This window comes from Convolutriloba macropyga, chromosome 8 (genome assembly GCF_964194025.1).
Source record: "Convolutriloba macropyga chromosome 8, txConMacr16.3, whole genome shotgun sequence".
In the NCBI taxonomy this organism is placed as follows: Eukaryota; Metazoa; Xenacoelomorpha; order Acoela; family Convolutidae; genus Convolutriloba; species Convolutriloba macropyga.
This window is the reverse complement of record NC_134475.1, coordinates 42548614-42620702: the sequence shown is the minus strand read 5'-3', so window position 1 is coordinate 42620702 and position 72089 is coordinate 42548614. Positions and strand designations below refer to the sequence as shown.

Genomic DNA, 72089 nt, shown 5'->3' with positions numbered 1-72089 from the left:
AGAGGTTGTGTGAGGATCAGCATACCCTCAAACAAAGGGGAATTCCAATGCGAACTCAAAAATGTTCTGTGTGTGCGGGACTATTCTTCAAATTTGTTTTACTTACCCTGCAGCGTTCTAGAATTCAAGATGAGTTCCAACAGCGTGAAACTTGACAGTGCAAGGAAGTGGCACCGACGATTGGGTCATTTGAATCAAGCGGATGTGGTCAGGAATGCACCAGAGACAGTGGGGGAACTCGATGATGTATGCAATGTGTGTACATTGGCCAAGATCACAAAGACTCCAGTACCAAGAGTGGCAGAGACCCAAGCAGAAGAGAAGCTGGAGAGGGTGTTCACAGACGTGATGGGACCTTTCAGAGTAGAGTCACTGTCAGGGTTCCGGTTCTGCATAGTGTTTGCAGACCAGTACACGAAGTTTGTGTTTGTGGACTTGCTTAAGGTAAAGAGTGAAGCACTGTCCAGCCTGAAGAAATTTGTTCTCAGTGTGGGGACGCCCAAGAAGCTGAGGCAAGACAATGCGAAGGAGTTTCTCTCAGAACAGTTCAAGACGCACTGCTTAGACGCAGGCATTCTACAGGAAAAAACCATACCAGAGACGCCACAACAGAATGGGTTAGCTGAGAGCTGCAACAGGACACTGCTGGAGATGGCAAGATGTTTGCTCATTGACTCAGGACTTCCCAAGATGATGTGGGGAGCAGCAATTCTTCACGCAGCAAGGATCAGAAACTTGGTTGTGAGACGAAGAGAAGAAAAATGCCCAGCAGAGTTGATGAGAGGTATAAAACCTAAGCTTTCAATTAGTAAATAATCTATTTTTGGTTGCACAGTCTTCATGAGGAAGAGGGACAGAGAAGTCAGCAAACTTGAACCCAAGGCACTGGAAGGAAAGTTTGTGGGTTACACTGAAGGAGAAAATGGATACCTGGTGTACATACCCAACACACGCAAGGTGATGGCAGTTCGAGAGTTGATCATCAAGGAGTCTGAAGTGGGCTCAATCCCTGACAACAAAAAAAAACGGCTGACCTACTAGATGATGGGTCAGAACTGGGAATCTGGCACCCAGATGATGGTCATCAAGACGATGACAACAGAGAACGAAAGGACACATCTACTGCAATAAAGGAGGAGTGGCATGACGCAGGGAGCGTGAATACTCAAGAAACAACACTGAGAAAAGAGGCCTCAGATGTTGGAGAAACAGCACTAGATGAAGGATCTACTGCAACAAGAGGGAGTTACAGAGACTCAGAGTCACTGGAAGACAGTGACACAGAAGACTTCTCACAGTTAGAGACAGTTGGTTTCAATGAAGATGCACTGGAACACGCGCACAGAGCAGAGCCCAGACGAGGGACACGAGCAAGGAATGTTCCGCAATTTTTCGGAGAAGTCAGGACCCATCTTGCTGTGACTGAGGGCGACTATGTGGAACCCAAAACAGTCTACGAAGTCAAGCAAGGTGACGATTGGGACCAGTGGCACCGGGCAATGAAGGACGAGGTCAAGGCACTCCAAGACAACGAGACTTGGAACCTAGTGAGACCACCCACAGACAGGGACGTCATACCGGGCAAATGGGTCTACAAAGTGAAATTGGGACCCAGTGGTCAAGTGGAGTGGACAAATACAAAGGGCGCTATGTGGCGAAAGGCTTCAAACTAGTGGAAGGACTGGACTACTTTGAGACTTTTGCGCCTACCTGTAAGCCAGAGACATTCAGGATTCTACTTCAGCTATCAGCGAAGCAGGGCCATGTGATGCACCAATTTGATGTCAAGACTGCTGTCCTGCACTCACCAATCGAGGAAGAAGTGTATCTGGAACAACCACAGTAGTTTGTAAAACGCGGATCAGATGGGGAGAAGTTAGTATGTCGACTAAATAAATCAATTTATGGTTTGAAACAGGCTGCTAACAACTGGTACAAAGAGCTGGCAAACTTCCTACTGACACAGGGGTTTACCAGAAGCAGGAACGATCACTGCTTGTTCGCAAGATCAGAGGCAGAGGATCACACCTTCATCTTGGTCTGGGTTGACGACATCATAGTAGCATCAAGAAGCATGACAGTGGTCTCTGATGTCAAGAAGGCACTAGAAGCAACCTTTCACATGGAAGACAGAAGGAGACTACACTGGTTTCTGGGTCTAAGAATCAGACGAGAAGAGGGCAAAGTCACAGTTGACCAAGAACGCTACATATAAACAATGCTTGAGCGGTTTCAAATGGATCAATGCAAACCCTCAAGAACTCCAGCTGATTTGAATTTGAAACTTCAGACAGCACAGAACGGAGACGAAGAAGTGGACCAGAGGATCTACAGAAGCTTGGTTGGATCACTTCTGTATCTGGCCAAACAGACGAGGCCAGACATCATGTTCACAGTCAACATTCTGTCCAGACACATGAATGCACCTACCAATCAACACTGGATGTGCGGAAAATGACTTCTGCGATATCTTCAAGGTCCAAAAGTTTTAAAACTTACTTACATAAAAGAGGCTAGTTATGATTTAGTGGGGGAAAGTGATGCAGACTAGTCTGGAGACGTGAACGACAGAAAATCAACAACGGGCTATTACTTCAAGCTCAACGGACGTGGCGCAGCACTCAGCTGGGGTGTCAAGAAGCAGGCCACAGTTGCTCTTTCTTCATCAGAAGCAGAATATCAGGGCATGGCTGCAGCAGTTCAGGAAGCACTCTACCTGAAACAACTTCTAGAGGATTTTGGCATCCAACAGAAACGTCGAATAGCAATTGGAGAGGACAACCAAAGTTGTATCAGACTTTGCCAAAACCCAGTCATGCACAAGAGGAGCAAGCACATCGAGACAAAGTTCCACTTCATTCGTGACGAGACTGAGGATGGGACTATTTCAATTCTTTACGTCCCTACAGACAAAATGGCAGCGGACATCTTCACAAAGTCCTTACCCGTTTCGAAAGTGGAAACATTCAGAGCAGTTTTGATGGGAGCAGACTCTACGCAATCAGCTCAAGTCTGAGTGGATTGTTAGAATATCGATCAAACTATAGTCTTAAACTTAGTGAGAATTAGAAAGAAAGTTTGACTTACCAGATTAGAAAGACAAGCAACATGACTTCGATAAAAGAAATTATATAAATGAATCGTCAAGAAATGGTGCTGAGAATCAATATTCGGTTCAAATTGGTGAATCTAGATAACTATTATTAGAGTTAGATTAAGTGATGTAAAATCTTCCCAGCATGTATTAAATGATGATGATATCTTCGGAAGTGTGAATGAATTCTTAGAAAGGTGCAAATGCATTCCATTTATGGTTCCCATTGCGACTGATTTGCAGAAGCAAACCATATTGGGTAACCCTTGCGACCCCCACTATAAATCACGGTGCTACGATTAGTTTTGTATCTTGACTTTTTCACACTGATAATGTGTATAAATACAGCTGATTTTTGAGTCCTTTTTCATCCCCAAATTCAAATCACCATCTTGATCTAATAATCAGATCTCTCCTGTAAATCTCTAAATTCTTCTGTAAAATATCATTTCGTTATTCTCTCGTTTTTTGAGAAATTAATTCTTTTACTTAGTTAAAAACGCTTTTTATTCCGCTTGCGAAAGTCCATAACCCAACAGGTTATGGGCCCAGACACTAGTCTCTGAGCTTAACCGCAAATAAGAGACAATATAGTTAGAAACTGTGAAAGAGAGGATGCGCAATTTAAGGGGGAGTGTTAGAAGGTTGAAAGAGAACAACCTAAAGTAAATTGTGCGTAAGATAAGCTTGACATAGCTTGACAAGAAACTCTACTTGTTCAACGTATACTTGGCTAGAGAAATGAAGCCTTGAGGAACAAGAAAGAACGTGAGAACGGGTTATAAGAGATGCCCAAGTTCGAGAGCTTAAGACCAGTTGGTGTAATTGGGTTGCACTAGGCACTAGATGCGCACTAGGGTTGCAAGTAAGAGATGCTGGTTTGAATCCAGTACTGGTCCATTTTCACAGTAGTTGCACCTGAATAGACCCCCTAACACTGAGCACTCAATTTTAATGCAGTGGCATTAAAATAAATATTTTTTATCCTCAGAATTTGAAAAAATATGTCTCAAAATAGTTTTTACTTAGTTAAATCGACAGGCGAGTTTTTTAGTATTTGAATTCCCTGCTCCAGATAGCTCAACAAAGCCTTGCAATTTTCTATTCATTATTACAAATTTTTGTCAAATTTATTTTTTAAAATTGTTCTTTTTTATTCTTAACGTTTTTTTGAATTAAAACTTTATTCCAGCCATTAATTACCAAAAATTTGGGCATTTGGCCATCAAAATGCTTGAAGTTTCAATATTTTTACATAGAGCAATTAAAATTGGAGGTAAACTAAAAACTGTATTTGACTTCCTATATGGGAAGTGAATTTCAAAACTTTCGGCAAAATGTCGAAAAGGTTTATTGAATAAATATTTTAAAGAAAATGTTTTTTTTTGAAATATTTGAGGTGTCTTTTTGGTATTTTTCGATCCACCATTACCTGAAAATGCAAATTCAATTCGGGTGCGGTGAAAATGAATACTATGGACCTGCGAATGCTACAGGACTGGTTAGGGAAATACAATTTGTATGAATTTATTTTATGTGGTTTTCCTCTTAAAGATCAGCAATCAATTTTTTCTGAACCATTTTCTGATGCCTGCAAATGCTTCAAGTATTAGCTGTTTTAGTGGGTAGCCTTGAGGACAAAACCATCTTTTCTGGTAAAACAACTAAGAACAAATTAGACTTTTAATAAATAATCTAAGTGGTTTTAAATTAACATCACTGATTGGTCATCATTTTTTTCTTTTTTTTTTTACAAAAACCGCTTCACAATAAGATACAGCTGAATGCATAATTGAATGAAGAAAAAACAAAAAATTTATTGGCAAAATTTATCACTATTAATATCATACCGATTAACCATTTTACATTATTAAACTAATTAACAAGTTTGCAGGTAGATTTATAATAAATAATTTTTTTTAGTAGTCATACTTGGTCATCATCTATTAATTGCAGTAATCCCAATGTATGATATATGTGATTTTTTCAAAAGTGACACAAGGATCATAAAAAAATTGAAATGCAAATAGCAAACTAATTTATATTTTGATTCAGAGTAGGTAATAGGGCTACGGGAAACATTGAAAGTTTTTTTCTAGTGATCTTATTTAATAATGTAATATTTATTTGAACCCTTAAACGCCACAAAATGAGAGAGAGAGAGTGAGAGAGAGATGGAGAGAGAACTTTTCAGTTTTTAAATCTAATTTAATATAAGTTTAGCTAAAAATTGACTTCAAAGAAATTAGTGCACAATAAACAAACCGTTATTCTTCATATTCGTTTTTATTGTATTTGCAACCACTTTTGCAAACATTGGTGAAAGATACTCCCAAAAGTCAGTTTATGAAATGAGTAATCTAATTCTTTTCGGCTAGTTTTCTTTTTAAAGTTTCCTTTGAATTGTTTATGGTTATCGTGAGAGCAAAAACAGATCACAAGTTGCCCGCCGCCCAATAATGATATTCAAGATTTTTTGGCTCACTCAGAGAGGACTCCATATCAGTCGTGCACCTGTATTCGATGTGCAATACCTGCATCTTGAGATGACTAATTTTTACTTCACAGAATAAAAAATTCATCTAAAACTCTTAAACGGTTAAAAGAAGTCACTCGTTAAAAACTGTCAATGGTTGCGCACATTTTTTCCGAATATGAGTTTCTTTGTTTTTTATTAGATTAATGTTAAGATTTCATAGCTCATGTTAATAATTTCACAATTTTTTGAGAGCTATGCAAATATCAGATATGGTTAATTGATATCCTACAGGGATCATTTTTGTATTTAGTGCGATTACTAAGAAAACATATCTGGCTCTTATTTGTAAAAAAAGAATCATATATGACATCATATTATTTCTATGACAATCTCAAAAAGCTATATACTTGCTGATGACAATAAGCCAGACTGATTCGTGAAATTTCAATGAATTTCTCCTAGAAACGATAAAAAAGATCAATTATAAATTCGTTTGCTAGTGGACCGGTCGTAGAATTACAAATTGTATGATTTTAGTTGATGAGTTATTAACCTCAGAGCTTAACAAATCATATTTTTCAAAATTTTTTATGTGTCTTGAGACCACTTCATGTATTAGCTTTTTTAGTGGGTAGCGTTGAGGACACATCCATCATTTCCATAGAACGACTAAGAATAAAGTAGGTTAAATTTTGTACATTATCTAGAGAGAAAGAGAGAAAGGGATAATAATTCTTAGTTTTCAAACCTGACTCTGCTTATTCACAGCTAAATATTTACTTCAAAGAAATTACTGTTTTTTAAACAATTTTTCCAAAAGTAATCGCTAAATTTCCTATTAATCTTCATTTTTTTAAACAATTCTACAAACACTGGGAAAACCCCAAAAATCAGTTGATGAAACGAATAATCTATTTGTAAAGTGGATAATTCTTGCTTGGATAACTTTCTGTAAAGTTCCCTTGGTTTATTTATGATTATCGTGAGAGTAAAAACAGTTCACATGTTGCCCCGCATCCCATTAGAGCTCTCCAGGATTATTTGGCGCAATCGCAGAATACTGTAAACCATTGGTGCTCCTGTATTTGATGTGCACCGTGTGTTGAGTAATTTTTACCTCATATTAAAAAAACTGCAACAAAATGTATTGAATGCCGGGTAATAAATTCACTCGTAAAAAAATTGTCAATGGTTGCTCATATTTTTTCCGCATATGTGTTTCTTTGTTTTTTTGAGATTAAGGCTCCGATTTCCTGGATCATTTCCACAATTTATTGAGAGCAACGCAAATATCAAAAATGATTATTTGATAGTTTTTTAGTGAATATTTATGTTATTTTTAAGATTACTATGATATTATAAAAGATTCTTATTAGCGTTACAAGAATTCTATGATACATCATATTAGTCCAATGATGCTCTCAAAAAGGTATAGACTTGCTGATGGCAATGTGCCTGACTAAAACATGCTTTTCCAATGCGTTTCGCCTAGAAACAATAAAACAGATCAATTAAGGTTTCCGTGGCTAAAGGAGCGGTTGTGGTATTATAAATTAAATGTCGTTAGTTGATGAGTTTTTACCCTCAGAGCTCAGCCATCAAATTTTCCAAAACTTTTTTTAGATGTCTTGAAATCGCGTCAAAAATTATCTTTTTTACTGGGTAGCGTTGAGGACACAGACATCATTTCGAAAAAATAACTAGAAATAAAATAGACTACTTTTCATAAAGAAGATTTATATATATAGAGAGAAAGAGATAATATTCTTTAATTTTCAAATCTGATTTTAAATAATCTCAGCTAAAGTTGATTCGAAGAAGTCACTGTACTTCTATCAAATTGGCAAAAAGAGATCGTTATTTTTCCTGTTAAATTTTACTTTAATACACACTTCTGCAAAAATTGCAAAGAGATACCCCTAAAAGTCAATTTGTGAAATCAACTATCTAAAAAACTCCCTTGGCTAATTTTTTATAAAGTTTTCTTTGGTTTATTTATGGTTCTCGTCAGAGCAAAATCAGATCACATGTTGCCCAGCATAGCATTAGTAATCATCAAAATTTTTTGGCCTACTCACAGAAGACTCCATACCAATCGTGCTCCTGTATTTGTGGTGCACGATGTTGAGATGACAAACTTTTACTTCACAGATTAAATAACTTCATCAAAGAATCTTAAATGTCACTCGTAAAAAGTCGTCAACGGTTGCTCACATTTTTTGGCACATTTGTTTTGTTGTTTATTTTCAGATTGAAGTTCCGATTTTAAGGCTCATGTTATCAATTTTACAATTTTTTTAGAGCTATGCAAACATCAAATATGATTAATTGATATCCTACATGGATCATTTATGTATTTAGTAAGAATACTACGAAAATATATCCGATTCATATTTGCAATAAAATAATCATATCTGACATTATTTTAGCCGTATAACGCTCTCAAAAAAGTATGTAGTTGCTGACACTAAAACATCTTTTTCTAAAGCGTTCCTCCTAGAAATAATAAAAAACAATAAAAAAATTACAGATACAATTCTAAGAAAAAATTATTTCAGAAACTCCTAAAAACAATTATGAATTCCTTAAACTAATAAAGGAATCAAGTATATTTAAGCCCAAGTCACGCAAAACCATACAAAGAAACACACTATGATTTGTATTACAACCTGTGTTGTCACTGTTTGAGACAAAGAAAGGACGACCTGAGAGGAGCCAAATGTACTCCTGAAAATTTGCACCAAATGCATCGTTAGCCATAAATAGCTACTAAATGCCCCCTTGTGATTTTTACGTGTACACAAAAGAGAGACGTTTAAATATTTTAGCGATTATAACATCTAGTACGCATAAAACCAAGATAAAGTTGAAAAACTACAATTTGAAAAAAATGAAGCTGGTTTCCAGACCACAGCTCTTCTCCGTTATCATTTCTCAGTTTTAATTTTTTTTAAAAAAATCACTCCGAGGAAGATACAAAAAGTGTAAACAACTTGCAACTTGCAACTTCAAAAAAATGAACTTATTTAGATCCTGTTTTAATTCATTAGTGCATTTAAAGATAAAAATTGCCAATAAATCGGCCACAAAGACAAAAATCAGCCACAATGTAATGTCAATCGAAAACCAACTGTGATGAAGCTGACGGTTACCAAATTTGGCTATCTGTGCTTTGGTTTTTAATAAAAGTGGAAAGAAACCGCGCTATCGGACAGAACTCAATTATGAACTACAATAAAATATGAAGAAATCATAACGAGTATGTAGCCCATTAATGTCTGCTGATCTGTAAAAAATGCAAATTACTTTTCAGCTGTTGTTTTAGCAGGTTTTTTTGTCTAGCCATTGATCGTTTCAAAGCCTGTATAACCATTTCAAGGGAAATTGTGCAAAATACAAAATCAATAAAATATAAATTTGGTTTTTTGATACAAAAAAGGAAAATGTTTTGTGATATCATGTTATTTGCATTTTCGAGCTCTCTATGTAAATTAGATTTGATGTATTGCGCTTTAGAAGTACTAGAGTCTGATTGATTAACATATTCTTATTGCCTGCTAGGTATTTACTTTGCAGCAATCATCAGCTCAAAAGAAGATGTTGAGAAAAAAATACATATTTTGCAAGCGAGCGAACCGGCATGCTGATTGACAATTGCAAAACGGATGAACTTTCAACGCTGTTGGATCGGTAATGCCAGCAAATTATTCGACCACCAGGGTAGTAACCTGCAGAACTGCCATCTTCCTCTACTAAACCATATCATTGCGCCTGAGGTGTTATTCAACAAAATATGCAATTTCGAACATCGGTTTTAGCGCCAAGCTGCATTCTTTGATTCAACGCGACCGATTATCGTAGTCGTTAGACTGCAAACAAATGTATTATTTACGATGCTTAAGCTCATTATTAACAAAAATTGACGTGACACCGCTAGATTATTTCATTATAACCAATAATTTCGAGTGAGAGCGGGTTTGGGTTAAGTGCATGCTCAGCCAGACAAGATGTTGTATTCTCGTTGGCCTCCAAATGTACCAGTTCAAAAAGTGAAGTAAGGATAACTGGGATTAGGTAAATTACTCGCCAGAAACTACGTACCACCATCTCCCAGAGGCCACCTTGATTTAAGAATCCAACTACTGCCATTGTTAGCAAAATCGAAGAGTTTTACTGTATGCTAGTTTTAAATTTTTTTCCATTTTTCTTCAGTAAAGTTTGCATTGTTTTCTGACCAGAACATTAAAAGTGGCACTTGAAGTGAATCAAACCGCTCTTTCTCCATTCACGTAAGAACTGAGGTGCAAATAGAGAACATGGACAGCACAGAATGTTAAAAAACAAAAATGAGAACACACTCAATTCTCAGCAGTTTTTTGCTCGAACACGGTAGAAAAGGTCAAATTAAAGGACACTGGTTTACGTTATTGGAGACGACTGTCATGCCATTCATTCCAATGGGAAATGAGCCCTCACGGAATGAATGTTAGGAACGCGGAACATTCCGCACAAAAAGCACTAAGCATTTATTGAACGCAAAAATGATCGTAGTTCAGGGATGGCGTCGCGATTCTGAACAATTGACTCGAGATTGTAGATACCGCAATGGCGATGTTTAATGTGGAATTGACAAAGAAACACTTTAACCTTTACCTGGCCTTTGTCCCCAACGATATAATGGTTTGCATAATTATCAACGTTAATTAAACGATACGTGTGGCTAGCAGATTGGATTAGACAAGTTGTTCCTGCAAAGGAAGAAAACGAAGAGTTAGAGCCAGCGATTTATTTTCTCAGATTTCATTTTGCGTAGAATTTTGTTTGGCTTTAGAAGAATCTTTTTGGTCAAGATACTGCATACGACGCTAAGCCTTGTCCTGTTGAGTTGGATAAAAGGTTAGTACCATCGGAGTTGCTGTACTAATTATGATGAGATGGTACCAGTCGGAGTGAAAGTGCAGTGACGTGTAATAATTTTTGATAAGAGCTGAACTTATCAAAAGGAGGTGGTTGAGAGAGACAGTTTGTTTTGCAGAATTCGTGACAAATATTGCCAGTTATGTGCTAGTTTTGTTTAATTAGTTTCTCAAAATTCATAGTTTGATAATATTTACCACATTAATCTGCAAAAAACTGCAAAAAACCACTGCTCATGTCATAAGAATCTCTTACTTTTTTCTAGCAACCTGATTGTTAAACTTTACCGGAAATATCACAACTACCATCGTCTGAGGGCTTATCAATAGAACTAACGTGGCTCCATTTGTCAAGAAAAACTCTTTATGATCTCAAATGAGCGGTTTGTAATGATGAATGGTTGCTTGCTTGTGAACTTGAGCCACTACTAGACAGTAGTGCTCTCAACCCACATGAAACAACTTGTTCCAGAGCAGACAGAAGAGCAGCTTTAAGTTCAAGCTTTGTAACTGTCACAACATTCATAGGTGATGCATGAGCAATAACCTGGACGAAAACAAATCAAGTTCGCGGCCACTCGAAGTATTGACCATAACTCCGAGAAGAGCAAAAGCGCTTTAAATTTATTTTGAAAAATAGCAAAAAAAAATATGTAGATCGGGGTTTTCAAAACATCTCCAAATACTAGCTCCACTTTTTGTGATAATTGAACACTTGGGTAAATCAACACTGCATTCGAGGAACTTTACGACAGTGTCATTTGTCATTTTATCGTTTTAGTGCTCTCCGCTGACTCTGCAGATGTTCTTCAGTAGTGGTTGTGCACCAACGTTCAATGCGGTCTCCAGACCAATACCTCAGATACTGATATCAGTTCCTAGAGTTATCTTTATGACTTTGTGGTGTCGATTGAGGTATCCCCGACATACAACTAATTTGTTTTTATTGCGACACCATTTCAAAGCACGTGTCAAGGTCTGTCCTTGGATGACAAGATTACTTTGGGCTTGGTAGTTTGATAAGCAAAACGTTCTACACTGATTACCTTTTTAGTAAACCCAAACTTACCTAAATGGAAGGGATGCAGTATTTCTTTCCATCTACTGTGAGCCCTCTCTGGGGACTCCTCTAATTCGTAGTAATCCTTCATGTTAAGTTTTTCTATGACTGATTGGGTGGCTTCCGGGTACTAATTGACGATACCACGGGTTATGGGTTGTGACTCGTAATTAGCACATGTAGCCGAGACCTTAGCCCCAAATCTATGCGCCTGTTTTGATTCACTACAATAATGAAAGTGAAAACTTTGTTTTTGACAGAACTCAAATATAATTAAAAGGTATTCTTAAGTGTTAATATCTGTTGATCGAATCATTATGTGGGCTTGAAAAAGACAAAAATGTTCAGGCATTCCTTTAACAACTTCTTGGTTGGATCTTTAATCCGATCAAAGCATGTCACCATTTAATGCAAGACCGTGGAAAACAGCAAAAGTTCATTATGTTTATCTGCTGAATTTGGTAGGTTTATGGATAAGGTTTTCTGAAATTTTTTTATTTGCACCTTTTCCTATCTTTCTACCTAAATTATACAAAGCTTTATGCGTATTTAAGCGTTTTGATATACTCGTTTCTGATTGCTTTGCTTTTTCTTGCTTGTATGAATTTGCTTTGTGACAATTTGGATAAAATTAATAGTTTTAGGTTCCAATATAGACGATTTTTTTCAATTCAGATTGAGACGATTTATCTCAGACAGACATGTCTTTTTCAGATGTTTGTTTTCATCAGAATTGCAGGTATAGGTTAAGAGGTACTTTATGTCGGTATTTTATCTCGATTGTTTAATGATATACTTGATGAAAACAGAGGTTCTCATACTCAAATCTGCAACGCATCCGACCAGATACATTATACTCAGTACCAGACTCTTATCTGGCAGACTTTTTTGTAAAATAATACTTAGCTTAGGGAGAATAAAGCAGAGTTAAATTTGGAATGCCAAATCTTTCATTCACGTTGTTTTCTTTTGTGACAAAGAACTTAATTGTATCATGCATGCACATATAATATCTGTATCATACGAAGTAATGCTTAATGGAAAACTGTGAAAATATGAGGCTGCATAGTATATTAAAGCAATTTGTCCCCCAAAACATTCTAGGTAAACAGTCGTGTCATGATTCTCGGCAGGATATACTACACCACGGTACGAGACTTATCTAGTCATATAGTTTGTTCTGCAATGCAATAGGTTTTACAAATTCTTGTCAGATATTACCAAAGAATTGTTTATTTTGTTGAAACATCAATCTAGCATGATCCAGGTTAACTAACTAACAATAAATCAGATAGTACAAGTTAGTACAAGCCTATCAGCTGAAATGAAGTATTCTTCTTTATCTAAATGTTTTGTTTACTCGAAGAGAGAAAATCAGAGTCAATATTTAAAGATAGATTTGCAAAGATGTGATACGCAAGTTGCCTCTGATTTATGAAACGCTTCAAATTATAAAAACCCTACAGAAATTTTACCCGGTGTATTAATAATGAAGCTTAAATTGCTTTCTTACTCCATTAAAGGTAGTTTTAAACTGTAATAAACAGGCCAATATTACATAAAAATTACAAAAACCCTTATCAATTCCAAAATACATATCAGTTTTATCGCACGGGCCTAGTGGGACAGATTTTGGTCACGCGGGAAATGAAAGCAGATCTGAAGTCTATTTATTAAAGTTTATTCTTCAAAATTCTATTGATTATTGTTCAGTTAAACTGACTTCTACATTTGCATATCAGTTTATTTATCAAAATGAATCTAAGCAAATGTTGTTATGCTTTACCCCTATATTTCACATTGCTATTGCTAATTCTTTCTTTTACCGGCAAAGAAAGCAATTACGTCATGTCTTTTATTCATAATCTGCTCTATAACTACCAAGAGCAAAAAGTATTTGGTTTTAGAACAACTTTGACATCTAAGGGTTCATTTTTATCTTTTTTTTGAAGGTGTTCAGAATTGAATAAAAGATAGCACTAACACTCAGATATTCGCAATAAAACAAAGGATTAAGAAGTTTTTCAAAATGAAAGTTATTATAAAAATTTCTGTTTATTTTCCCTGGTGGGTTTCACAAATGAGCTCGTAAATGAAAGTGTCTCAAATAAATTTCTTTTAAATTTGAGTGGATTGTAATTTGTGATAAAATTTTAGAGGTAAAATTGGTTGCAGAGGGAAAAACAAATATACAGGGATTTTTTCAAAAAATGAAATATAAAACCTTTTTCTTAGATAAGCTACTCGTTTTGTGGCGGGAGTCTAAAAGGTTGCAGTGAACTGAAGGAAACATGAATTCAGTGTTTCGATTTAGCAACGCTCAGACTTGATCATTTCGACGAGAGGGATATGAATACTGCTCTTCGTGTGAACTTTTGTATAGAACCATGAGTTAAATATGAATCAGCCGCAAATCCAATATGTTAAATTTTAATAGGCCTGTGTTAATATAATCTGACTTATGTCGCCATAATCCGCTCTCAGAGGCTAATTGCCCATAACCCTAGACGAACTCCGACGCTTATCTTGCAAGATGGTGCGTAATCTTGCAAGACTTTTGCAATATTCTTACGAGATCTTGCAAGATAGCCGCCGGTAATAGACCAGGGAATAGAGCAACATGCCGAAACACGCTTTGATCTATCGGAATTAAGCGACTGAAAATACGAATTGGGGCGTGAAAGCTTTTTTGTCAATTTTCATAGCGTATTTTAATCCTTTTGTGGAGTTGAGGGGCCTATTCTCTACAAAATTGTACGACTGTAACTCAGTAAAATAACTGTAGTTCGGGAGTTCAATTCAGATCATATAGCAACAACGTGTAAGCATCATCGGTGTACAGCAACGTATAAGCATTATCAACGATCAAGATAACAAGTGAAACTTAGACGGCAAGGTTTTTTCGATGCTCTTTTACTGGTTTTTTTGTCTGATGTCATTGACGTCAAAATCAGTTCGTATTCAATCGACAATTGTCTAGAAAACCTAAACATATTAAGCCGAAAACCAGCTTAATCGATACATATAGTGGTTATATTTACTTAAAATTAGGTTAAATGAACTTTTTCGGAACTTTCTACGTATATTACAACGTATTTTATTAATTTAGAACGATTTCTGTACGCATTTGAATACTCGATTCTGATTGGCTAATATTTACTACGTAACATCCTCCGGCCCGGAAGAAGATGTTTGGAAAACTGGTACAAGTTTTACAAGCGGACGGACGAGTGAACCGGTCGACGTACGTAAAACGGCGGAGCGCGCGACGCTATCGGAGCCGTAACGGAGTTCCACAATCCGAGCGGTTGGGTGGTAACCCCTAGGGTTGGTCTCCTCAACTATCCAAACCAAGTCACCAGTCTTAAGGTGTTGCTCGGCAGGCGTCTGCCACTTCGAGCGTCGGTTCAGCGTCGGTACGTACTCTCTGATCCAACGGGACCAGATCGCATTAGCGTACGACTGAGCACGGGCGTAGCGTTTACGATGGTCAAATTCATTATTGCCTACAGTAGACGGAATACCGGTAGAGTATTCTCCTAAAAGAAAGTGGTTGGGCGTTAAAGCGTTCAAATCGCACGGATCGGCGCTTACGGGTGTTAAAGGACGCGAATTGAGAGCATTCTCCACGAGACAAAAGGTGGTATGCAGTACCTCATCCGTGAGGCGACGCGTGCCAAGAATAGTATACAACACGCGCTTGAAGCTGCGTACCAACCTCTCCCAGATACCACCTTGATGTGGTGCGCTGGGTGGATTGAATCTCCACTTTATACCTTTGTGAGCGAGCTCAGCTGCAATGTTGACAACGTTCCACTTTTCAATACTTTCTCGGAGTTCTTTCTCCGCTCCAATAAAGTTAGTGCCATTGTCCGACCAAATCATGGCAGGTGTACCCCTACGTGACACAAACCGCTCAACTCCCATAACACAAGAACTGGTGTCCATGGATGTAACTATCTCGACATGGACAGCGCGAGTAGTGAGACAGGTGAAGAGGAAGCCCCACCTTTTCTCAGTAGTACGGCGGACAGTAACATAGAATGGCCCAAAGTAGTCAACGCCAGTGTTCGTGAAGGGAGGAGACTGGTAAGCAAGTCTCTCCTTAGGTAAGTCAGACATGATTGGTTGCATAGTTACAGCTTGGAATTCTCGGCATCTCAGGCAGTGTGCTTTGATGGAACGCAAGTATGATCTTAGTTTCAGTACTGTATAGTGTCCCTGCACAATTGATCTTAGGTATTCAACGCCTTGATGATAATGTTTTACGTGAGTGTGTTCAAGAAACAGTTTTACAAACGGGTGTCGTGCGTCTAAGATGATTGGGTACTTCACGTTAAACCCAACTTCAATTAACCGCTTGATGCGGCCCGAGGAACGGATTAGCCCATTTGGACCAATAAACGGTGAATGTGGAGCAATTCGGCTACTCCGTTTAACGAATTTATTGTCAAGAAGATCTTTTCTTTCGGCTTCAAAAGACTCTCCTTGCACCAAGTACTGTAGATGACGCTCGGCTTCGTCAAGCTCAGTAGGGTCAGTAATGCTACCATCGGGGTCACGGTAGCCGGCATGTTTCGGCAAAAGCCGGAGAACGTATGCGGCAATGCGCAAGTACTTTTGATAAGAACTAAACTTATCAAACGGAAACAATGAAGGAACAGGAGTTGTCTGTTTTTTGACAGATGTAGTCAAAGATACAGTGTCTTCTATGATGACTGCTTGGTTGACGCCAAGTTTGATGTTATTAATGACGTCTTTGTTCGGTACGAAAGGGAAACTTGAGTTAGATAAGAAATGTGGACCATTGACCCAACTGCTTAGTTGCAAAACCTCAGCGGACATTCCACGCGTGCCAGCGTCAGCTGGATTTTCCTTAGTTGCGACGTGGTTCCATTGGTCAACGCTGGTATACTCCAAAATTTCACAAACGCGGTTTGCAACAAAGATTGGTTGCTTTTCATTAGAGTTTATCCACTGAAGAACGGTCGTGCTGTCTGTCCACATGAATACTTGGTTAACAGTTACAGTAAGTGCCTGAATAATTTCGTTCTTCAGCCGAGCGGCAAGTAGAGCTGCTTGCAATTCCAGTTTTGGGACAGTCATTACCTTCATTGGCGCCACGCGCGCTTTCCCCAAAACAAACGCAAGCTCTGTTTTTATCTTGCCCGTAGGAGTTGTTACTCGGGCTCGAAGAAATGCAACGGCACTAAAAATATCCTGAGAACTGTCACCGAACATATGCAACTCTATATTATCAAAGGGTCCACTAAAGTAACTTCGAGGAATTTTGATGTTTTCAAGCTTTGGTAAGTCCGCACTCCAGACCAAAAATCTTTGAACCATGTCCTGTGGGAGCTCGTCATCCCATTGCTGTCCTGTGACACGCCAGATGTCTTTTAAGAGCAATCGCGCACCGACGGTAAACGGTGCGACAAGACCAATGGGGTCAAAGACTTTCGAGACAAGACTTAGGACCAAGCGTTGCGTGAGGGACTTGGTTATAGCGCAGCTTGTACCCCGACTCACAACTAAAGTGTCATTAGTGTGATCCCACTTTAGCCCTAGCACATGCGATGAATCCTCCTGACATGAAACAATAACCTTGGGCTCAGTGGATTGAGGGGAACCATCAATTCGGTCAGCCAGATTTGGTACATTGCTTACGAACTTTGTAAGCTTGAACCCACCGATATGGAGAAGATGTACCAATTCCTTCGATCTATTGATGGCTTTCTCGGGAGACTCCACTGAGTCAAGGTAATCGTCCATGTAGAAGTTTTCAAGGACGGCTTTTGCAGCTTCGGGGTAAAACTTGGCATTGTCTCTCGCGGTGCGTTGTAATGCATAGTTGGCGCATGTGGGCGAGTCTTTAGCCCCGAATATATGGCGCGTATATTGATACACTACAACGTTTGTTGTGGGGTCCTCCCGCCACAAAAAGCGAAGTGATGGTTGATCTGATGGTAACACGCCAACCTGTAGAAACATTCCCTCGATGTCGGCGGAGACGGCATATGGATGTTGTCGGAAGCGAAGAAGTACGTAAATAAGATTTTGGAGCAGATCAGGGCCAGTGAGCAAAGATTTATTTAGTGAGGCGCCATGAAATTTTGCTGCTCCATTGAGCACCCTACGCACCTTACCCGGTTTGTTCGGGTTTAAAACAGGATGGTGGGGTAGGTACCACTCTTTATCGGACCGGTTCTCAACCTTGTGAGCGTCCGGAACCTCAATTACATACCCCTTATTTAGGTCTTCCTTGATGGTGTTAGTATACTTCTCTCTAAGGTCTTCATCCTTGGCTAATCGTTTTTCGAGAGATTTTAGTTGCACAAGGGAGGAGAAGTAATTATTTGGGAGCTTGGTGTTATCTGCTTCCCATAGCATTCCGACATCGTATCTCAGGCCATTGTGTATGGTGGTACTCTCAAGAATTTCGTGAGCCCTTGCGTCTGCTGCAGATCTTGAGTCGACCTGCTTATTCGCTCCGAATGATTCAATGTCGTACCATGACTTTACTTGACTTGCTAACTCATTGTCATGTTCGATATTCGCTTTAAAGCACGTTGAGGTTATACAAGAACTTGATGGTAATGGACCGCTTAAGACCCAACCTATGGGCAAGCGTACGGCAACGGGTGAACGCTTCTCATCGGCAGAGAAGTATTCTAACGGGCGGATGGCATGATAGACATCTTGTCCGAGTATCATCTCAATGTCTTTATAGGAATATGTTACGGGATCAAGGACTGCTAAGTGTGGGTAAGTCTCTTGCAGGGCCTGTACATTAATTATATCTGAGCCGACGTTCAGACTCTCCTTAACGAAAGGATTGATGGTAAATGGTTCGAAATCTTGATGTTCTCTTGGTTTCACAGTAACTTCAACAACCCTAGTATCAACTACTTCTTCGGTATTAATACCCTTGACAGTTAGCTTTAGTGCTTTACCGTGCAAACCGAGTCTATCTGCGAGACTACCGGCCACCCAAGAGTTACTGCAGGCGGTATCACACAAAACTAAAGCTTTGGTATCTAAACCGGACGAATTGACCAACTGCAATTCAGTCACCTGAAGGAGCCCCTTAACATCGGTAACAGATGACATTGTTGTGGTCTTATTAGGCTGGAGTTGACTAGAAGTTGCTTTACTTTGACCTGTGTTGCCAGAAGACTGGATGGTATTGGGATTTGTTGACTGTTTTGTTGGGAAAACCCTATCTGCTCCATGCAATAGTGTGTTATGCGAACTATTGCACCCTTCTGCTCGGCACTTTCTTGGTTGAGGGCACTGGCGGAATGTGTGCTTGTCCCGTAAGCACGAAAAGCAAAGTTTGTTATCCGCCACCAACTTAGCTCTCTGGGTTGGAGTCTTTTCCTTGAAAACTCGACACTCCCATAGCCGGTGGTTACCTTTGCATACAATGCATCGAAAGTAAGTATTTGTGGAAGCAGATGGCATTTGCTTCTTTGTTTCCCTTTGTTGCGAATTTGCTGCAAACACTTTTGAGGCTGTTTTGGTCTTGGTTACTGAAGTGATGTTCTCTTCAGGTTTGGCCTTGGTTGCGCTTTGTTTCATAAGATCATGGGCCTCAGCCTTTTCTTTAAGCCAATCGTTAAAGTCAAGGAGGGTAGGCTTAACCCAGTGCTTCTTAACCGTAAAGAGCGACCATGACTCTTTCATGTTTGGTGGTAACTTCTGTACCGCTTGGTTAAGTAGGGAAGCGCTCTTCAGGTCAGCATCATATGATAGCGACTTGAAAACCCCAACGAGGCTGGATATTGCTGCAGAATAGTTTATGATGTTATCACTATTGTGCATTTTAAGGGGCGGAAAGTTGCTTAGTTTATCCAAGTGTGCACTTACGACTGCCTGTGGCTGGCCAAATTTACGTTCCAAAGTCCTTAGTGCATCCTTGTACATTAAACCACAGTAAGCAAACCCTGAGTTTCCACTCGGGCAAAGGGTCGTTTTTCTTACTTGTTATCGCATCAGCCAGTTCCCTAATCAATGACGCATTGTCTGGTATCGGAGGGGCAGGTGCAGACACCTGCGGACCACTCCAACTCAACGGAGTGGGCCCAACATAGGGGTATGTTGGCTGAAAAACCGGAGTCGCTAGACCAGGTACAACATTACTAGTAGTCGCGATCAGGTTTTCCTGCTGTGCACCTGATGGTGATTGCATATCAATCAAAGGGGGCGAATTCTGATAAGTTCGTAGTGGAGGATTAGTGCTTGATGGTGCGATGTGGGTGTGTACATTTGGAGGCAGACTATTCACGGTGGTTGTGTCTTGGTTGACTATTGACGGTCTGCTCTGTGGAAACCGCCAGTGACTCATATTTGGCACAAAGTTTTGGCCAAGAGGGATATTGCGCATACTTGGGACAGGAGGAGCAACGGGACGTACGACTTTGTGTACTCGGTTATTATTATTCTGAAAAGTTTTGTTGACTAGAGGCTGATTAATGAAAGGGGCGTGTGGGATGGGAGCAGTGAGGTTAGGTGCGAAGACTGGGTTCGGAATGGGAAAGTCATTAGGACGAGCGGGTTCGGATTTGTTTTGCTGTGTGTTTGGACTTGGTGGGGCGCTTGGGTGCAAGGGAACGTTTATTGCGGGGACTGGATGATTTATTGTCGGAAAAGTGGGAAGAGTGGCGTTTGGTGCTCGGGGGACAAAATTAATTTGTTGTCGGGAGCATATTTGCTGGGCCGAATTATTCTTGGGTAGACTTGATGTTTCAGGTCCCCTGGATTGCGAAATTTGAAGTTGTGCGTTGAGAAATGACTCGGTTGCATTATTCTGGTTTTCTTGCGGTGCGAAAATCTGTGGAATGGGCTGTTGAATGGGTGGTGAAGAAGCCCCTGGGGCGTGTACAGAAGGCGGCTGGCTATCCGCGGTTCCTTGGTTAGTAAGGCTTGGAAGCGCCATGCCTTGCTGGCCTGTTTGATCTATTTGCGCTCTTAAATGCGCCTGGTACAACGCCTGTGTGTTGGCAGCAGCCAAAAAATTTTCAGGTGGAGTATAATAGGGGTCGAGTTGCTGCAAGGTCTCAAAGCTTAAAAAGTAATTGCCTCGACAATTTTTTGGAATCGAATGTCTTGAAATGTCAGTGTTGTGATCTTCCACTGCTTCTTCGTTATTGTGGCTAGGGCATTCTTGAGGGTCTTTCGTAACCTCTGGTTCACCAGTTTTCTCGTTATTAAAACCTAAAGCAAGTGAGGTGTTGATCCAATCCTGGACAGCCTTTTCACTTCTCATCGAGCTCCTAGCACTTGCAGTTGTTTCAGATTGGCTACCTTTAGAAACGGCGTCCAGCAATTCAAATTCTTGCAGGGTTGCCTCTGCCAAACGTTTCCTGTTGTTTTCCTCCAGTTCATCTAATTCCATTTGCTTTTTCTGTTTAGCAAGGCGAATGGCTGCCTCATTCTGTTTTTCAATTTCTTCGCGCTTCATTTTAGCAATTACGTAATCATGTTTACGCTGACTAGATGTTTTTGACGAGGTCATAATTGAGGGAAGTCTAGAAAGAATGGGAGCCCTTGGTTCCTGGAACTCACTCACTTTATCATCAGCAGAGTTGATGTAGTTTCGTGCTGAAGTGAGTATCTTGTCATTCTTAATTGTCATTGCCTCCAAGTAAGACTCTAATGAAGGAACAAGTGCACTTGGATCCTCCGTTTTTCCAGCAAATGCAATCAGGTCCTCATTTTTGTCTACAACAGTCATAAAAGCTTCGTTGCACTTTGTTACTAGGCGTTCAACTTTCACTCGCCTACTTTGGTTATTTATACAATGAAGAATATATTCATGAATGGCATGCAAATCAGCCTCACGCTTTGACCTGGCAGCGTACAACTTTTTGACTTTTTGATCAAGACTATTAGACATCACGATGATATTATTTCCAAAACCCAGCAAAACTACCACTGCACACGGTTATCTATTATATGCACACTCCAAATAAATTGAACCCACGCAAAACAAACCCACTGTAAAGACACCAAACACAGCACACTGTAGACAGTCTGTAAAACAAACCACCCAAAGAGCAAAGAAGTTTGTCGAACACACTGTGCCCGACAAAAACAGAAGTGGAGCGCTGAACGCTATGCGCTCAACGCGGGGAGAGACAAAAGACACACGGGAAGTCGAGCGAGCAACGCGCGACGAAACGGAGACGTTACGCACGGGAAGTCGAGCGAGCAACGCGCGACGCAACGGAAACGGGACAGACGAGAAGTCGAGCGAGCAGTGCGCGACGAACGGAAACGGGACGAGCGGGAAAGCGTGCGAAAAACGCGCGACAAAACGAAACGGGACGGTGGGGAAGAACGGACGGGAAATGTGATCGTAAAGAGCTATGTTAGCAGACGACAGCAAAAACTCAACCAAACAACCTAGCCGTAACTCCAGAACAAACTTAAGTCACACCCTAGGAAGAAGGAGAGAAGCTACTGCAAGACAATCTAATATAGTTCATTATGGGGCTATAACGACAAATTTAACGAGAAATTAATTTACGGCAAAACAGTAGTACACTAAAAGGATGAAAAGGTCGAGAAATTTACTAGCCGTAACTCCAGAATAAACTTAAGTCACATCCCAGCAATACACGAACCAAACAACCGATCAACATACTAACGGTATTAAACAAACTACAGCAAAACTGAATAAACTACAATAGTGTATTTGTAGACTAAGATAGTTGGAAAAGTCAAGAAACAACCCAGCCGTAACTCGAGAATAAACTTAAGTCACACCCTAGAAGGCAACAAGACCAAACCAACTAGCAATCATACAGGTACACACAAACATAAAGCAGCAAAATCAATATACTTCATCACATGTGACATACTACACTGAAATCTGGAAAAGTAGCGGAAGAAAAGAAAAAGCGAAGTTTTGGGAGAGCGACCTTATTGAAAAAAACGGAGCACGGAGAATTCGAAAGTTAAAGGGCGAAAAGGACACGGACGATACGGTACATAAAAGAGTGACGAAGAAAATTATAGGGATCCGTTCAATTTTTTCTGTAGGCCGGAGGTTGTTAAAAACTTTACAACCTTTTGTGTTTATTGAGTCTCACTCAGTTAACGAACCTTCTTGTTGAGAAAATGATTTTTTGACAAATTTGTCAAAATTTTATGCGTTTGTCCAATTTTTTCCAAATTTTGGTCAATGTTTTGCAAATTCTTGATTACGGAACAGTAATCCAGTAAACCGGACGGTTTTAAACTCAAAAATACGGTTTATCAATATTCGGTATTGATTTTCTAAAGTTTATTTTTTTTTTGATTTGCATCAAAATTGACCAAAAATTTTCAAAATTGGACAAATTAGCATAATTTTCTTTCAATTTTCTCTTTATCAGAGGTTATTTTTTGATATACGAACCGACTATCTCAATTTTTTGAAATTTTGGTAAAACTACCAAAATTTTCAAAATCGCTGGTTTTTTGTCCCAAAATTATTTTTGCGGGGTCCCCTTGCCTATTTTTTTTCTACAAAGAATAGTTAATTTTTTTTTTACTACCCCATGCGAAAACGATAAAAAAAAACACAGGTTGGGTTTCTTGCCGTCTAGGTGATAAATCTAATTAATCCACACAAATCAGCAAAAAAAATTCTTTAAGGTTCTGTCTTACAGTTTTTGAAACCTTCCTCCTGCAGCTGTTTCGGACAATGGTTCCACCGATTGGTTTTTTGTAAATAGCCTCTGAGGTAGGGCAGTCGTGTCTCCTTGTTCAGTCCCACCTTCCCCCTCTTCAACTTCATGAGTGTAGATCACCTGTTTAGATTCCGCTACATTCAGAACTGTATATCGATCAAGAGTGTAAGTTTGTCCCTTTTCGAGACACTCTCCCCTCGTGGGTGAAGTCCTGACTGATGTCTGTTTTGATATCACTGTTCACACTCGGCTCAAGAGTGAATGGGGTTGTTTGCATTGATGAGAAGGGTTGGTGGATGTGACAGCTGTCCTGCTCCTCCACAGGTGGAGTGTACCCTCCCTGTCGCCTGGTACAACACTCCTACTGTTGGCTTCCCAATTTCATTGGACGCTGCACTCAGAGCTGACTGTGTGTTGGATGGGTCAAGTGAACCGTAGAACTCGTGTTTAATGGGGGCAGTGCCTGTGACTGAATCCCAATTCGATGCCCTCTGGTTCGAAAAAAATTGTGCCAGTACTTCGCGGCACCAAATGTAACTCAGTAAAATAACTGTAGTTCGGGAGTTCAATTCAGATCATATAGCAACAACGTGTAAGCATCATCGGTGTACAGCAACGTATAAGCATTATCAACGATCAAGATGACAAGTGAAACTTAGACGGCAAGGTTTTTTCGATGCTCTTTTACTGGTTTTTTTGTCTGATGTCATTGACGTCAAAATCAGTTCGTATTCAATCGACAATTGTCTAGAAAACCTAAACATATTAAGCCGAAAACCAGCTTAATCGATACATATAGTGGTTATATTTACTTAAAATTAGGTTAAATGAACTTTTTCGGAACTTTCTACGTATATTACAACGTATTTTATTAATTTAGAACGATTTCTGTACGCATTTGAATACTCGATTCTGATTGGCTAATATTTACTACGTAACAACGACATTCTACATAGTAGTAACCCACATTAGAGGATGCAATGATGGGAACTCCGAGAGTGAACAACAACTGTCACGCAGTACTTTGCACATAATTTTCAGTTGAATTCATTCTTGATCAAAAAGATTTCGCAATTTTTCACAAATTTTAGCTAATCATATTCCTAGGGTTACTCAAGCTGTCCAAATTAGCCCAGAGCGAGTCCAAAATGCATACTTAAAGGACCTAAAAACAATTTAAATTTTTTGTGTGGATTTAGTGTAAGGGATTTTAACGGATCTATTATAATGAGCTAGTGTAGGGAACGAAGCTTGCTGTTTCAGCAATTTCTTGCGTTTTTCTTCAATCCAGCTATCAAATGTCACTTTATTTGTGACACTATGCTTTATAGCTGGACATTGTAATTAGGAATTCATTTTGTTGAAAACCTTAAAGGAAAGACAGCAAACGAGAAGAACTCAAATTTTAAGGAACTCTTGATGATTTTTACTGCTTTTTAACATACAAGTAAGCGACAAAAATATATGTTCAAACAATATTTTGTTACTGCATGCTCATCGTCGTGCGAATTTTACCTACGCGACCATTTTTCTTTCGAGGGTTTATGTATTTAGGTTTACAAAATGAAGCTTTCCGAAATTACTGGTCCAAATTGTGACAGAAGTCTCGGATCGCAAATTGAGAGAACTGTGATGAAACCATTAAAAAATGAACTATTCATCAGAAATTTTTTTCATTTTCATAACAGTTTTTAACAACAAGGTAATTGTTTCTTGAAACAATATGACTTCAAAAACCAACAAATATGAACAAATATATTAAAACCACGAAATTTTTTTGAGAAAACCCGTAATATCAAAGCCATTAATTTCAATAGCTTTCAAGAGAAATCAATAAATAATGATTTATAAAAAAAAATGTGCTTCGACGAGAAAGCATTACTTTGTGTCATTCCTAAATCATCAATAGGTCATCACAATAAGTCGTATGACTATGAAAACGACATCAAAAACAGGCAAAAACCAAAATGTCAGTGGAAGAGTGGGAGAAGACAGTGTCGAAGCCATTAAAACCATACGTTTTGCTCTGCAAATTTTATCTATGATCTATTGAAAGTCTTCTCTATACCACTGGGATTGGTAATCATAGGATAATGCGATAAGATTTCCAAAGGGTCTAAAATTTTGATTAAAAAACCAAACGTTAAAAAAAGAAAACTCGTAGCATCCAAGTCATAAAGATAAGAAGATAAGACCGCTAACCAGAGTAGTTTTGTAATTTTGGTTGCAGTAGAAAGGAAGGGGGTTCTCTCAAAGTTTAAGATTGGTTAATGTTCAAATGAAAAATTGTTTTCGAAAAATTCTTTTTAAAGTCTTAACAGCCATTAACTGTCCATTCAAATTAATACATAGATTCCATTACTGATTTTTAGGAAGCCTATTGCAATTTTAGTCAACAATTCTTTGTCTTGGGCTACAAAATTTTAATAAAATCTCTAAAAGAAAATCGAAATTTCAATAAAAATTACGAAAACTCAAAGTCGGAGCCATAAAAAATGAGCGAGTCTTTTAAAATGAATTATTTGTTCATTGGGTATCATTTGACTGTAAATGAGGCTGTTCACGAAGAGAACCTGGGTTTGAAAAGCGTTTAGTCTCTGAGAGAATGAAAAAAGTGAAACTTCCCTATGAGACGAAAAGTACAATTTTTCTGGCCTTTGGCTAGTTAGAGACACAAAATTGCTTAATTTGTAGCTTAAAATTTAATTTTGAATTGATATTTTATAGAAAAATCATAATTTTATCAGAAAGTGAACAACATCATGCCAAAAAACACGTGTTCACACAAAACTTTAAACTTCGATAAGTCCGCGAAAAACATGAAATTCAAAAAAATCTTTGTTATTCCGATCTCTACGCTGGACGCTTTATAGTGATACCACTCACATTTCTCTACAATTAATATATCGATCGGCCAAAATTATCTGATCACAAAAACCCATTTGAGTATCTATCTAGTTCCTCCCCCCACCCGCCCCCATAAGTGGGGTCGGAACAATTACTTTTTTTATAGTAAGTTTATCATTATAGCGTTTGTCCCTTTTATGTCCAAAGAATGCTTACATAGTGCGAAAACAATAACTGATGGTGGACGCCTTGGTGGTGTCATGGTGGCTGTGGCGACAAAAACTGTAATATAAAGTCCTCTTCGCTTCAACTTACGGCTGAATTTTTACAATAATCAACGCTTTTCAGCAAACTCGTTCACCACCATGAAATATAAGTGCTGTTACAGTCTATTTTATTAGGAATTCAGTTCTATAAAATCTTGATGTGAGATGGCACAGTGGTAAAAAAGCGTAGGAAGGTCGGAGGGCAGTGGTTCACGTCTGACAGACAGAGGTCTAAGGGTTGAAAAATGTAAGATCAAGGCAAAATGTAAAACTGACGGAAGTAGCTGACCATAAACACTAGCGGAAAATTCAAGCCAAACAAAACCTTCTGAATCTGATTATGAATAAAGTGTTTCGAAAATATGATATCTAATCAAAACATCCTGACATCATAATAATAACTAACATCAGTAATCCTACAAGGATCAAATATGATATCATTAAAATTTTAACTTTACGTTCATAACTATGATCCAAACCCAATTATCATCTTTTCATGATTACTTGGGAAATATGCGTGACGGCGGGCAACCAGGAAATTGAAGCTCTCTTCCAAAACACAGCTTTTATTAGCCTAGTTTTTATAACAATCAGCGACAAAAATGTTATAAATAACACGTGTATTTAAAAAATGAACCCTTTCTCTCGTAAGTGTTGTCTATTCAACTTAGGAAAAACTCTTCCATTTTGTCAGTCTTCTACCAAATATATTACATTCACTGACGTTAGTAGCTGTGGTTATGGACTGCTGCACAAGTTCGATGATTTTATCTGTTCAGCACAGCTGGCCATTTTACTGAACCGAACATTAATCGACTACAGTCCTCGTTGGTCTGGAAATCATGCCGGCACTGAATTTCGCAAATCCAAATTCTACCACGGATGGCAGTTTCTACAATTATTTGAGCTGTCCAAATTTACGTTTAGCCTCAGGTCTCCAATGGTTAGTGAAAGAATTTAGTAAAGTGAAATTTGATGCATCCTGCAAACTTACAATGTCTTGACTTTCTTAGCAAACTTGAGATGCCTTAGCCAGAGATCTTGTTAAGATAAATTTTAATAATTGATCTGTTTCTTGCGTTTTCTTGCCATTGATCCCAGCGAAAGAGATTGCAAGAGATTTGCTGACGGCTCTGAGTTTAATTCAATTTTATCCCAAATTTGGCTGTATTATGACCCATGTTGAAGAGTTCGACAGCTCTTCCCAGATAATCGATCATACAACTTTCTTTGATTTCATACTAGGTCAAATATGATTCCTAGTAATCTTACTAGGTTATATATGATTTGTTTGATTTCTTAGTAGCCATACAAGAATCATACAAAAAACAGGAAAGCCGAAAAACTGTATAGTTTTCATTTTTGGTAGAAACGTAAATTTTTTTTGGATTTGAAAGAAGTCATGTATGGTAGATGAAACATCGAATGATGTCAAAAACTCCCCTTATGATGTAGAGAGAGCCTTATCGTCAAAAAAGAAAAAAATCAATGTAAAAGAAGACGTATGATTTTGGTAATCGTACTAGTATCATATAAAATTTCTTTGTATTCAATCATACGACGATCATAAATGATTTCCTGATGTTCATGCAAGGGTTATATATAATTTCTTTCTTTGGCTTCATACTAGAATCATACTAATAAATCAGGTTTGATCATCATGAAATCAGATATAACCTTTGTATGAAACCAAAGGTTGACGATGAAACCAAAGGTTGAAGAAACCAAAGGTTGAAACCAAAGGTTGAAACCAAAGGTTGAAACCCCGAAACCAAAGGTTTGTATGAAACCAAAGGTTGGAGAGACTTCAACACGGGTGACGATGAGCCGCAAACGGGGGATAAGATCATCAAGACTGATCTCTCATCCTTTGTAATACCCACTTGGCTCGTGTAGTGGGGCTGCCAGACCTACTTGATTTTTTTTGCACGGGAGGTAACCGTAAAAAAGTTAGCATAGAAAAATTGGTATAAAACTTCAGCATAAAATTTCAGTATAAAAAAGTTAGCTTAAAAAATTGTTATAAATTTTCAGGAAAACTTTAAATACTCTCCCTATAAAATTTTCGAGCTTCTCAGTGAAAACATTTTTTTGCAAACAAAGATGTTCCAGTCAACAACACAAAACAATACAAAGTTTTCACATCTTACAAGCAAAAACTGAACAACTGAACAACGTCTACTAAAAAGCAGTCTCTACTTTTTTGTAATCTTGGCTTTTTTCTCGCCATGGTTCTCTTGAACCTAATCATACTCTGAAAACTGTGGAAAGAGTATTTAACAGGACGCAAAGTCTATGGAGAAATCTCTGTTCTCATAATCCAGACTCTATATTGCGCTTATCAGACCCTGTAGAGCCTAGATGTACACGTGCCTTGATGAGAGTTACCGACCATGAGTAGTGCCCAGATATGGCCATGCGCGGAGTGCGGTCTCCCTGTAGGGTGACGAATTTGGTCTGATCAGTCTTTATGATCATGCACAATCCTTCCTTCAAAATTCTACAAATGATCCGAAAGACAGAATTTTGACAAGCAAGCCTTTTGTGATCACACTTTTCGTCTAACAATTGCAAACTCCTGCTTATAGTTAAGCACTGTTGCACTTCATCACCATACAACAACATTAGCAGATTGTTTGTGAAACAAATTCACAATGTCAAAAGGCAGTAAAATTTCAGACATTCACTATATAAAAAACAGAAGAATTGATAAAGTAATTCTAAATATTTTATATTTTATAATTCTAAATAATTGTTTCAACTCCAAGTTAATGCTCTGAGTTTAGAAATGGTTGTAAACGGTTGAAATAGATAAAAACAAAACTAAACTAGGAGATAAAAAATCTTTCAGGTTCGTTTTAGAACAGTTTCAAAAAATAAAATGCACCAAGTAGTAAACATTTGTCGTGCAATGAGAGATGGATAAAAGAAAAAAATGAAATGAGATACATTTGGAAATTGTTGTATTCTCTTTATTGGTCGTTAAAAAGTGGACCATTAACAACTGCTCCACAATTCGTATATTCAAATAAATATTTAGATATCAGAATGGACTAAAATGAGATTAATGTGGGCCCTGAAATAATTTTTGAGATGACTCAAGATAAGTACACATCATCCATTCGACAATACCTTTTAAGATATCGTTTTTTCACAACAAGATCTGTTTTGTAGTCTCTTGAGAGGAATAATCAAAAAATAATTATGTAAGTTTGTCAGAAACGATACCGATTCGTTGAAACCGTTCATTCGTTCGTTCCTTCTAACGCCCCGATCGCTTAAACCCGCAGGGGAGTTAACTTGAGGTCTCAGATTTTTTTCAGAAGAAGATCTGACTACCAGGAAACCAATCAAAAGCTATTGAAATGCACTTTTACCTTGCAATTGCCCTTACGTTCACAAATAATTGATTATTGTTTTATTTAGATTTTTTTCACTTACAACCAGGTTAATTATTTTTTTCTATAACTTACAGGCTGAAAATTTGTTTTTTTTTTAAAAAAAAAAGATTTTGAGCGATGATATCTCTCATGACGGAGCAGTTTAAGTCTTATGATGTCTACGATTTCATCAAAAATTATTGATATTTATCTTATAAATATTTTAAAACCTAACGGAGAATCCAACGGAAAAAATACAATTTGTTACCTAAAAATATTGTTTTTTTCAGAACTAGGGCAACAAAAATCTTCATAAGCAATTGAAGAAACAGACAAATTTAGTTCGCAATTGGTTTTTCAGCACTTATACAAAAAGTTTGCCGTTAAGTTGTAACCATTATTTCAGAGAACTTTATGGATGATTTTATGCCGATTTGGTGGCAAAAGGGTTTGAGGAATGGCTAGATTAACGGCGCCTCTACACAGTTTGAAATCGTGCACAATACAGCTTATTCACAGTTACTGTAACTTTAAAGAAAATGTATATGCATATTCAATATTAAAATTTTGATTAAAAAATATAAGAATAGTGACCATTGCTGTTTTATGGCTTGCATCGACATTCCAGGTTCGCGAACAGGGGGGGGGGGGAGGGTCCGGTGCGACCGCCCCCAATGGTCTGGAAAAAAATTGGGTCGCGCCTTCCGTCTGGCCAATGGCAATTTTCGGTCTGTTCCGTCTAGCCAATACCCATTTCTTGGTCTGTTGGGCCTGGCCAACCCCCCTGATTTCGGTATGCTTGGTCTGGCGATGCCCCCAGTTCATTCTGTCTGGTCTGACCAATACTAACATTTTGGTCTGTCCAATTTTACAGATAGTTTGTTTTTTTTATGATGATCTATGAAAGATTAGCAAAATCGTCGAAGAATCTGCTAATCTTTCATAGATCATAATAAACAACAAAATGACCGTGAGCAGGCTATATGTGAATTTGACTTCTTACTTGCATTTTCATTATAGGGCGAAGAAAAACAGTGCCGATTGAGAGTTGTAAACAAGTACGACCCCGGACTTGCACTTCCTAACTTGAGTATCGTATCGGTTGAATACGACCGAAAAGGGAAATGCTCAGAATGTCACTACAGAACATGCGATGTTAGGCCTCACAACTCAAAGGTGACCCTTCTAGATGATTTCAACCAAAACGAAATCAACCCAACCAATGAAAAGAAAGAGTTCTCAATGTTTATCAAAATTACAGCTGCTATGATCAGAACTGAATTACTCAAGATCGCCATGACAGTAGAACTTACACGGCTATCTTGCTGCTTTTGTAAGAATCTCTCAAGACTCCATCACCACGTTTAAACATTTTGAAAATTTTTGTATGACAACTGCAAGATCTGAAGCAATTCGTATGTTGTCGTGCAGGATTCTCACAAGGGTTTCTATTCTAAATGGGTGCTAAAATCTAGACGTCAGGGGTTGAGGTTCAAGATTTATGTCCAGGAAGACTAATTAATTTCGAAATGCAATTAGTTTCAAAATGAGCATCTTATCATTATTCATGCAATATCTGAGAGAACTTGTCCAGGTTGTCTGTAGTTGGCTTCGTTTTCTGGGTTATTGGGAGAATATATTTGAATATTTGGGTTGTCTGGTTATTCTGTGTACTTTTGTTTATCTGTTTTCTGCGCTATCTGAGTCTTCTTGTCTGTGATTTCTCGTTGTCTGCTTATTCTAGTCTATTTGAGACTATTTCGTTGATTCTTCGTGCTTGAGCAAAATTTGGCGAAATCAGCGACAATGCGAAAATCACCAACCAAACTGCCGGTTCTTCGTCGCTAATTTCGTCAAGTCCCTTTATGAACAATCTAGCCACAATGGCAATGCGAAAAATGGCGAATAATCGCCGGATGATCAAAGGACTGAAAGGATTAAAGTCAATACACAAGTAAAATGCAAATCTACCGAGCTATATACCAAAGTTTGAGCAAGCCGGACTGATTTTAATCGCTTACCTACCTGATCTTAATGCACGTGTGCGGAATACAGCGATTTTGCTGCTGGAAAATGTGCTTTTGGCATTGAAATGTTTTTTTTTCTGGGCTATCGGGTTTATCTAAACGGTCCAAATTTTTTGGCAGATCCTAATATGGTGGGGCGTCTGCTACGTCTGATCTCTGTCTTTTTTAGCGGAAAATAACGAAATGGACAACTGGGTTGACCAGTTGATTGTGTTGCCAATAAATCAGGAACCTCAAACCGCGATTTCTCCGGGATTCTTCCTGATTAGGACTGTCCTCTTGTATAACCCAAAAGTTTATGCATTTTTACAAGGTTTTGCAAGGTTTCACTCAAAATTCCCGTTTAGATGACAGTTTTTGGGAAAAAAAGATGCGTCTTGAGCCTCATAACTGTACATTTTTTAATGATAGTCGTGTAAGATCGAATAGAGCAGGATCAATGAAACAGAATCGGCAAACCAGGGTCTCAAAAGTCCACAATTTGTAGTCCTGCATTTACGAGCATCTGACAGACCTTGTGTTTTGAAGCAGTTGACCCCGAATAGATTAATACAATTGCTGACAAACTTCGGCGTCAATAACAACACAGTTTTATACGTAATGACAAACGCACCTGAAAATAGCACACACATGGCTGCGATTAAAAAAGAATTGAAAGCTATGTCCGTGTTTACTGCGGCAGATGTTGCGATATTTCAGGACCCAGTGTTTCTGAGAATGGGTCGGTTTTTAATATACGCTATGGAATTGCAGTTGCAATCGATAGCTGATGGTCTAATACTGACTTACCCTGGACATCGGTTGCCTAACAAACATAACGAGTGGGGTGTGCTGGCCACGGAACAGTGTTTAAAGGCGCTTTCAAACAAAACATTGGTGAATTTGTTTTGAGTTGTTCTGATTATACGAAATATTTGCTGATCAAACAGAAGCCGAAGAGCAAAAGGTGGAACATAGAAAGAGATTTCAGTTCAATGAAATGAATTCTACGCGTGGCTATCACCCGTTGAAGAACTGAAACCAAGTAACTGATCATAATATTAAATAAACAACTTTTTAAATTAGGTAAACTAATAATTTAATAGATGGTTTAACTGTGAAAATTATTCGTTCACTTTCTATGATATAATAAAAAAAATAGTTTCAAAACAACGTAAAACATCCTGTAACCGAATAACTGATACCTTGAAAAGCAGTCTTTTCAGCAGCATATTTTTTATTCCAAATAGGACAAAAATAATGAGAAATCTTCTGTATGTTCTGTTTCATTATTGGTATCATTTTCTTAATACGCAAAACATACGATAATACGATATTTGATTTTAGAGCGTTTATTTATATTTTTTCGTCCATTCTGTCGAAAATTTTTTTGTATATAAAGATGTCAAACGTTGTGACAGCGTTTTGCACATAGAAAATTGAATCCTGAAAACTGACCATACCGACTATTTCCTTTAGTAGAAAAGTAAATTTAAGGACAAAACAAGGAATCAAAAAGAAAATTTAATGTGATACTACTGAACCAGAAAACAGAGAACATCAGTAATTAATTTTCTAACAAACAAGTTTTTTTAGCAACCGTCTAACAAAAATTGGTAAACTGTGATCAAAAACAGTGGACACCAGAACCTTATCAGTGTCGTTATCGACTGCGGTCTATCAAGTTTACTTTCTTATTGTTCCGACCCACTTTAGTGCGGCAGGAACTATATACTCAAATGGGATTTTTTTTGTTCAGACAAACTTGGCAGATCGATATAATCATCGTAGAGAGTTGTGAGTGGTATCATTAAAAAGCCCGTCCGGCGTAGAATATGGAATTAAAATGGTTTGCTCAATTTTTGTTTTTTATAGGGAATTATCGAGGGTTAAAGTTTTGTGAATATTAGATGTACTTCAGCTGTTTTTATTCACATTTTCGGCAATTTTGAACCAATTTTTGTCAATTTTGCTGAAATTTTCTCAAATAGTTAGCTGAAGTGTTAATGATTTTATCTCTTAAGATGGAGTAGGGTTGCTAAATTGCTCGATTTGGGTTTACTGGCTAGAATTGATGCTTAATTTTTCCAAATTCAGACTTTTTCGGGACCAAATTTGTGACCAAACTTGTGACCAATTCTGCTTTTCTTAGCCCCTTGCTTTCAAGTTGCTGGACAAAGATAAATTAAACTCGATATTTACACAAAAAGCATTTTTAGTTTTGACAAACTGAAAAAACTTGTTAATTGATCTATTTCACAACCATTTGAACGAATAAGTTTTTTGTTAGACGTGAAGCAATATCTAGGTTGATCTTAATCTTTTGTGGATTTCGTGAGTTTTGCTTTCATTTATCGTTTTGCAGCCCAACGACCTATTGCCCCAAATCAAAAATCCAGTTATCTTTTAGAAGGTATAAATGAACCTAAACAAGTCTTTCAGTTGTTATTCAATGTCTGTTATGACTTTGAATATATTTGTTTTAAGAAAATATCGGTTAAATTTTGAAATTTGCCACTATTTTGTCCTATTTCTCTTATGTTTTGGCGCAGTCTCAGTAATAACAGACAGAAACCTATTAACGTTGGTTTATGAAAATGTTGCCCGCAACTGTTTTATGTTCAACTAATGGTCTCTTTGATTTGATAGTATACGTTTTCATCTTTTTTTTATTTTTGAGCATAATTACGAATTTTATAAGTTTTTTTGTTTACTTGTCAAAGTAGCACATTATTGACATTTCCAATTGAAGCATAGTAGGGAATATACACAGCCTTGGACAAAGGCGTATCTGAATATCTACTGTTTTGTTATATCGTTTAGGCTTTTTGGACTGGGATACATTTATGGATTTTTTGGATTTTTTGTTTTTGCCTATGTTTGTCTTTCTCTTTGTTGTTTTGTGCCATATACTTTTTGCTGATAATCATAGTTCTCAATTGATTTTCCAGGCTTTTTACTCAACGTAGTTAAATATTTCAATTTATAGTTGCTTGATTTAATGACTTCCAAATTGAAATTTAAAAAAAAATTTCGACTGTATTCTTATCGCTTGCATGTTTGTAACGTCAAGAACTGCAGCGCTTTCGTGTGCTCTCAAATAAATACTAGTGTAGTGAAGATCAGTTTATCGAGTTCATCAGTTTGAAGTAAATATAAGTTTGGGTTTTAGACTATTGTTTTAAAACTTGACTTTTATCAAGTTATAATGAGATTAGCTTCACTTCATCTAAACGGTTGCCGCAAAAAGGCACAATTTATCTTTAATTGCCCATGTTCAATTTCAATCGATTTTAACAGTTCCATCATTTTGATTAATTTCTCTTATCAAAAATATTTTCCACAAAACTGTTTTCTGTTAAGAAAACCCCTGGTTTTAGATAAATTTAACAATCTAAACATTTTCGAGAAAAACACAGAATATTTGTTTCATGTTTGTGATGGTTTCAAAGAAGTTTTCTTTTTTAAAATTTTAAAGAACGAAAGAAGAACTTACCTGACGAACTTTATTGCTGTGTCGATAAGTAATGGCCACATAACTAAACTCAATTCTAATTTTGTTTTGGCGCTATCATTATCTTATTGACCTATCAATCATATGTCAGAAGTAAATTCTCCCACCAACAGAAACCTGATTCTAACATCCACCGACCTCCAACTAATGAACTCGATTGTACCCAAGCCATATATGATTCTCATGAAATGTTGATGAAAATAGAAAATCATCTCCGGGAGTTAAGATCTATTCACATGCCAATCATGCAAAATATTTTTAGCTAATCTACATTTTCTCTGTATATTTTCGCATAGATAACTACTATAAATACAAGCTAAATTTTGTATATTTTCAGTTCAAAATTTAATTTAAAATTCAACTTATAGAATTCTTTGACCCGTGTAATCCACCACGACAATGGTGTGAAGACCAGCTACGGACAGACAAATTTTGGATCTACAGAATGCAGAATTGGCTGCTGCGTGGATTATGTCTTTTGTGGCGAAATGTCGCGCAGAGAAGAAAGAGGACAAGGTCAACAACGACGGTACTGTACAGGACTTACAGGTAAACAATCTCTTCCTTAGTATGTGCGGGCAAGATGCAATTATTAAACTTAGGAGCCTAATGAGTCCTAGGAAATTGATAGACACTCCGTATAAAGACATCAGATTGGCGATTCAAAATTATATTTCTCCTAAAGAGAGAGTAGAAACGGCAGAAAGGGCTAAATTTCTGTCGTAATACAAGGAGTAGGGGAGTCAGACAACGATTTCCTAGCACGTCTTAGAGAAGAAGCACGCTATTGTGACTTCGAAAAACTGAAAACAGCAGCCAACCCCGAAGAGTAGTTGGTAAAAATAATATTTATCTCAGGTTTGAGAAACCCTGAAGCAAAACTTAGACTACTAGACGGCATTAAAGCAAAACCAGCAATGTCAGTTACTGAAATGACCGAGAGCTTACAGTTCAGAAGTCAAGCAATGGCTTTTGCAAGTTCTTCATCAGGTAATAAGCCCTTTAATGTGAAAGAAGAAGTTGGGTTCAACTTCAAAAAGACCTTTCGAAAACCAAATGAAAAATTACGGCTAAAAAAAACAACAACATGTGCACTAGGTGTGGAGGTAAGCCACACTCTAGTAGACACTGTCCTGCGCTAAGTAAAAAATGCAACACCTGTGAAAAAGTGGGACACTTCTCAAAAGTGTGTAGAAGCAAACCCCAACCAAATTCAGGTAAGTACAATAAACAGAATAACTTTTGCAAAGAAAATGTTTCTTCAGAGCAATCATCTCCAGCATGTTTTATACGAAAGAACAAATCTTTAGCATGTCTGTGACATGGGAATATGTCTCAATAAATAACTGCAAAGTAAAAATGCAGGTAGACACAGGTGCAGATAGCACAGTGATATCATCAAAAATATGGACTGAGCTTGGTAAACCTCAGTTGGATGGTAAGATAAGACATCATGAAGCTTATGATGGTCATCAATTAACGCTTCTGGGATCACTTACTTTTGACGTTGAGTGGAACGGAAGCAGGCTCACGCAAAAACAACTATCAGTTGTGCAGACTGATAAAGAATTTGGACTATTTGGTAGAGACCTTCTACCCAAGCACGGTGTGAACAACATCACAGCCAAGCACCTACCTGCTGTGAAGGGTTATAAAGCTCATGTGAAGCTGATACCAGGAACACAGCCAATGTTTTGCAAAGCCAGAAAAATACCTCTACCTCTTCAAGACAAGGTCACAGAGAAGCTGGAACAAATGGTCAGACAAGGCATCCTTGAACCGGTACAGCCAGGAGGAGTCACTAATGCATCTCCAGTGGTGTGGCAGAGAAAGAAGAGTGGAGAAATGAGACTTTGCGTGGACTTGAAAGTGCACATCAAAGGCAAGGTCATGGATGAGGAATACCCAATACCAGACATGGAGACAACCTTCCACAACCTACATGGGGCCTCATACTTTGGCAAAATTGACCTCTGAGATGCCTACTATCAGATTGAACATGACGAAGAAGCAAAAGATATATGCACAATCAACACATCTCAGGGATTGTTTAAGATGTGCCGACTACCTCAGGGATTGAAAAACTCTTCTTCAACTTTCCAGAATTGCATCGAATCAAAACTCAAAGGAATCAAAGGTGTTGTGATCTTTCAAGACGATGTATTGGTGTATGGAACTACCAAGGAGCTGTTCGACAAGAGAATGCTTGCAGTCAAGAGTCGACTACGTGAGAAAAATTTTACTACTAATCAGAAAAAATCTAACTCAAAACCAGTCGATAGCCTTAGTTTTTTGGGATACTCCATTTCAAAGGAGGGAATAGCACCAGATCCCAAACATGTTGAGAAAATAAAAAATGCAAAAAGCACCAACTAACAACAAACAACTCGAATCGTTTGTTGGGCTAGCTAATTTTTACGGAAGAATGATTCCATATTTTGCAACAAAAATGCTACCCCTAAATAACATAAGAAATAGCTTTTTTTTCATGGGACAAAATGCAAGAAAAAGCCTTTGAAGACATAAAAAATGAATTATATTATGTGCCAACCCAATAGTACAGCCATATAGTCTACAAAAAGAAGCAGTAGTTACTACTGACGCCTCTGAAAAAACCATTGGCGGGGTTCTTTCGCAAGAAGGACATCCAGTCATATATGTATCGAGAAAATTGACTCCAGCGGAGCAAAACTACTCGAACATAGAGCGGGAAGCACTGGCAATTGTGTCTGTGGTCACAAGACTAAAACAATTGTTTCTTGGAAGACGATTTACCCTAAAGACTGACCACAAACCACTCAAATATCTCTTTGCACCAGACGAAGAGATCCCGAAGACAGCATCAGCGCGAATCACAAGATGGGCAATAGCTCTATTGGGTTTCGACTATGAGTTGAGGTACACACCAGGAGAGCAGATACCCCATGCAGATGCTTTGAGCAGAATGGAATTTGACGACGACGAATCGGACAACGATCGAGTGTGCTTCGCCATCAATAACATCGACTTCGCCCACAGTGATTTGGTGACCCAAGCAGAAATCAAAACTTAACTTGGAACAAACAGACTCTTCCAGGACATAATGAAACGAATCAAAAGTGGCAATTGCAAACAATGTTCAGAAGCGGGAAAAAAATTTGAACAACAGAAAGATGCACTTATTTTACATAATGGAATCATCTTCAGGGGTGTTGTTCCTTTCAGTCCACCCAAACTACGACACTTGGTTTTGGCGAAAGCGCATGAGACACATCCCGGGAAGAATGCAACTGAGGCATCAGTCAGAATGATAGCATGGTGGCCTGGCATTACCCAAGACGTTCAACACTTTGTTAGTAAAGGTAAGAATTGTCAATTGAACAGGCCTAACCTGGGAAAAACAGTCTCTACGTGGCCAGAAGTCGACATTTGGGAACGGCTCCACATGGACTGGGGTTATGCTAAGGACCAAGGCAATATCTTAGTAATTGTTGACGCGGTTCTGGTTGGATAGAAGCCTTCCCCGCGGGAAATAGAACATCAGAAACAGTTAAAATATATCTTAGTCAAATCTTTGCAAGATTCGGAATACCAAAAACTTTAGTTTCTGATAATGGTCCTGAATTTGTAAGTGGTGACTTTAAACAGTGGTGTGAATCACTGGGAATTAAGAAAACAGAATCACCCGTCTATCATCCAAGAGCTAATGGACTAGCTGAAAGAGCAGTTCAGACAGTGAAGCGGGCACTTCAAGCGTGGAGTCCCAACCTTAATGTGTCATTTGGAGCACTCCTGCAAAGGGCACTGATGCCAAATCGCAGCACTTCAAAGACGAGGAGCAAAACTCCAGTTCAACTCTTGTTGGGACGCAGAGTGAGACTGCCAGCAATAGCAGATTTCGACTTGTGCGAACCCATTCTATTAAGGCCAACGAAAACACAAAGATAGTTCCTGCTACCTTCATCATCAGGAGGGGCTTGAACACATCTTTCATACAGCCCGAAAACTCAGCACGGACTATTCTAGTGAGCGACAACCAAATTGCAAGACTAGACGAGGACAATGTGAAAACTGAAACAGCAGTGGAGGAGACCATATCTCAATCAAAAAAAACAACTTCAGAGCACAGATGTGGGACCTTCGCTTCAAGATGAAGCTTCTGCAGCCACATCATCTGCAGAGCACCAAATACCCGAAACCTCAGAACCTTCACAAATATCAACAAGAAACCGAAAGCAACCCGACAGATTTGGAGAACCTATATCCACAAACTTGCTTAAAAAAGGAGGGAGGATGTGATGGTTTCAAAGAAACATCAAGAAACTTAGAAGTTTTCGTTATTAAAGTTTCAAAGAACGAAAGAAGAACTTACCCGACGAACTTTATTGCTGTGTCGATAAGTAATGGCCACATAACTAAACTCAATTATAATTTTGTTTTGGCGCTATCATTATCTTATTGACCTATCAATCATATGTCAGAAGTAAATTATCCCACCAAGAGAAACCTGATTCTAACATCCACCGACCTCCTACTAATGAACTCGACTGTACCCAAGCCATATATGATTCTCATGAAATGTTGATGAAAATAGAAAATCACCTCCGGGATTCGGAGTTAAGATCTATTCACATACCAATCATGTAAAACATTTTTAGCTAATCTAAATTTTTTTGTATATTTTCGCATAGATAACTACTATTAATACAAGCTAAATTTTGTTTCTTTTCATTTCAAAATTTATTTTAAAATTTAAGTTTTTGAATTCTTTGACCTGTGTTATCGACCACGACAATGTTTCAAGCAATTGAGTAGTGATTGATGAAACATTGCGCAATATGTTTTGATGAAAAGGCGTATCTGGATATGATAATTGTTTCTCTTATATAGTTTAAGCTATTTGGGCTTAGAAACACTCATTTCGCAAACATTTATGGATTTTCTGATTCTGCCTAGGTACGTCTTTCTTTTTGTTGTTTTACGCCATATATCTGATAACGATAGCTCTCAATTGCTTCCCCGAGACGTATAAATCAACCCAGTTAAAGATTTCAATTTAAAGCTGTTTGTTTCATTGATTTTAAAATTAAATAACAAAAAGTAATTTTTCAAGGGTGTCCTTTTTGCTGTCATTTTCGTAACTATTTTACTCAATCTCACTAATTCGAAGTCTCATTTCTTTTTGTTGATTCGAGTTTTTTTGTTCGCGCTTGGTTTTACGTTCTGACTTATTGCTTCGACCATTAATATCATAAAAAGATATTCGAGATTTCTACACTGTTCATTTTTTGGGTAAGATTTTGTTGTAATGTCTACGTAGTCCTTTTATAATGAAGACCTTTTGATGTCAAGATGAGGAGAAACTGACAATTTCCAGTTGCTTTAGATAACTTTTTATAATTATAGTGCCTTGAACAGTGTGATCTCGTAATATTGTTTAAAGTTTTGGCTTCTTTATACATTTGTTGTTATTTTTAGGGGTCGTGACTTAGTTTCATTATTAACAGGCCCAATTGGCTTCTTGAGGTATTGCAACTTAATCCATCGCTGTTTTTTGAAATCTTTTTAAAGTCTGAAAATATTTGTTGTCAAAAACATATTTGGGTTTTTGTGCTTCGTCATTTTTTAAATAGTTTCCGGTCGATTTGTAGCTCAGTCTCTGCAAACACAGTTGACAACTCGTTCTCAATGAGCTATTATTTAATATTCATAACTGTTTTAGCTTCAAACAATTCTTTCTCGGCTTTGTTACTACTGTTACTACGAGATTTCATAAAATATTTGATATTTTTTTTATATTTGTACTTTTTTTTAGGATTTTCATTGTCTTTTTATAACAATAGTCGTAGGTCCCATTGGCTTGGAATTTTTTCGCAATTGAACATTAGATTTTGACATGTCCCAATTGCTTCTTTTGGAGATATGAACATTTTAAGGATTTTAGATGATATCTAATGACAATACTGGTGAAATTAATTGCTTTCAAAAGGAGGAACTTATTTTTGAACTTCGCACCTCTTTGCTCTTTTTTGTTTGACCTGTTAACCAGTTGCATTGAGGACAGGTCCCATATCTTTTCTAATGAAGTATAGGCTAAAATGTTTGTTTTATTTATTTTATTTTATTATAGACATCTCCTTGTTATGACTTGAATTTTAAATAGCTGAAAATCAACCTAGTGCGGGTTGAAGTTTGTGCGGAACACTTTGCAATGAGAGAAGCAGTACAAATAATAAACACCAATGGAATAAGAATCAAAAATGATGAAACTGCTGCAATAATACGAATCTAGGAGTGGGCATTTTTCTCAACATAAAACAACAAATTTTTCTTCTGCGCGAAATCAATTCAAATATAATGAAGCACCTCGCGTCAAAAAAACTAAAAGATTAAAAGATGTTTTGACACTTTCCAAAAAGTGATAAATTATTTAGCAGACATCTCCATAATTGTTTTTTCATTCGTGGTTTTTCGCGGGCAGAAACATTTTATCGAAAAAAGGAGTGGGACTACTAACTGACCACTAATTGGTCTCGCAGGATTCTACAGCCCACAAAATTTACTTCTTTATGATTTTATCACAACATTTTTCTTATCTATGGTTTATTTAGATTGAAAAACGGTGAAAACTGCCTGGTTTTGCGCTATTTTATGTAAATTATTTTATTCGTAAGATCTATATGAAACATTGTTTATTTTGCATTGTTTTAATTCTCAGATATTTCAAAACTACTATTTGGCCACTGAAGAGATCTCCAAAATTTTCTAAAAATTTTCTTCATTTTTCCAAAAATTGGTGTCTATATCATCTTGAAAAGGTTAAAAGTATAAAGGGAACTCTGTATTTCTGAGAGGATTATTTAGAATCAAAGATCTCATTTTCAACACAAGCTCACGATTAATTGATTTGATAAAATGATTGTTTTCTCATAGTTTACCATAATTTGAAAATGTAATTTGTTTTGAGCTAATTCCTTTTGAAAAAGTTAAGGATAACAGTCTTTTTTACCATATAGTTCGAAAATTTTCACATTTGTTTTCTTTTCCATTTTTTACCAATATTTGATTTTTCCTTGCCCTATTTTTGCCCAAAACTATTACTGAGTTTCAATATTAACCGCATCATTCTTTTCAAGTATTGGCGTTCTAGTTTCTAAGTTTAATAAAGATATCCAAACCAGAATAGCAAATTCTTTTGATTTGAGTTCTGAACTATTGGAAGTCAGCATTGCGTGAATAATTTACGAAACGTTTAAGAACGAGAAGCAGTGCAAAAAGTAAAGCCATTAAGAATAAGAACAACAAATTAGGAAAAAGCTGCAGCAGTAATACCAGTCTATGAGTTCAAATTTTTCTCAACATTTCTTAACCATTTTTTAACAATTTTACTGAGTTTTTTGCTCAAAAACCAGTAGAGTATAAGGAAGCGGCGCTTGACAAAAAACCAAAACATTAATAAATGTTTTATTTTTTTCAAAAATTGAAACTTTATTTGGCATACATCTCGATAATCGGATGTTTTTTTCGTTCGGTTGTTTGTCACGGCAGAAATATTTTATCGATAACGTTTATATATGGATTAACTGACCACTAATTGGCTTCGCAAGATTTTTCAGCCCGCAAAATTCACTTCTTCATGATTTTACTATAAATCTGTTGATTACCTAGATCGAAATTTGGCAAAAAATGCCTGGTTTAGCGTAATTTTATGTAATTTTTTTTCATTTGAAAGATTTGTGTGAAAAATTTAATTTTTCTTTTACAATAATTTTCAGTTAATTTGAAACGACTACTTGGCCATTGAGGAGATCTCCACTTTTTTCTGTTGATTTTCCTCACTTTTTCAAATATTGTTGTTAGTATCATCTTCAAAGGGTGAAAGTATAGCGGGAACTCCATATCTCTGACAGGACGGGATAGAATCAAAGTTCTCATTTTCAACATAAACTCAAAATTACTTGATCGGATAAAATTATTGTTTTCTATTAGTTTACCATATTTTTAAAATGTAATTTGTTCAGAACTAATTCATTTTGGAATAGTTTTAAGGATTACTGTTTTTTAAAATCATATTGTTTAATAGTTTTGTTGTTTCAATGTTTGCAGCATCATTTTTCACCAAAGTTTGCGCTCTCTTTTTAAATTACTAATTATCAAAAAATCAGAATTGCAAATTCATAGCTCAGAGAGTGTTGCCTCTTTGTAAAAAAATAAACAGAATATAGCGTAACGAATACCTTTCCGTGGTTGCAACCCCCAGTTAGGTGGGGGGAGGGTAAGCGGCCACTCAGAGGCCGAGTGGAGGACAACCCGATCACCCAACATCGATAATCACTGAATATTTCGCAATTTCCTTTGTTGTACTTGATTTTAAACCTATCAGATTATTTGGCCAATCATTTTTAAATTAAGAATCATATATGACCTAGTATGAAATCAAAGAAGGTTTTATGATAATCTTTTACTTGGGATATTTGACATATCAGTGTGTATGATTTTCAAAAACAATTGCTTCAGGAAGTGTTACAGAAACACAAATTTTGTGATTCATGAATTCCATTTCAAATGAGGCGACAATTTGTGAATTTCGAGATTTAAAACTAAATTTTTACTTAGTGCATTTATAAAATTTTGCTGATTTTTTTGCGACATAATTCATTTTCGGAGTTTTAAAGTTTTTTTTCAATTGTTTATAATGCGACTGAATGGTGTCATTTTCATGCTCGAGTCTTTTCTGAGCAATTTACAATTTGTAAAAGATTTAAACTTTTTGAAATACTTGACGAAGGCTCAATATATATGCAGTCTTTTGGTGAGACTACCATGAAGTCATGAATTCATACAAACTTTTCATGACCTTGAGCGATAAACATGAATTTTATACGAAAGTCAGTTATCCGGTGTTGTTGATTTTTTGTTGAATAACATTTGAATTAGTGGTACCCGGACCCTAGTCCCAGGACAATTCAGCGCTGAATCTTTATATTCCCATATTAACTAACAAAAGCAGTTCTGAATCAGTAGATTTGCAGTCCATTTTTAAGTTTTTATGAGCAAGACAAACTCAGAAAAACTTTTTTAATCATGATTTTGTACTTGACAGATTGAACTTGATTTTTACCATGATCAGACAAAATTCATGCAAATTTTGAAATTTTCGATTTCACCAAAAAAAAATGTGCATGAAGCAATTGAATGCAAAAGGGGGTCCTCTACGCCGTAAGGACACGTTACGATAGATAGATCCAGTAAGAGATAGATCCAGTAGATACAATAGATCCAGGGGTTGCGACAACCCCCCCCCCCCCACCACCACCACCACGGATTCTTTCCCCACTTTCATAGGCGTTTATTTCAATTTTGAAACTAGCAAAATTTGAACTATGGACACGGCGGTGTTGTCCACAATTCGGGAAATGGAAGATGAGTTCAAAGCAATGGTGCTTCCGTGAACGGCGGTGACGACGATGCTGTCCACAGATAGGGAAATCGAAACGCCTCATTTTGAATAGAAAACAAGATGGGAGGGGAGAGAAGGGGTGTTGGATATGTGATACGGGGTGTGGATTTGTGGAACGAGGGGTTGGGTGGGGGGGGGTGGATTTGTGGCACGAGGGGGGGGGGGGGGGTTCCAGGTACTTACAGTTTCCTACAGTTAGAGTTACCTACAGTTCCAGTTACTTACAGTGACCTACAGTTCGAGGGGGGGGTCCCTGACCCGGGTTATTCGGACCAAGAGACGGTTCGTTATGTTAGTTGTCAACTGAGAGTTATCAACTGGTAGTTGTCATTTTTACTCAGCCAAGAGAACAGATTCTGTTTACTTTGACGCCACGTTTTACAGGATTATTCTGTTTCGAAACAAATAATTTGAACAATGGTTTATCGTACAATGAGTTTTTTTCTGATATTTTTTTCCAGAATGATATTTTGTTCTGAGCAGTAATTCCACAGTGTGATTTTGTCATGTAGTTCAGAACAAATTCAGAGAAACTAGGTTGTCCTGATTTTTTACTCTGATCAGCCTAATTTTAGGCCGATCAGAGTAAAAAATCAGGACAACCTAGTTTCTCTGAATTTGTTGGCAGTCCAAAATTCATTTGCAGTCCAAATTCATTACTTGGCAGTCCAAAATTCATTTGCAGTCCATTTTTAAGTTTTTATGAGCAAGACAAACTCAGAAAAACTTTTTTAATCATGATTTTGTACTTGACAGATTGAACTTGATTTTTACCATGATCAGACAAAATTCATGCAAATTTTGAAATTTTCGATTTCACCAAAAAAAATGTGCATGAAGCAATTGAATGCAAAAGGGGGTCCTCTACGCCGTAAGGACACGTTACGATAGATAGATCCAGTAAGAGATAGATCCAGTAGATACAATAGATCCAGGGGTTGCGACAACCCCCCCCCCCACCACCACCACCACCACGGATTCTTTCCCCACTTTCATAGGCGTTTATTTCAATTTTGAAACTAGCAAAATTTGAACTATGGACACGGCGGTGTTGTCCACAATTCGGGAAATGGAAGATGAGTTCAAAGCAATGGTGCTTCCGTGAACGGTGGTGACGACGATGGTGTCCACAGATAGGGAAATCGAAACGCCTCATTTTGAATAGAAAACAAGATGGGAGGGGAGAGAAGGGGTGTTGGATATGTGATACGGGGTGTGGATTTGTGGAACGAGGGGTTGGGTGGGGGGGGGGGTGGATTTGTGGCACGAGGGGGGGGGGTTCCAGGTACTTACCTTTTCCTACAGTTAGAGTTACCTACAGTTCCAGTTACTTACAGTGACCTACAGTTCGAGGGGGGGGGTCCCTGACCCGGGTTATTCGGACCAAGAGACGGTTCGTTATGTTAGTTGTCAACTGAGAGTTATCAACTGGTAGTTGTCATTTTTACTCAGCCAAGAGAACAGATTCTGTTTACTTTGACGCCACGTTTTACAGGATTATTCTGTTTCGAAACAAATAATTTGAACAATGGTTTATCGTACAATGAGTTTTTTTCTGATATTTTTTTCCAGAATGATATTTTGTTCTGAGCAGTAATTCCACAGTGTGATTTTGTCATGTAGTTCAGAACAAATTCAGAGAAACTAGGTTGTCCTGATTTTTTACTCTGACATGATCATGATACTTGGCAGTCCAAAATTCAGAACAAAAGTTATCATGATTCAGCGCTGAAAAAATAATTTAGTGTAGTCCGGGTAGGAACATTATATTTGCCAATCGCTCATTACTAACGCTGTTACGCTCATTGCTATAGTTATGTAACAGTGAATAAAGCTGCAGTAATTCCTGGTTGCATAACTATGCTTTATTATCCCATGCATGACTAATAGAGCACACACATTGATAGTTGAGCTTCAGCTGTGCTTACAATCGCAAAGTGTCCTCAACAAAACGCTACTTAGATTCCAACTTGGCGTTCTCCATTTTTTCTGCAAGTTTTGTGCTTTAGAATGACAGACGCCATAGGAATTGTGTTATAACGTATAAATAAAAGGCTGAAATACAAAACGATTGAGAAAAATCAATACATTGTATTTTGGTTATTTGCATTAGCGTATTTGCGTAATACTAAATAGGGATACTTTAGATATAAGCTAACTTTTTGCACTAGTCAAAATAACCGCACAGTTACCAATCTGTGTTTTTAATCGGTTATGAGACCAAAGAATTCTATTTTATACAATTAAACTATATATCTTGTAACTTTATAACCAAGCGAGTTTACAATTTGAAGGCCTTAAGTTGTGTTTTACTTCAGTTCTGACTTGCTTTTGATAGCATTGCTTTTGATAATTAAGACCACATTACGATTTTGAACAATTTTTCAAACATAGTCAAGTTATTTAAAGTACATTGTATGATTGTAGTCATTATATAAGTTTGAAAGTTTAGTTTTTTCTCAGCGTTTGGTTATTACTCTATTTAACTTTAAGAGCGATATATTCTTAAAATTCGCGCTGTTTGGGTCGATATATTCAACATTATATTCCCTGCCTGATATCAAACAGTTTTTTGTTTTAATTTCTTTTTTTCTGGATAAAAGTCATCGAAACATCTTGCGGTCTTCAGTACTAAACCAAAACCGGTAAGACGGTCGATTTGTGGTCACATGCCAAGGCTGCTGAAACCAAGTTCGAATGTACACGGGCGCATGATCCGGACTGTTCGAATGTACACGGGCGCAAGTTGCGGAGATTTTTTTGTTCTGATCAGATCTTTTTCTGGCATCTGAAGCTCATTTGAGGGCATAAAAGTTGTTTTAAACACACTTTATGTCTGATCCGAGGTACCTTGAAATGCAAGCATCTGCTTCTGCGTATGATATTCTGAAGTTTCGAAGTTTTGCAATTTTCAAACGAACGAATTCGGTTAGAACACCATGAGCTTATAATACTTAGTTTTGATTTTTTCTTGTGATTCAAATTTGAACTCATTTAAACATAATCTAAAATTTTTAGCTAAAGGTATAGTAATGCAGAAGCTCAATGCCTTGTTCACACGCAAAAAATCTTTTGGTCTGATCAGATATGATTTGAACAACAATAAAATCAAAGGTTAAGCATGGAAAAGACCAAAAGGTCTTCCCTCAGTTTGAGCTGGACAAGGTCAAACCAGAGTAAACATTATATAGTCTAATTATTATTTTTTTTTAATTTTTACTTTTTCGGCACTGTTTTTGTATATAATTTGAATTGGGAAACGTTTGATATAGCAAGCAACGCTATTTGCTGTCTATACTGGCAGTAAAATATCAGAATGTGCATTCAATTATTTTTAGCTGCATCAAAAAATCAAAGGTTAAGCTTATCTAAATGCTTTACAAAGGACGAAAATTTTTTTTTGTCTGAAATTCTAGAAACTCTAGGTTTAGATTAGTTCATATACCTCATCCACTGATTAAAGCAAAGTGACTTGATTTCAGTACTTAACAGAGATTATAAAAGTCGGCGTTCATCTTCGCCCATAACATCAATTCCAGAAAACCGGTTATTGCATGGATTTTTGCACGGGAAAACGGCCAGCAAAAGAATTATGGCAAATAACAATCGGAACAGTTTGAGCGTAGATAAAGTTTTGAAAATTTTGATAACTGTAACATAACATCGCTTTTAATTTAGATATCGATGGCCAATGGCATAATGGTTACGCTTTGCTTCACACAAAGAATATTGAATTTGTAAGTACTCTGAAGCTAGAAATTAAAATAGATCGTACTATTGGTGGTATGTGCCATGCCATGCTTTTTAATTGCCGACATTACAAAAACAACTTCTAACGAGACACAAACTTTGTCGGATCTCAGCAGAAATTTGGTTGTGCTCTAACTCTGCGTTTGTTAATAGCCTGTTAGGCTTTGACGGTCAATCAGTCCAAAAAACCACACAATTCTAAAAATTACTAGATCTCTTCCAAGTGCTCAGAAGATTACCTTGCTAGATGACAATTTTACATATTTTTTAAACATTTTTTATCCGCATTTCCTCGACCCCATAATTTCGGTAAACAATTTTGTTGAAGTTATCAATCCAGTAAGGCAGATATACTATACTTTAAGAATACTATAGATACTATAGATACTATACTTTAAGAAAAAAGTGCGTGAATCATACTAGGTTGATAATGGATAACTCGAAGACATTGTTTGTGATTATTGCGATGTGTCTGCTGATTGTGAGTTTCGTGTTTGCCTGTTTCGCCCATTCCAAACATGGCTGGGAAGATGGATCTCTCCATGGAGGTCTATGGGAATTCTGCCATTCCGACAGTTGCGCCGACTACCGTGAGTACTTCCCGACATTCCAGTCAAAATCCGGGGCTCACCGTTCGACCTTAGTCGAGATCTAGACTTTATGAATAGACCAAAAAGTAAAGGGGAGGGGGGTGAATGGTATTAACCCAATTTAAACGGTCGATGATATACCTTAAATCAATACAAACTATTTCCATGGGTCCATACACGATCTTTTCATGGATGAAAACGGTCGAGCTCACTCTTTTCATGGGTCGAGTCAATGTATCCAACAAAATAATTCTTTCAATGGTCAATAAATGGTCTTTTCAAAATTATGCACAAAAAGTTGAATGTGATGCAATGAATGAGGTCACTATCACGCATATTTGCCTAATTTATCCTCTTGCATATTTTCTCCACTTCACTGTGAATTATAGGCAGTTGCAATTGTTATATATTTCATGAAATATCCCCCAGCGCAGGCACTGTAGGAACGAAAAATAACTGTAATTTAATAATTTAATGGTGGCACAATGTTATTTTGATCGAATTAAACTTTACTGATCTCCAGCTAACTGGATGCTTACTCTTTTCAACTCTCGATTATACGTGCTATATATACGAACAATGGAGCTGGGGGGGGGGGGGGTCAAAATGCCCGAAGTATGATTACAGAGCGTTATAATCAATAGTACGAATTCATTAGTTGACAGACTGTTTTTTGTTGCTGAGTGGCCTGGGCATTTTAGTTTTTATTTGATATGCATTGCAATATTTTTTTTTCTAATAGAGGATTTTTATATTCTAGTTTTATTACTTTGAACCGAAAAGCACTGGTTACGACCGACGTCTAGGTGTAGCCTTTAAGCTGGTTTCAGCTGGTAGTCCACTACGTATGCTAAAATTGCTGGTGTAAAAGAACACGAAAACAATCAATTTGTGAAGTTATTGATGCCAACGTACATTTTTTCAGGTATTCCAATTTCGAGGTTTTAAGCAGTTCAAAGATTATATAGACCTTTTTCATATCCCCAATGATTCTGGAATTTATTCTGACAAACTTCGTAAAAAATGGCCTTATAAGAACTGATAAGAAAATGCATCCCCTTACAAAATCATATCAAACAATGTGTCCGACCTTCCTCAATTAAAATTCTAAGTAAGCATCTTATCAGATCTTTCACGATAAAAATTCCTTCTTATAAGATCTTACACGATAAAAATTCTGCTTGAGAATCTTTCATGTGTAGGATCTGCTAAAACGTTTTTTATGATGCTTACTAAGCATCTTATTATATTATACACTAGAAAAACTGCAATCTCATCAGAATCCTTATCAAGTAAGATCTTAAACGAAAGAAACTCTTCGTTAGCATCTTATCAGATCTTACACAAAAAAATTCCACAATCACTGGGGATGAGTTTGTGTAATTTCAGGACATTTTTGAGGTGAAGGCATTGCGAGCGAGTGTCAGATTCATCTGGAATTCTGACTTTTTAAAACAAGAGTTCATGTTAGCGTTCAAACTCCCGATCCATCTAGCTGAACCTAATGCTGCATTAAGTTGTGAAAACAATAACAATAGAAAAGTCAAAAAATGATTTGATTTGACAACTTTGCCAAAACCTTAAATTCTTTATTTTGTCTGTATTAGATTCAAATTAATAAAACAATTTCTTTGTCATCTTTCAAGTTTTCTAGTGTGTTAAAAATTTAGTTTTTAGAGAGACCGGATATTGGATATAAAGCAATTTCTCCGATTTTTATTCGCAACATTTTTGCATTTTGAAGACTTTCGAATTACATAAAATTCTACTCAATACGCAATGAAAACTGTGAAAACCTAATTCCTTGCCTCTGATTGCGCTCGGAGTATCAAGGAAAGTTTCTGCAGCGTAGATTTGCGTTTGATACCTTGCGAGAAATTTTCCAGCAGAGAGACGTTGAAGCATAGTATGCAAAACAAAAAAATCTTTCAATTACAAACAGTTTTTAGCAAGTGAAAAAATGTGTAATCTGCTATTGATAGCTTACTGCATTTTTCGAAATTCGGTATAATTCATTTTTGTGCCTTTATTTTATTTGGATAGTTTTCTTGCTGTTTTTTTATCTAGCTCCTATCGTTTTTTAAAGTTCAGAACTTTCCGTTTGATATTTGTGACAAAGTAGCGTATTCTTGCGTATCATAACATTACGTATCCAATGTCTGGATAAGCGAATTCCATTAAATTTTGCGTTTTTTGTAACGGATGACAATATTTTTACCCACTTTTTTGGTGCTTGTATCATTTTCTACGATAGAATAAAGTTACGTTAAACATTGAAATACGTGAATTATGTCTTACAAATGGCTTAAAATTTTTAACTGGTATTCATGGACAAAATGAACCAACTTCCACCATTTTGATCATGTAATTAGACTGAAACCTAATAGCCCAAAATTTATTAATCATAAATTGAGACAGAACTCAAAGGCTTAATTTTTCTTGTGCATAGCAATCTGTGTAAAGGAAAAACTGCTAGTTGTCTTCATAATCCGCAAATAGCATTGAGAGAGGTATTTCAGAAATTAATTACCAAACAGGCTTTCTCTTTTGGCTGTTTGATACTTTTACCGTAGAAAATGGTGACCTGAAAATAAAAAATGAACTTCTTGTACTCTGGAAACCGGTGACTTATGCCGTAAAAAGTGGATACAAACATTTGTCCGAGGAACTTTTCACTAGCACCAAAGACACGCTTGCTGAAGTATGAGTACAAAATTTTGCAAAATTGAAGCAAATGTGATCGAATTTCGATCAGTGGTATTAGTTTCAACGCACGCTTACAACTCTAACATCAAATCATTGGTCGAAAAAATAGGTGATAAAATTAAGTGTATATACACAAGAAATCCACCATTGTGTACGTAATCAAAAAAAGGCCCATATTCTCACCTCGTTACATGCTCGCATTCACTCGGTCCATGTTTTCTAAAGTATTTTTGATGAGATGATTTTTAATCAAATACATATTCTACTGAGGTTTTTTTGCTCTTTGCCTTCCGTTGACAAAAAAGGTTGCTTACTTTAGCGCTTCAGTTTTCATTAAATTTCATTGTTTCAAAACGAATCTCTGTAGACTTATCATTAATTACTGTCTCCTGCCATACGAGATTTTTGAGCCGCGTAATTGAAAAAATTGACAGTTTTTCCCTGTGAATATTCGTTTCTGGTTCTCAAACCCAATCAGTTTTGAAATTACAGCAACACCAATATGTAATATATGTTTGCCGTAACAGATTATGCAGATCAAAAAAATTTTCCGCTTCATTTTCTGTTTTGATTGATGCATTTTAAGAAAGGGAAAAATTAAGCAAAAAAAAATATATTTTTGCTATTTTTGAATGAAACAACCTCTACCAACAGCACATTTTTTTTACTAAATTATTGCTTGTTCCTAACAGTTAGTTTGTGTTTTCGCAAAAATGAGAGAATCAGTTTTTAGGTCTTATTATTGATTCATTCGGATATCATTTTTGATGCATCATTTTGTACCTTTACATAACCATCCAACGAAATATTCTTCATTCATTAATTTTGTTCTCTTCTCTCGAAGTTGTTTCAAGTCTTTTGCTTGAGTTACTCACGAAATAGAAAACCACTTTGCACGTTCAGCAGTTGTTCGCCATTTTTACCTCTCCTTCAGCTCGAACTTTAGCCTCATTGTTTGACATCAATTTGTGCAAACCTTATATTGCAGTTTTCATCGTTACTGTGTACAGTGCAACAAAGAGACGACTGTTTAAGTTGAAACCGGTCTGATTAGGTCGGAAACCGTTAGCTAGGCAACAGGTTGAATTTTTGTTTTTGAATTGAACATTTAAAACATATAAACACCAATATGCATTGGATAAGGAAAGATGCGTTAGTAGCTACCATGGTTTTCTTATATTTCGCATATGCGCAAATTATGAAGAGGAGACCAATAAGTGAATTCTGTTAAGTGAAGGGAGAACAAAACTTGTTTGCTGATGTTCAACAATGGTTAATCATAGCAATTCTTATTCACCACGCTGAACACATAATCATTGCATCTAAAATAATTTATTGTTTCCCAGGTTGAGGTGCCAGAGGGAAGTGACCTCTGATCAGACCCAAGTCCAATGCAATCGACGTGTTTGCAGACCAAAATTACAGCGTCTGGGAGTTGGTTCGAACGCAAAATAGTATGATCACAGGTCACTTCGGTCTGTGGATGGTCTGATCAGAGGTCACTTCCGGGTGGTAATGGTCTAATCAGAGGTTATTTCCGTCTGGGATGGTCTGATCAGAGGTGGATTCAAGCGCACATTAGTCTAATCAGAGAAGATTTTGAGCGCAATTGGGTCTGATCAGAGATCATTTCGAGCGCTTTTTTTTCTTTTCGTTTTATGTATACATTTTCTAAGATGTTGGCTCTGCCAAGAGGCAACAAAAAAACAGCACTCTGATCAGAGACACATTTAAAGTCTGATGACTCTGATCAGAATCGAAGGAGTCCAGCAGAGAGCAAATGCTGGTCCCCTTAAGAGGAAATTTTGATTAACTGGCCACGACGTTTCTTATGGAAAGCTGTATACCCATTGAGACAAAACATGAGTTAATGGTATACTAGATAAATGTTTTTCTCAGTTGGGTTTTCTTTTCGCTTGCAAAACTTTTTAAACTAGCTTTTCCTTAGAAGAAATTAATACTGTAAACATCAAATTTTATCCAATGGTTGCATTGATTGGTGTAGGTTGGCCTGGGTCGGCATTGAACATTTTACAGAAAAATTAAAGAGATTCGTTCATAGTGAAAACAATTCAGAGGTGATTTCAGAGGTGATTTCGAGCCCACAATAGTCTGATCAGAAGTAATTTTGAGCGCACAATCGTCTGGACAATGGTCTTGGTTGGTCTGGGACATTGCGTCACAGCCGTCTGGACAGTGGTCTGATTTCGGTCTGATCAGAGGTCTTTTCCGTCTGGCGTGGTCTGATCAGAGACTACTTCGAGCGCACTCCAAGCGCACACGGTGTTTCGAGCGCACTTCAGTCTTATCAGTGGACACTTGAGTATGGGATTGTCTGATCAGATGTTACTTTCGTCTGGAACGGTCTTATCAGAGATCACTTCCGGATGTCACCTCAACCTGGGTTGAGAAAACATTTTTCCCGATCAATAATTGACACTGGGTCTGTTCGCTGTCTTGTTACCTGGAACAGTCATAATTTTTCACAAAAATTAAGAAACTTGGCTGCTGCGTATTTAGACCTTACACCCGTTTGCCGCCAATGATAGCATCTAATTCTCAGTCGCTTTTCCGATGCAAAAAATTCATTGAGCTAGCATACTTTCAAAATCCGCTAGCAGCTAGCATACTTTTCAATTGATATAGAAGCCAATTTCAGGTCCCTAAACACCTGATTCTAGTCGCATCAAGGATGGGTTGTTGAACTGAACTATGCAGTTTTGGTAGAAAAGCTAGTCTTCGAGTAACTTTGCCACTCGTTAAAAAAGAGTTAGACTTCTTTTGAAGAGCAAATGCCTTTTCAAAAAACATTTTCGACAACTTTGAGGGGTGCGTTTTTTTATTTCAAATCAATCGTTAGAATGCTTCATCTCAATATTGAAAGTGTAAATATCAGCTTGTTGTATATCAAACTAACAAAGTTGCAGCTTCAGCAGAGCTTTGGTGCCTGAACGCGGTTCTGGAGATAGTAGGTTCAAGTCCTCTAAGCTTCTCTGACAGTAAATGGAGTCAGCTAATACAATTTGAAATACCATTTTTGTAATTTGAAATACATTGTGAAAGTGTTAATTGACAAATTCTTCATCTAGCTTTTTTGAGACAGTGTTTTGATTTTCGTTTGGCTCACACTGCATGTCGCAAATGTGTGTTGTACGAAGTCACTCTCTTCGCTACAAATTGTACTCAAAATTTCAAGTGATGTTCAAAAAGATTCTCAAACTTTCTGAAACTCAAATTTTTACTGATCTACAATCATTTTTCCAATCAAAACCCATATTGCTTCTAGAAAAAGTTTTAATTGAGTTTAAATTAATCTCACTTTAAATCCATGTCTCCTTTCCCGAAACGAAAAGGCAATTTTTTTGCAATTAAAATAATCCATATTTTTCAAAGCTTTTTTATGAATTGGCAATAAGTTTTTTTTGCAATTAAATTAACTCATAGTTTTCAAAGCTTTTTTATAAAGGGGAATACACGAATAAACCCCGCTTTCTTGGGTGCCTTTCGGTATGTTGGCGAAAATTTTTTCACTGTTCTGAGCCCCTATTTCAAAGTCTATTAATATGAGCCAATTAATTGAAACGGTTCACACTTTCAAACACAACGCTTGTCTTGCGTATGCGTCAATTTGAGCAACCCTTTAAAACACTACAGATATTGAGGTGAACATGCCAAGACGGCTCTGATTAGATTGACTTAAATTGGGCAGAGAGTGACAAGGCTTGATCCCTTGATAGAGTCTTTCAGCATGCTTTTGGTCTGGAAAATACGTAAGGGCCGCATCCAGACTCCGCATGGTGCGATTAGCGCACACATTTTAGTCTGATACGTCTGATCAGGGCCCATACAAAATCTACACGGACTGATCAGAGGATCAGAGGAGTTTAGATTCCTGATAATCTAGATATATAGTCTCGGTAATCTGAATAATGCCCTTTCCAGAGGCTGCACTGTCTGATCTAAACTCTTTCAAATTTCGGATAGCATGATCAGAATCAGGAGGTGCAGCCAGAGAAAAAAAACCAATTCTCCGCTGGCAGCAAGTCTAGGGTCTGAAAAATCCGTTATTGTCTTTCATCCAGACTTTGCAATTTCTCATCTGAGCAGTCCATAGTCCGCCTTGCGTGAAGGTATAGTCTGGATAATCTTATCAGAACTTCGCTAGCAGTCTGGACAGTCTAATCAGAATCAATAAGTCTAGCCGCAAAAAAATAGCCAATCCCCGGATAAAAAGTATAAGTTAGCCACCCCGGAACGAGTTTCAAGTCTTGATCAGTACTTCTTCAATGAAATACACGTCTTGAATTCACAAATCAGTACTTATCACCTCTTATTTCAAGCCTTAAGATTTGCGAAGAGACGTCAAGACTTGCTCAAGACTTGTCAAGTCTAAGTCAAATCTTGATTATTGCGCAGTTACGCAAAGTGGATCTTTTAGAAGCAATTATTTGTAATTTTTGCCTTTCGGAATTAGCAGAAATTTGAAGAAAATTTCAAGAGAAATATCCCAATCTGAAGCTATTTCTGAATTCAGCATATACCAACTTAAAATGTCCCATTTTTTCACCCCAAAAACCAATTTCTTTTCAATTCGTAGAAGAAAGTGGCCATGATTGGTATCTTTGGGCGATATCAGAATATTTTCCATTCTCTTCCGAGTCAACTTTGTGGAATGCTCGTGTTGTATTGTGCTTCTTTTTTAACTTTGAAGAACTTTTTAGGCAGGACATTGTAAGTGGCGGCCTTCTTTTTTTGCTACCAAATGAAAGCAAACCACAATAAAACTGTGCGTAATACTTGACCCAAGACTTGTCAAGTATTCGCCAAGACTTGCAAAAGATTTTTCAATTCGTGGCCAAGACTTGCACAAGACTTGTTAAGTCTTGACCAAAACTTGACTCAAGACTTTCCAAGACTTAAGACTTGATTTAAGACATGCCAAGTCTGAAAAATGGCATGGTCAGAGCTCCGATACAGTACTGATCCAAGACTTTCAATTTCACTGAATCAATACTGATTAAGACTTGACGGTCAGTCCGGGATTAAAGAGAATTCACCTTGGAAAAACGTTGCACTTTTATAGTTATTAATCAGATTTTAAAAATTTCCTAAGGTTCTTTTATTGATTTGAACGTCTTTGCTTAGATGGATATTAATTGTCGTCGACGAGAAATTAAAAAATATACAAAGAGAATAGTTTCCCAAAATAGTTCCAAAATATTAATAATTCTCAAAATATTAATTATCACTTCTACTTCAATGATTAAACGTTTAGTCTTGTTGCGCCCGCTGTCCAAAAGTAGGTCTGACAACGCCATTAGGCAACTCAAGGGGGCCTGACAACCCCGCTGCACAACCCAATTAGGTCTGATACTCCTGTTCGCAACCCAAGGGGATCTGTTTCTGGATAGGTTTCTATGGGTTCAACAGAACAAATGTTTGAATCAAATTCGAATCTAAATTTTTTTATGATCTGTTAATTTTCATCAGCTGGTTATCAATGTAATAAAAATTTTCGAAAAATACAAGCAGAATTTTGCTGCCATTAGCGAACTGTGGAAAATGGTCTGCTAAAACTAGTTCAATTTTGCTTTAGACATGAGCTTTTAAAGTACTTAAACAATGAAATTTTGTATCATTGTTGGATATGATTCATCTACTTTGTTGTCCTACAAACTGAAATAAATGCACGCTATTAAAGCAAATTTTTTATTCTTCTTTTTACATTTTTAAGCAAACGATTTTCTTAACAAAAGAAACCTGATAAAAATAAATAAGTTAAAACTATTTTGAAACATAGATTTCAGTTCTGAGCTTTAGAAATTCATTATATGAGAAATATGAGCTATAAATTTTAAATATATAGAAACTTGAAGAAAGATAATTGAGAAATTTTTTTCTTATTTTGGTCTCTATTACAGTTGATTGATCTTAATTTTGTTCATAAAAATCAAAGTAATTCTTATCTACTTTAATTGCTGCTCTTTGGCTGTCTTGAAAAGTATACTTTTAATTCTTTATATGGTAATAAATGCAAAATGCCGCAGAATACAATACATTTTTCGCCAGTTAAATCATCCAAACAACCGCGAAACATCTTTGATGATTATCATTACTTAAGAATAATATTATCAATGACTGTAATAAACAAAAATATTGAGATTTGATTTTATAGTCTGAAGATTGAACTACTGAGTATAGCTTTTCGTTACGAAGTAAAATTAAGGCGTATCTTTAGTCATAAATTATCATCAACATGTGAACAAACTGCTCAGCTCAAGGTCTCAGACAATTTCACCGTAGACATGCACATAAAAAAATGGCAGTGAAGGGGTTGAAAATTATGAAATCTTTTCAAATACACTCTTAGCGAATTTCTTACAATATTTTTGTTTAGTTTACATGTTTATCTTTTATCAGCCCAGGAGCTGAAGACTCTTTCTCCTTCCAGTACAAAGGTCATTTTGCCACTTCATATTATGACGCTATGTTTTTATGTAAAATATTTTCCTAATGGTATCTTGATATTTCAGGTTTCGTTGAAAAGGGATTTATTTTAATTATCCTCCAATTTTTCAGACAGTAGCAAACTGCGAGCAGCCAGGGCTTTCTTCATAATGGATATTCTGGTTGCCTTGGCACTAGCTGCAGTGCTCGGAGGGACCTTCATTGTGGAAGAGAAATTGCTCACACCTGCTGCTGCATTTATTGGGGTTATTCATTGTAAGTTGTATTCTTGTAAGTTGTCTTCTTAAAATTGAAATGAAATTATAGTATCTTAAAATCATTTACCTCCCCTCCACCCCAAGCACCTACTGAACAGAAATTTATTTTGACACTCATTGCACATTCCATTTCCGTACATAGAGTAATGTGATATGCAACAACTCATGATTAATAACGGGGGTGGGGCCATAAGGGGTGGGGTGGGGTGGGGAGGGGGGGGGGGGTGGGCTGGCAGAATGTAAACTACACCCTGTGTTTAGTTCTATTCCTGCTGATTGCGTGCTCCTCAATGACAGCTCAGTATGATGATTTGACTGGCTCTGTCAGCTGGGGAACAGTAGTACCCTGGCTAGGATGGATCGCGTCTCTCGTTCTCATGGCAGAACTAATCTTCCTCTCGGTTGTGGAAATGAGATCAGGTGGCGACAACGCAACACCTGCCAGCTAAACTGTATAAATAGTGAATCGTGAATGAGAAATACTATTTCCTTCATTCCCTCCCCTCCCTCCACGTATAGCCACGCTTAAGATTCTAGTTTCATTCTGAGCGCGAAATTATATAACCTCAAGTTTGAAAAGTGCTTTTTATCGTTCATCAAAAACGGTAGTAAAACGAATTCATACTTAATTACTTAATTGTTTAACAATTTGATCAAGTTAATGACCACTGATTCTGTTTTTTCTCCTTTAAACATGAGAGTTAATGACATTGATAAAAAAACCAATGAGACCCTAGAAAAAGAAGTCAACCATATATGTCCAATCTGTTGCTCACGTTTGTGCACACGCAGGATATTTTGCATGGGGAATGGAGGTAAAATAGATAAAATTGTTTTGGGAAAGTTTAGATAAGTCCAAAAAGGAAATGGAAACAGTTCCAACAGATAGTTGTATGCTATTCTTTGTTAAAATAGTACATATTTTACACATTGTTAATGGTTTTCTAAATTATTGGTATACAAATAATTTTGATATGGTATTCATAGTCTAATTTTCATACTTCTTGTTAACCAAAGCTGTTTTAAATTAACCACTCTTATTATAAAATACTTTTTATATATGACTTTTTACTCTGACAAAGAACTCTGGAAAATGCATTTGTCGGGGGGAAATCTCCAATAACAAGCAAAAATTCCCGTTTTACAAAAAATTTGGGCTTCTTTTAGTAAGATGCAGTAGTAGATTGATCAATACTAACTTTTATTTACATCTTTTGAGTCATTTTATCCTTCTTAGACGATCGCTGTCAATATTTTGGTTTTTGAATTTCTCATCAGTTCAAAGAACGGACCGCCGTGAGTTTTTAATCGTGTGCAGAATCAATAATTCCAATCTTTACTCCAAAACATTTCATGAAAACGAGTAGACGCGTGCTTCTTCCCCCAAAAAATATTGAGACTGTAGAATTTTGTATTTTGTCGCTAGAAGGCTTCTAGCTGAGGACTGGCTAGCGCCCAAAACTCGATCGATTTCAAAAGGTTTATTCGGTGGGTCGTCTATTTGCTGAAACTGATGTCTTTTGTCCTCAGTTGCTCTCGGCCGCCGTTCAAAAGTCCCGTTGATTAAATAAATTAACAGTCGAAAATAAGTAATCAAGCCAAAGTAACACTAACACCGGCAAGAAATGTTCTCAAATGCAATTAATTAATCAACCGAAAATGTTTATACATAAACTCAAAAAATATTTACACTAAATAATGGGTGCACACTTCTAAAAAGAACTTTCATCAAATCAATTCCCAGCTTCTGAAAAGTGTTTTCCCTTTCTGAAAAGTATTCCTAACTATTTCAGTCCTATTTTTAAAGTTGTCTCAAATTCTGCGTTTCCGTCTTAACAAAATCTAAAAGTCAAATTTGTTGATTGCAAATTGTCTCATAGTCCAACTGGTCTTGACAAAAATTAATCACGCTCAAACTTACTTTTAATTTTTTCTTCTTTATCTAGAACCAACTGTTCTGTATCCTTTCTCTTCGTTCTCTCTCCTCGCGGTTTTTGCTTTCTACTCTCAATAACTTAGATGCAACGCCTTCTACCACGTGGCATCAGAAATCGCTACCTGTGTGAACTACTGTCATTACACCTCTTTGTTCTACTACTCGCTCTCTTTGGGGGATGGTTGATTGCAAGCTGCATTGATTTCTTTACTTTCGCTCTTTTGGAACGCTCTTCCGAAGATGAACTCAACTCTCATTGGTCAACGAAACAAGTCACGTTGCACTACCCCTACCTATATCACGAGTTATGCAAATTCGTTCACGCAAATACCAATCCGCCTACTAAATACCAAACGTCAAATGCTTTGCATAATATTAGCTCCTCCCTATTGTACTGAAGAAACGAATCACTTGACTTTTGACCCAAGTAAAAACCAATGTTCGAAAACACTCCCCTACCATATACCAAATTCATCAAAAGTAATCTGATAGAGCACACAAATAATCAAGGTCGTCATGCTACGATCACCATTTGCAAGATTAAATGATTTTTAGGCCAACGAAATATTTGCGCATGTCGCAATTTAACCCGTACGTTTAAGAACTTTTCCCAACTTCTCCTGAATGTTCCGAAGTATCCCGTTCCAATGTACCAGCCATTCCATTTCAAAAATGATCATCTTTCTGCTAACAGAGATTTTCTAGTTGGGTTAAATAGCGACATATTTCCCATTGGGCCAAACGTCATTTATATACTTTTATCAAAACAAAAACATCTATAGTTGCCCTTTGTCTATCTTTAAAACTGCTTAAAATGTCAACCCGTAAAATATTTCTAACAGTAGTCTGAATTTCCGCCGGGACCCTAATTTCGACATGAAAGCCCTTCTGAAATCTCGCCTGTCCATTTCAGAATGGGGTGGGTAATTTAGAGTCTCTTTTTTCATTGTTCGTTATCTTCTGCATGCTTGAAAATACCGATGGAAGAGTTCATTTGTGAAATCTGAGTAATCCGATATTTATGTCGACATAGGGAGTGGGCGTTGACTTAGCCTATAATTTCAACATTATAATCTATAATATTCTATTTCCCTTCGTTCCTACAACTTCGGGCAAATTTTTGTTGTTTCAGGAGTCATAGTGCTTCCTTGTGTTATTTTCCAAGTTTCGCTATAGCGCAATACATGGTGTAGACAGAGTCTGCAAACCATCCTCAATTATCTTTTTTATCCAATCTAAACTGTATGTGCTATTTGGAAAAAACAGTTTGCCGACATAACTATTAAAGCTTATTAACTTCCGTGTTCTCGGGTTTTCCAAGGAAAAAACGTTTATTGACACCATGCTGGGATTTAAAATCTGCTCCAATCAGAAGGCCATACTGCCTCGGGCTCTCATCCCGATTTTGGTTAATTTTCAATGAATAGTTTAGAAGTTTCATGAGTTAAGCGTTTTCCCAGTTTTCCTGGGATAGGGACCCGGGAAAGACGATTTAAGCCTGTTTTATGTTTCATTTGTAATTAGGGTACTTAGGGTTGCAAGTCTTGTGATTTCTAAGAGATAACAGTGACGCCAATTATGACTTCCTCCTACCTCAACCTAACTCACTTTGGGCACTAATAGCTCGAGTTCAAACTCTCATATCGAAAAATACCCTCTGATAAGGTCCTATTGAAATCATCATTTCTATCTGCTCCCAAATTTTCATGTCGATAGGTCACTTTCCTCGGAAATGGGGGTGCTGAGCGTATTCGGTTAATTCTGTTATTTTTTGAAAAATTCTCTAAGTTCTTAGTCAAATTTAACAATCTCGGTACTAGCTCTCATTCATTCTTCTTAGATACCATTCTTAATACCATACTTTTATTACAGCTCTTTTTTGATTCACTTTTTTATATACCAAACTAAACTCTTCTTTTTTTAATCTAAACGTTGTTTTCTTTTTATTATTCATTTGGTTTCTTTTCGTTTATCCATGGACCAAAACGAATATAATCAAATTTCCGCCTACCATCTTAATAAGACCATTCCTAATACGTGTATCGACAATTTATCCCGGAACGTTTTCGTTCGTAAGTCGAAACGCTATCATTTTTCTGATGGCGTTCTTCGAAAGAACGGAAGAATTGTTGTTTCTGCCTCAGCGGCATGGGAAACCTTAAAACATTTTCACGATGTAATTCTTGACCATAAAGGTGCGGGAAAAGCATTAGAAAGTTTTGCCGCTGAACGTTACGACATTTGCAAGTTGCTGGATATATGCCGCTCTCTTACTTCGTTTTGCACTGTATGCGCCTATCGACGTCTTGTTGCTATCGAGGGTAAGCGAATGGTGCAAATAAGTGAGAAGAAGCGGATAACAATTTGTCGGGCATTAGGTTTGGAGCCTAAGGAGACGCTCCCTTTTAATGTCAGAGTTACTCCTTCAATAGATCTGCGGAAGGAACTGATCGACGTGAAAGATTGCGCGACTAACCGTTATAATTGTTTCCTTGCCTGCATTAGTACACGAGAAGCTCACTCTATGCTTGTCGTGGGTGCCTTGAATAAACCCAAGGAACCAAAACCCAAGAATCGTTGCTATTGAGACTACCCGGATTTCGTGACCGTAAGTGTAATTTGCCCTGCTTAGACATTTTGTCTTTTCTTAACAAAGGGGTCGTCTCTTTGTCTATTAGCTTTGAATAGATCTTCTTGATTAGTCGAAGTTGCTTCTGTTCATTGTTAATTAGCGTTCGATTAATTGCATTGATAAACTATAATTACTTCTAGCTTGTGCTGCTTTAAAACTCAATTTAATTAACAAGAAAGTTGTTCATATCAAGTACCTTTATGTCTTTATAATTATCTTTGTTTAGCTTGGTCATTTCATTGATTTGCAAAATTATATATGCTACACCCCCCTTTCTATCATCGTTTTTTTCCTGGAAAACTGTCCTGGAATTTTAAAAATTCAATTTCTTAATGCTTATGGTGTGATGAAAGAATTGCAGTTCCTTTTTGTAATTTTTAGCGGCTTCTAAACAACCCCTTTGCAAAATTACTAATTGTAATAGGTCGCTGGTTTTTGGTCCCGGTATCCTCAATTGCGATCATTTGCAATTGTTTTTTTAAAAATCTTAAACTCCTTCTGCTAACCATTTCCTTCGTTCATAGTCTTTCTAACTCCCTCCTTTTTGTTTTGCTTTGTATTACAGTGGCCAGGAATTGTTTCAGTATATAAAAAGTATAATCTAACAGCACTAAAAGCGTAAAACTTTATTAATCATAGCTCCTTTGATGTGTATACAGCAAAATCAAGCGCAAGAGAGAGAAATAGAGTGTCAAAAATGAAAAATTGTTGAATGCATGGCTCTTTGATCTATATACAGCTAAATTTAAAAAAATCCGTTAAAACATTGGTAGTAGTTTCAAACTAACATTACCACCGAAGTTTTGAATCTTTGTTCAACTCTTCTTTGTTCCTCCGATGCTTGAAGGGATGTCCACCTCCAGTCTCATTCTTCAACCTTTTCTTTCGTTTGCGCCACACCAACCTGTTCGACTGATTCTCCAATTTCAGTTTGTTCCATTTCTCCTTCCGACTGACCCTTTGTTTTCCAAATAACAGCTTGCACAACTCAGGGTACTCCAATTCCGCACCTCTGTGACCATCAGTTGCCCTCAACAAGGTTGTAGAAGAAATACACGACAACTCCCTCCTATAATGTACTATCTCTTCTCGACCGGATAAGCACATCAAGAAATGATTTCGATCAATGCCTATTGTTTTCTTGACTTCGAAATCCGAGGAGTGCACCCGTTCATTTTTTTGCTTCGCATATGAACTTTCCAAGTGTTTTGCCACTACATCTTCTCCTATGTCAAATGCACAAGCGACTTCTCCAACAATCGGAAACTTCAGATCCAGATCATTTGCCTTTGAAAGTGACAGAAACTTATCGTCATGGAACTTCCCCTTCTGGATGTGCAACACTTCACACTCCAACTCGCTTTCTCCAAAAAAGACTTCTTCTGCACTAGAAACTTTGCTTTGCCCAAACATCAGTGACTGCTGAATCGCGCTTTGTACAATTTGTTCGTTCCGAAGAATTCCATCACTTGAAGAGTGTAGTAATTGAGGCTCCAAGTTTAACGGACTGTTTTTCTTGCATTCTCTTTCCAATGGCCAATCCTGTTCACCGATATCCAAACCGGACTCCTGGTTTCTTCCTGCAGTTATTTCGTTTTCCCTTTTCAGCCATGTCTCCCTTTCGGAGTAGTCTGGCTCTTCCAACTTCATCTGAACTAAGCCAGAAGCCACATCACGCGACCCAACAGCACTTGCATCTTGGCAATCAACGATAGCGTTGGACATTACTAAATCTTCAGCAGTTGAGTTGTCGAAAACATCTTCAGTAATTGATTCATCAGCCACCGCAATTTCAGCATCAACTCTCAGGTTCTCAAGCATTTTGAAAGTTGCAGGCGCTAGCTGCTGACGCGAAGCTCCAAAAACAGTTTCACCTTCCTGTATAGTATCACCGCTGCCTCCAATAGTTGCGGAAATATTTGAGTCCTCGTTTTCATTTTGTCTGTTGTCTGTTTTGGCAACTACCCTTTCTTTCCAGATCTTAGCGAAAAAAGTTCCGCCTAATTTCGCTGTAGTTAATTTTTTGGCTTTGCTTGCTTCTGGACTTCCATCAGCGTTTGCCTTTGCAGCCGTCTTTTCACAATTCTTGGTTGCTTTGCGATGGGCATCGTCAGCTGGGGATGTTAGAAAACTCTCTTTCAAGTTCTCACATTTTTCTCGCAATGACTTTAGGCTCACATCAATTCGATCTATCTTTCGCGACCCAGTAATGCTTGTCTCCTGGTGTAATTCAGTAGCAACCGAGTTGCCGCTAAACGTACCTTCTGCTGCCGAAACCGGAAAGAAATCTTTTGCAGAAGTCAAATGTGGCATACATGTTTCTTCAACATCTATCCATTTGCCAAAGTACGGCAAGCCGTGCCCGGACGTGAAGTACTGACACGCTATTAAACCTTTACAGCACGCTTTTCTAATTGTTAATTCGTTTTTGGTAGTCGGCTTAACAGGTTCAGAGTTACTGTATCGTTCAGGAACGTTTGGAGGGAACACATCGTCGTCCATGCAATCCAACATGTTTTCATCTTCACTATCGAAGAAGCTGTTGTCATCACTAAAATCGTCGTCTTTAAAAGTTACATCAACCTTCAACTCACGATTATCAATTTTCTCGAGTGCTTCGCTTCTCAGTACGGCACCTGTCATATTCTTATCGATGTCCCACCATGAAATGTTTTGATCCATCGTTTCTTTGAATTGTTCATCTTCGGATTTGGGCTTTGAATTGTTCATCTTCGGAAACTGTCGGTCCACTTTAGAGTGCTCCATTGTCTTCCGTCTCTGAGCTTTGTCTTCTCATCACGCACTGCTCCAAAACCAACAGTTTTTATGGCAGGCCAATGTTTGTTTGAAGAAGTCTTCGCTGGTTTTTTGGTCATAACTGATTTGTCAACAACATCAGCGGAAACTCTTTCAACTTTCGTTTCTAATTTTCGGGTCACTTCTTTGCTCTCTACTTCTTTTCTGTCAACAACATCACTTTGAAACACTGCTCTGTCAATTTTACACTGTAAAACCGTTTTCTCGTATTCCTCCTTTTCTATCAAGTATCTATCAAAGGCATCTTCATACATCATAGAAAATTGGACAAACTCAAGTCAAAGAAGTACAAAGTTTCTTGGAGAGTCCAAGCACAATGCTTTTGATCGGATTTCCAAAATTCATGTGGCAAGTAATTCAAAGCTTCAAGTGCCCAGCTACACAACTTCAATGGCAGATATCTCTTGACTTCTTCCTCTGTCCACATGAACACTTCGCAAAGGTCCAAGTAATACTCACGCCGATTCGCCCAAACTTCGTATCAAGGAGAGGGGAAAGGTTTTATAAACCCGACTCCTGCCATGTTTTCCCAAAATACTGCAATCTACTCTGAATGCTCCTTTTAGACTTCAACTTCTGCTGTGATCCTCTTCTTTTCTTTTTGCAAAGCAGTTCTCTCAGCCTTTCGCTCCTGCTTACTGTTGGCAATTCTGTCTGTGTCTCTTGTCGGTTGAAAGTATTGTTCTGGAATGGGGCGAATACTACGGTCGGTCTATGCCAGCGTCTGGAGGACACGTCTTCTGAAATTGTACTCTCACGGGTATGCTCCTCCAGTTTGATCGTCACCGTCGTTTTCAGTTTTGTACAAACAGAATGCCCACCCAGGAGCGCCACTGTAGAATTTTGTATTTTGTCGTTAGAAGGCTTCTAGCTGAGGACTGGCTAGCGCCCAAAACTCTATCGATTTCAAAAGGTTTATTCGGTGGGTCGTCTATTTGCTGAAACTGATGTCTTTTGTCCTCAGTTGCTCTCGGCCGCCGTTCAAAAGTTCCGTTGATTAAATAAATTAACAGTCGAAAATAAGCAATCAAGCCAAAGTAACACTAACACCGGCAAGAAATGTTCTCAAATGCAATTAATTAATCAACCGAAAATGTAGATACATAAACTCAAAAAATATTTACACTAAATAATGGGTCCACACTTCTAAAATGAACTTTCATCAAATCAATTCCCAGCTTCTGAAAAGTGTTTTCCGTTTCTGAAAAGTATTCCTAACTATTTCACTCCTATTTTTATAGTTGTCTCAAATTCTGCGTTTCCGTCTTAACAAAATCTAAAAGACAAATTTGTTGATTGCAAATTGTCTCACAGTCCAACTGGTCTTGATAAAAATTAATCAAGCTCAAACTTACTTTTAAGTTTTTCTTCTCTATCTAGAACCAACTGTTCTGTATCCTCTCTCTTCGTTCTATCTCCTAGCGGTTTTCGCTTTCGACTCTCAATAACTTAGATGCAACGCCTTCTGCCACGTGGCATTAGAAATCGTTACCTGTGTGAACTACTGTCATTACACCTCCTTGTTCTACTACTCGATCTCTTTGGGGGATGGTTGATTGCTAGCTGCATTGATTTCTTTACTTTCGCTATTTTGGAACGCTCTTCCGAAGATGAACTCAACTCTCATTGGTCAACGAAACAGGTCACGCTGCACTACCCCTACCTACATCACGAGTTATGCAAATTCGTTCACGCAAATACCAATCCGCCTACTAAATACCAAACGTCATATGCTTTGCATAATATTAGCTCCACCCTATTGTACTGAAGAAACGAATCACTTGACTTTTGAACCAATTAAAAACCAATGTTCGAAAATACTCCCCTACCATATACCAAGTTCATCAAAAGTAATCTGATAGAGCACACAAATAATCAAGGTCGTCATGCTACGATCACCATTTGCAAGATTAAATGATTTTTAGGCCAACGAAATATTTGCGCATGTCGCAACTTAACCCGTACGTTTAAGAACTTTTCCCAACTTCTCCTGAATGTTCCGAAGTATTCCGTTCCACTGTACCAGCCATTCCGTTTCAAAAATGATAATCATTTTTCTGCTAACAGAGATTTTCTAGTTGGGTTAAATGGCGACATACTTCTCATTGGGCCAAACGTCAATTATATTCTTTTATCAAAACAAAAACATCTATAGTTGCCCTTTGTCTATCTTTAAAACTGCTTAAAATGTCAACCCGTAAAATATTTCTAACAGTAGTCTGAATTTCCGCCGGGACCCTAATTTCGACATGAAAGCCCTCCTGAAATCTCGCCTGTCCATTTCAGAATGGGGTGGGTAATTTAGAGTCTCTTTTTTCATTGTTCGTTATCTTCTGCATGCTTTAAAAAACCGATAGAAGAGTTTATTTGTGAAATCTGAGTAATCCGATATTTGTGTCGACATAGGGAGTGGGCGTTGACTTAGCCTATAATTTCAACATTATAATCTATAATATTCTATTTCCCTTCGTTCCTACAATTTCGGACAAATTTTTGTTGTTTCAGGAGTCATAGTGCTTCCTTGTGTTATTTTCCAAGTTTCGCTATAGCGCAATGCATGGTGTAGACAGAGTCTGCAAACCATCCTCATTTAACTTTTTTATCCAATCTAAACTGAATGTGCTATTTGGAAAAAACAACTTGCCGACGTAACTATTAAAGCTTATTAACTTCCGTGTTCTCGGGTTTTCCAAGGAAAAAACGTTTATTGACACCATTCTGGGATTTAAAATCTACTCCAATCAGAAGGACATACTGCCTCGGGCTCTGATCCCGATTTTGGTTAATTTTCAATTAATAGTTTAGAAGTTTCATGAGTTGAGCGTTTTCCCAGTTTTCCTGGGATAGGGACCCGGGAAAGACGATTTAAGCCTGTTTTATGTTTCATTTTTAATTAGGGTACTTAGGGTTGCAAGTCCTGTGATTTCTAAGAGATAACAGTGACGCTAATTATGACTTCCTCCTACCTCAACCTAACTCACTTTGGGCGCTAATAACTCGGGTTCAAACTCTCATATCGAAAAATACCCCCTGATAAGGTCCTATTGAAATCATCATTCCTATCTGCTCCCAAATTTTCATTTCGATAGGTCACTTTCCTCGGAAATGGGGGGTGCTGAGCGAATTCGGTTAATTCTGTGTTTTTTGAAAAATTCTCTAAGTTCTTAGTCAAATTTAACAATCTCGGTACTAGCTCTCATTCATTCTTCTTAGATACCATTCTTATTACCATACTTTCATTGCAGCTCTTTTTTGATTCACTTTTTTATATACCAAACTAAACTCTTCTTTTTTTATCTAAACGTTGTTTTCTTTTCATTATTCATTTGGTTTCTTTTCGTTTATCCATGGACCAAAACGAATATAATCAAATTTCCGCCTACCATCTTAATAAGACCATTCCTAATACGTGTATCGACAATTTATCCCGGAACGTTTTCGTTCGTAAGTCGAAACGCTATCATTTTTCTGATGGCGTTCTTCGAAAGAACGGAAGAACTGTTGTTTCTGCCTCAGCGGCATGGGAAACCTTAAAACATTTTCACGATGTAATTCTTGACCGTAAAGGTGCGGGAAAAGCATTAGAAAGTTTTGCCGCTGAACGTTACGACATTTGCAAGTTGCTGGATATATGCCGCTCTCTTACTTCGTTTTGCACTGTATGCGCCTATCGACGTCTTGTTACTATCGAGGGTAAGCGAATGGTGCAAATAAGTGAGAAGAAGCGGATAACAATTTGTCGGGCATTAGGTTTGGAGCCTAAGGAGACGCTCCCTTTTAATGTCAGAGTTGCTCCTTCAATAGGTCTGCGGAAGGAACTGATCGACGTGAAAGATTGCGCGACTAACCGTTATAATTGTTTCCTTGCCTGCATTAGTACACGAGAAGCTCACTCTATGCTTGTCGTGGGTGCCTTGAATAAACCCAAGGAACCAAAACCCAAGAGTCGTCGCTATTGAGACTACCCGGATTTCGTGACCGTAAGTGTAGTTAACCCTGCTTAGACTTTTTGTCTTTTCTTAACAAAGGGGTCGTCTCTTTGTCTATAAGCTTTGAATAGATCTTCTTGATTAGTCGAAGTTGCTTTGGTTCATTGTTTATTAGCGTTCGATTAGTTGCATTGATAAACTATAATTAATTCTAGCTTGTGCTGCTTTAAAACGCAATTTAATTAACAAAAAAGTTGTTCATATCAAGTACCTTAATGTATTTATAAATATCTTTGTTTAGCTTGGTCATTTGATTGATTTGCAAAATTATATATTCTACAGAGACAAAACCGATAAAACAAAATTATCGAGGAAAATTTGAAAAAAAAGTTGAAAAAAAAATCATTTAATGGAAGTGCTTCATTGAATAATAGGACACAAAAACAATAATTTTTTTCCAAAGTGCCATTTGAACCACGAACAACGTTTCTGGGTTCTTAGCGCATTTAATAGGGTCCAATATTTAAAAAATTGGACGTTTTCAGTTACAATTGGCCGAAAAACAGAAAAACAGAATCTATTCTTGTCATTGTAATGTAAACAATGTATAACGATAACGAAAAAAGGCCATAAAAACTGAAATTAAAAAAACTTAGTTTTGTAACTTGTTTTTTTTTCGATCTGCTTGCTAAGAAAAATATAACTGTAAATTTCGATATCGCCCCTCACAAAAAATTGTGCAGACATCTAGCTCGATATGAATTGATCAACAACACGCTGCACAGAAATTTTATCGTGTATTGTCTGATAATAAAACCAGCTTTTAAACTTTTGCTAAGACTAAAAAAGGCCATGTATTCAATTGATTCTAAAAAAATACAACAGAAGGAATATTTAAAAATCACATTTTAATAATTTTTTACAGTTTTGTTTCGGTTATGACGCGTGTTTTCAGCGCTACAACAATTTTTGATAACAATGTAGAATAAATTTTTTTAGTTTTAATTAAGAAGGTCTTTCATGCCATCAAAAATCATTCTACCTATCTATTTTATTGTGATGATAATGCACGGACATCGCTGTCAATGTTCCCTGGTGTTTGATGCTGAAACCATCATTTTACAGAGAAATGAAATGTTAATAGCTTACTTCGCCCTGTAAAATTTGAAGTTACAGAATTTTTATGAATGAACATTTAAAACAGAACAAAAATTTTATCGTCAAAGATCTTAATCATACGACTTTACTAATAGTTTCAAACAACGATAGTGGTTTTGTATTGCTTGAACCAAAAAAAAACATTTCGCCGACAATTTTTCTACTCAGTAAAAGCCAAAGGATAAAAATTTAAGCACACAATTTTTCCTGAAAAAAGGTTCACCTTAAAAAAAACAACTATTTTTTCAAACAAACAGAAGATACAATTAACAGTCTTTGTGTTATAAATGCAAGTTGATTGTTTGTAACGGCACTTTATAGATAGCAGCTGAACAACGAAAAAAAACTTGAAGAATCGAAAAGTTTAATGTGTTGAGATCGCGCTTGTAAATCAAAATCTTAATTTTTGAAGAAAATGGCAAGTAATTTAATTTCGACTATAATTATATTCCCGGCTTAATATGTGCATCTGTGATAAAAGTTAATGGGTACCTCTTTACTGGATCTTGGGTTTTCTATTGTTTTGCGATTTTTAAAAAAAACTGAGGTATTTTTCCGGTTTCACTTAATATTTTCCACTTTTGCTCTATTAAAGCGTTAACAATTAAACTCAATTGTATACAACGTTTACAAACGTTATCTCTCCTAACATAATTAAATCGGAGAGGCAAAATGAATTCTGATTGCCAATTAGTGCAAAAACTCAAACCTTGAATATGAGTATATTGCTTCTTTCAAAAGTTTTTAGCTCAAGAAGAATTGGTTAAAGAAGCCTTACAAGAAACGGCATGAAGACGTATTTTTCCTGTGGGAATTTTCTTTTCAGTTATAGTTAACAATCTTTACCTCTCTTCTGATTTATGTAGCAAGCAACTTGTGCCAAATTTACGTTTATTGAAATCAATACCCAGGATGATGTACCAGACGGAAGTAACCACAGATCAGACCGAAGTCAGATCATTGTCCAAACATTTATGTGTGCGAAAATAGCTCAAGACAACTCCAGACGATTTTCCATATGCTTGTGCGCTTGAAAGGGTCTCTCGTTAGGCCGTGTCCAGACCAAAATTTTCAGTGAACAGACCTTCTCTCAGTCTTCACACCGTGAGGTCAAGATCTTTCAAGACCATTTTCGACACAGTTGTGCGCTCGATATTATTTCTGATC

The 72089-nt window shown here is 37.2% G+C and overlaps 2 protein-coding genes across 9 annotated transcripts; both read left to right on the top strand.

Moving 5' to 3' along the window:
* Nucleotides 1–12928: 12928 nt before the first annotated feature.
* On the top strand, nucleotides 12929–32851 carry LOC142344132 (uncharacterized). 2 transcript variants are annotated; one of them, XM_075395655.1, is made up of 4 exons: nucleotides 12929–13476; nucleotides 27012–27283; nucleotides 30741–31022; nucleotides 32177–32851. In XM_075395655.1, the coding sequence occupies exons 1-4, from the start codon at nucleotides 13305–13307 to the stop codon at nucleotides 32636–32638; spliced, it is 1188 nt and encodes a 395-aa protein (XP_075251770.1). In that variant the 5' UTR covers nucleotides 12929–13304; the 3' UTR covers nucleotides 32639–32851. The 2 variants fall into 2 exon arrangements, with proteins under 2 accessions (XP_075251770.1, XP_075251771.1); XM_075395656.1 differs by having other exon boundaries at nucleotides 32168–32851.
* A 13864-nt stretch (nucleotides 32852–46715) lies between these two features.
* Nucleotides 46716–58968, top strand: LOC142344130 (uncharacterized). 7 transcript variants are annotated; one of them, XM_075395654.1, is made up of 4 exons: nucleotides 46716–46720; nucleotides 48853–49019; nucleotides 58305–58448; nucleotides 58712–58968. In XM_075395654.1, exons 2-4 carry the CDS (start codon nucleotides 48860–48862, stop codon nucleotides 58897–58899), a joined length of 492 nt encoding a protein of 163 aa, XP_075251769.1. In that variant the 5' UTR covers nucleotides 46716–46720; nucleotides 48853–48859; the 3' UTR covers nucleotides 58900–58968. The 7 variants fall into 7 exon arrangements, with proteins under 7 accessions (XP_075251769.1, XP_075251768.1, XP_075251766.1 ...); XM_075395653.1 differs by lacking the exon at nucleotides 46716–46720 and adding an exon at nucleotides 46858–46980; XM_075395651.1 differs by lacking the exon at nucleotides 46716–46720 and adding an exon at nucleotides 46858–47148.
* The last annotated feature ends 13121 nt before the right edge of the window (nucleotides 58969–72089 follow it).

Coding starts and splice junctions, on each gene's coding strand:
- LOC142344132 (XM_075395655.1), top strand. CDS start 13,305: ATGAATCTAAGCAAATGTTGTTATGCTTTACCCCTATATTTCACATTG. Junction 27,284..30,740: donor TTAGCCTCAGGTCTCCAATG/GTTAGTGAAAGA, acceptor TTTTCATTATAG/GGCGAAGAAAAACAGTGCCG. Junction 31,023..32,176: donor TACTCAAGATCGCCATGACA/GTAGAACTTACA, acceptor AAGATCGAATAG/AGCAGGATCAATGAAACAGA.
- LOC142344130 (XM_075395654.1), top strand. CDS start 48,860: ATGGATAACTCGAAGACATTGTTTGTGATTATTGCGATGTGTCTGCTG. Junction 49,020..58,304: donor CGACAGTTGCGCCGACTACC/GTGAGTACTTCC, acceptor CCAATTTTTCAG/ACAGTAGCAAACTGCGAGCA. Junction 58,449..58,711: donor ATTTATTGGGGTTATTCATT/GTAAGTTGTATT, acceptor CCCTGTGTTTAG/TTCTATTCCTGCTGATTGCG.